This window comes from Aulostomus chinensis, chromosome 9 (assembly GCF_037954235.1).
Source record: "Aulostomus chinensis isolate RoL2024-O1b breed Wild chromosome 9, RoL_Achi_v1.0, whole genome shotgun sequence".
NCBI classification, from domain to species: domain Eukaryota; kingdom Metazoa; phylum Chordata; class Actinopteri; order Syngnathiformes; family Aulostomidae; genus Aulostomus; species Aulostomus chinensis.
Genome location: NC_141328.1, coordinates 18,269,677 through 18,339,433, shown reverse-complemented (window position 1 = coordinate 18,339,433; position 69,757 = coordinate 18,269,677). Strand labels below are relative to the sequence as shown.

General features: G+C 42.4%; 3 protein-coding genes and 2 long non-coding RNA genes across 5 annotated transcripts in view; 2 read left to right on the top strand and 3 right to left on the bottom strand.

Moving 5' to 3' along the window:
* The window catches only part of LOC147256164 (mitogen-activated protein kinase 12), a 9,938-nt gene extending 1,146 nt beyond the window's left edge, over positions 1 to 8,792 (top strand). The window contains exons 2-12 of the mRNA XM_086214070.1: positions 880 to 1,009; positions 2,028 to 2,086; positions 2,374 to 2,485; positions 3,784 to 3,813; positions 4,857 to 4,904; positions 5,003 to 5,117; positions 5,202 to 5,273; positions 6,667 to 6,746; positions 6,852 to 6,930; positions 7,450 to 7,623; positions 7,772 to 8,792. Of these exons, the coding sequence (XP_086070196.1) occupies positions 880 to 1,009; positions 2,028 to 2,086; positions 2,374 to 2,485; positions 3,784 to 3,813; positions 4,857 to 4,904; positions 5,003 to 5,117; positions 5,202 to 5,273; positions 6,667 to 6,746; positions 6,852 to 6,930; positions 7,450 to 7,623; positions 7,772 to 7,833 (961 nt within the window). The 3' untranslated portion in view covers positions 7,834 to 8,792. The remainder of the gene's footprint in view (positions 1 to 879; positions 1,010 to 2,027; positions 2,087 to 2,373; positions 2,486 to 3,783; positions 3,814 to 4,856; positions 4,905 to 5,002; positions 5,118 to 5,201; positions 5,274 to 6,666; positions 6,747 to 6,851; positions 6,931 to 7,449; positions 7,624 to 7,771) is intronic.
* On the bottom strand, positions 8,101 to 10,525 carry LOC147256163 (uncharacterized). The gene is made up of 2 exons (XR_015117887.1): positions 10,041 to 10,525; positions 8,101 to 8,406 (listed from the first exon to the last, which is right to left on the bottom strand). It is a non-coding gene; the product is annotated as an uncharacterized LOC147256163 (long non-coding RNA).
* Positions 10,526 to 12,799: 2,274 nt separating this feature from the next.
* LOC147256162 (keratin, type II cytoskeletal 8-like) lies at positions 12,800 to 17,605 on the bottom strand. Its single transcript, XM_086214069.1, has 9 exons — positions 16,960 to 17,605; positions 15,312 to 15,520; positions 15,160 to 15,220; positions 14,966 to 15,061; positions 14,692 to 14,856; positions 14,459 to 14,584; positions 14,120 to 14,340; positions 13,975 to 14,021; positions 12,800 to 13,756 (listed from the first exon to the last, which is right to left on the bottom strand). The coding sequence occupies exons 1-9, from the start codon at positions 17,500 to 17,502 to the stop codon at positions 13,515 to 13,517; spliced, it is 1,710 nt and encodes a 569-aa protein (XP_086070195.1). The 5' UTR covers positions 17,503 to 17,605; the 3' UTR covers positions 12,800 to 13,514.
* Positions 17,606 to 31,510: 13,905 nt separating this feature from the next.
* On the top strand, positions 31,511 to 32,983 carry LOC147256161 (uncharacterized). Its single transcript, XR_015117740.1, has 3 exons — positions 31,511 to 32,389; positions 32,482 to 32,620; positions 32,706 to 32,983. It is a non-coding gene; the product is annotated as an uncharacterized LOC147256161 (long non-coding RNA).
* A 4,157-nt stretch (positions 32,984 to 37,140) lies between these two features.
* Positions 37,141 to 42,137, bottom strand: LOC147256160 (keratin, type II cytoskeletal 8-like). Its single transcript, XM_086214068.1, has 8 exons — positions 41,587 to 42,137; positions 39,932 to 40,140; positions 39,306 to 39,366; positions 39,090 to 39,185; positions 38,684 to 38,848; positions 38,454 to 38,579; positions 38,090 to 38,354; positions 37,141 to 37,988 (listed from the first exon to the last, which is right to left on the bottom strand). The coding sequence occupies exons 1-8, from the start codon at positions 42,007 to 42,009 to the stop codon at positions 37,738 to 37,740; spliced, it is 1,596 nt and encodes a 531-aa protein (XP_086070194.1). The 5' UTR covers positions 42,010 to 42,137; the 3' UTR covers positions 37,141 to 37,737.
* Between the last annotated feature and the right edge of the window lie 27,620 nt (positions 42,138 to 69,757).

Sequence of the window (69,757 nt, the reverse complement as noted above, 5' to 3'; positions counted from 1 at the left end):
ACTATCAAACATCATTCTTGATGTACTGCAAAGGGTTAATGGGGATCATTCCACAACATTTTAACGATTATATTATGAATTGAATATCATTTGAGTGTTGGCGTATTGTTGGACAAATGATCAGTCATAACAAAGAAGTTATACAGGAAAATTGTGATGGCCATTTTTATTTTTTTTGATATTTGATACACTTGAATTAGTTAACAAAAATAGTCATCTTTATCACTAATAATAAAACAAATCAACCAAGTTGATAAATAAAAACAAAGAGAACCTGAAGATCAGTGTTTATCCTGAGGAAACTGCAGCTCACCTAAAATAAATAATTCATAAATCAAACTTTTTCAATTTGTAGTTAAACAACCATAAAAAAAGATTTTCAATAAGCCAAAGCCATGTAATTTCAATTCGACTGTTATCCATTGTTCTGATTTACTTTGGATCCAGAAAATATTTCATATTTTGTTGTGTGTGCATGTCTGTGTGTGTGTGTGTGTGTGTGGGGGGGGGGGGGTAATCATGGTGATTAGTAGAAAATGTCATTACTGGCACAGGGAAAGAGTTCAATGGAGAGCAGCTGATGTAGAATCAACCCCCAAAAAGTGGATTATTATCAAATCAAGTCAATCAAGTCAAACAAGTGTATTTAGCTTATAAAAAGAACGATGTTCAGAAACATGAATCGGTTCCCAAACTCTCAAGTGAATTATCCGATATAATCAATGTCATCTTTATCTATCCGTTGTGTCTGTTAGCGTCAAGCTTAATATACATGGCTGGCTCTTTCTGCATCCTACGAAGAAGTGATACATGTGTTGTCTCTCTAAGAATGTGTGTGTGTGTCTGTCTGTGTGTCTTCCTGTGTGTCTTCCCGCTAAGCTCTGCGATTGACTCCCGGACCAAGGAGAAGGTGGCTATAAAGAAGTTGTATCGTCCCTTTCAGTCCCTCATCCACACCAAACGGGCCTACAGGGAGCTCCGCCTCCTCCGACACATACAACATGAAAATGTAAGAATCCAGTGTGTTTGTTGAATTCCACAGGGCAGGTTAATGTCAGTGCCATGGATAGAGCTAATAAAAGATACAGTAAGTGCCTCAGTGAGATTTCAGCTAATTACTCGGACTTGGAGTTTTCGTTCTTTCGTGTCTCTCTTTCATGCAAAATTGATTTTGAGGACAAGCAAAGTTTGTTGACCGTTCAACAAAAGTGTCTAACCCCATCAGAGCTTCTAGCTAAGCGGAGTGTGTTGTGTATTATTGGAACCCTCATGGCCGAGTGTTTCCGTTGAAGACAGACGTTGTATGACTGTCTGTTTCTGAGCTAACGTGCGGGGGTGGTGGGGTTTTCATATGTTATCTGCAACCATTCACGTGATGAAAAAAAAAAAAGTGTTGCTAATTGGTTTAAAATGTTTGAATGTTAAACTGTGATATTCCCTTAAAAAAAAAAAAAAAAAACGTCGTACTTTCTTTTTGAAGCCTTTTATCCATATGTCCAGGGTGTATGTGCTGCAGGGATGACAAATTTAGGCTAATTAGCACGTTAGCATCTGCATGGATTCCCTTGACCAAAATCCAGCAGGATTTTAAATCATTTCTGGAATAAGCTCTGTGACTTTCCCTTCAGACTAAATCCTTGCTTGTGTTGTATGTCGCTTTGGACAAAAGCGTTTGCCAAATGAAGTCATAGAATTGTAAACAAATGTATGAGACTTTCATTTTTGGTTCATTAAGAAAAAAAACAGGTTTAAACGCAATTGTCCAAAGTACGACGCTAATGTTATGACACGTACGATAGCATCTCAGATGCATGGTTTAGATTAAAACAGTTCCTTTTGGACATCATTAGAACATTAGCCAGCATTGTGGGAATGTTCCCCTGCTAGCTGGAAACATACACATAACTCCGCCCTCAATATGACGTATGGACAAATGTAGAATTCTTGCCACGTGTATGTGACTTGTATGAGGACAGACAAACTTGTTTGTAACCAGAATGTCCTTCCCCCTGCTTTCTGTCCAAAAGGTGATTTGCCTCCTTGATGTCTTCACACCTGATTCCACACTGGAAAAATTCCAGACCTTGTGAGTTGGGAGCAAGGAAGCACATTCTTCTGTTAGCTGTCGCAGCTTGTTGAGACCCTGTTTGCATTTATGAGTTCAAGTGAGGCTGTGAAAGAACAAGCTTATTCGTGTTTGTTTTGGGATGGTTTGTGCAGCTGTATTTCCTCTACATAACTATAAACACCAGCTATAGATTCTTAAAAATCATCTTAGGGACATTTAGACCTGCTTTTTAACATGTTCATTAACTCGTCAGTTATTTGGTTTTAGAGCCGTATAATTCACTAACCCTTCTTCTCTAACTCCAGTTACATGGTGATGCCCTTTGTAGCTCAGGACTTGGGTCACATTATGAAGAGGCGGAGGTTAACTGATCGCATCATCACGTACCTGTTCTACCAGCTTCTCAGGGGACTCAAGGCAAGTGTTCTTCACCAACCAACACAAACAAATAAGGGAAATACGTAGGTGGGAACTCACTCTCAAAATTCCAGATACAAACTTTGTAGACGGATCAAGGTTCCTCTACTTCACAAGCGAATGAAAACCCCAACAACGTGCCCTTGGAGGTCACAGCCTGTGAACCTCAGATGGATGGCACCATCTGCAGACATATTTCACTCCATACCTAGAATTACTGTCATGGTTATTCGGGATCGTTCAAAAAAAAAAAAACACAAAAACTTCAGTTGTTCAGTAGGCTTGTAAGTGAAGCAAAGTCAAACGCAGTTTAATAGATGAAGGCAGCACTTGAATAGAAGTTTTTTTTGTTGTACCTAAAGAGATACATCCCCAAATATATATATATATATATATATATATATATATATATATATATATATATATATATATATATATATATATATAGTCTTTTAAATTCTTGCTAATATGTGTCTTGAATTTACAAAGACATTTTTTGCTCTCCTGTTCCACTTCATTGTGACACCAGAATGCAGGAAGATCCAGACATGTATATTTAGCTTGAAGCTAATGGGAACTGACAGCTACTGTAACAACAGCAACAAAACAACAGCAAAACTTTTCAAGAAATGTTTCTTTAAAAACCCTCAAGCACATCATCCGGTATAATCGACGTCTTTGTTATCAGCCCTTTGCCCAGTAATCCATAAACACTGTGGTTTGAGCTAAAAACAAGCTTTGACCCTTTAGGTTCGGGGCTCAATCGTGGGCTAGCTGGTTACTGAGCATTGTAGCCTATTGTTTGTTTTGTTGTTTGTTTTTTAGATCAAATCAAGATGTTTGCGGATGACTTGGCAGACAGCTGGATTATAGCAGATAGTGTGATTGAAAGTTTGGAAGCAGATAATTTAGGGCAGTTTTGCCGTTGTTGGCCTCCAAGAATTTATTTAACTTCTAGGTATTCATACTGTAGGAAATGTAACCGCCTTTCTTGGACAGACTGTAAACTGTGAGTGTTTGACTTCTTTGCGCTTTCATGTCTTTCCATGCATTGCTGGTCAATGTTTAACCGAGAGTGCTCAGAGGGAACAAAAGATAAAGCATGTTTTAAAGTGGAAACAAGAATAACTTCTCCCACTTGACCCTGCGCTTTTGCAGCTAGCTTCCTGTGTGCGTGTGTGTGTGTGTGTGTGTGCATGCGTGCATGTGTGTGTGCGCGGATGCGCACATGTTTGTTCAAATAACATGACACTGTGCCTTTTTGTAACTGCATCAATCTTTACTCTTCTTCTTTACAGTACATTCATTCTGCAGGGATCATTCATCGGGTTTGTACTTGAATATTTTTAAAAAACCTTCCCAAAGCATGTGCTTCACACCCATAATCAGTGAGTGCTTCATTGGTGGACTGCTACGTAAGGAACTAGCTAGGAGCTGGTTAGCTTAGCTTAGTGTAACATCGGTAAACTAGGAAAATAAAACATTAAAAATCCATGCTACAGGACGGGTCGTCAGTACGTCGCAGGGCCATCAGGGGTTCAGTATCTTGCTCAAGGATATTTCGACATGGTCACCGGGGGAAGTGAGGATTGAACTAGCGACCCTTCGGTTGCTAGATGCCCACACTACCTCTGAGCAATGCTGCCCCTCAATGAGGACAGTTGGACAAATAACCACAGAAATCAAAACTCAGTAAGCTAGCTATTAGCATTTCCCCAGTGATGAATTTTGCACACTGACCGAAAGACATATTATTTTTTGTGGCTGTGCAAAGAAATAGGGTTTTATATAATTGTTTTATCATGTCCAGAAGTTCTTTCAAGGTTGTTGTGAGTTTAAGGAGAAGTAATCTCGCCTTCGCCTGTAATGGCTGCACATATAAGAGTAATCCGGGTCGCTGTACTACAGAGTGAAATATGACCCATTAGAAATAATTAACAATTAATGTACACTGTTCATTTTTAAAAATATGTAATAAGTCATCAAAATAAATCAGTTGTCAGCTGTATAAAAACAGAACGTTAAATCCCTGCCTCTACTTTCTGCTTTGGCCACTAGGGGGAGTCAATGAGGCCCCTGAATCAACTGCACCTGGATCTATGATGACCTCACTTTGATAGATCCACTCATATATTTCCCAGTCACACCAAAGAGAGGGATCAAGTTAGGTTAAATTAAACAGAGATATAACATGCTTTAATGATTCACCTTTTAGTTTGAATAAAGCCAACATTGTAGGAAAGGTTTAAGACTAGTTTGTTGTCTATTTTGATAAGCAAACTTACCACAATACTGACATATTTCTTTCATTATTTTACATTGTTTTCACTTTTGTGCCGTTAAAAGTCCTCATGCGATCTGATGTTTTTAGGATCTGAAGCCTGGTAATCTCGCTGTGAACGAGAACTGTGAATTAAAGGTAAACTGCATGGGAGGGGAAATAAAATGAAGAAGTAATATAAGACTTAGTTATATAGACATACAGGTCAACCCTTCCTCCATGATTCATGTTGTCAGATACTGGACTTTGGGCTGGCTCGACAGACAGAGAGTGAAATGACTGGTTACGTTGTGACACGCTGGTACAGAGCACCGGAGGTCATATTCAACTGGATGCACTACAGTCAGACCGGTAATACTCGTACACAAATATGACTCATTTTCTCTCACTGTGAGATATTGAAATGATCTTTCTTTCCCACCTCCTCCTCCACAGTGGATGTGTGGTCAGCTGCCTGCATCCTGGCTGAGATGATTACCGGCCAGGTTTTGTTCCCTGGACACGACAGTATCCTCAAGCACTCTGCAGCAATAAAACTGTGTTTAAAACAGAAGTAGCGCCGCTAGTCTGAAAGGTTCACTCGGATGATCTTAGGTCAGGTAACTCACCGATAAGACAGCTGATGATGTCCCCTTTGGGTCTGGAGGGAGTTACCAAAGTTACCAGGATGATTTTCAAAGCCACGACAAACTATGGATAAAGATGGAAGCGCATGCGTTCCTTCTTATTCATTTCAAACTGTATTGGTGGAAATTTAAGAGGAAAAATTAAAACCTAGAATTACGTTAGCATCGGCGAACATCCTGGACGATGGGTTTTTCGGTTAATCGTGAAATGAGGTCTGCTAGCTAACTGGCATCATGTGATTTCACGTGGGTTTTTTTTTTTCCTTTCTATGAAATAAAACATATCAGTAAATACGCACAGGGGAATTTTGAAGCATTCCTGTGTTTTTGGAGCAAATGACTGAACAAGACTTCAAATGCGCTGAAAGCAGGAGTGTGAAGCCAGTTGTGACGCTGGAATCCTCTGTCCATGGCCTACAGTAGTTGGCGCGTCGTGTAACGTTAGCTTTGTACTTCTAACAATTGCTTTTAGATTTTGAAAATCATAAAAACCACGGTTCCATACATTAACTTTATTCGTAGCAAGGTTAAAAATAATATCCTGTGAAAAAAATCCCATTTGCTTTTGATGCTAACTTGGCCTACAAAAATTTGTTATACCCGAGGCACTCTATTTTGCCATGTGTCTGGATTGATATGTAGTCAAATTATTTGAACTGCTCCAATATTAAGTGACATATGATGGCTGCAATGTAATATAAGTTACTGTCTATGTGAAAGGAGGCCCACTAAAACCACATGCTTTCCCCCTTTTCATGCTCAAATAGTAAGTTTCCAAAGTCATGGATACAAATTTAGCTGATTTCATCGAAAGTTGAGCCAAGAATCCTTAGAATGATAACTACAATGTGACACTGACGATAACCGTCTGAGCCTGTCAGTAGCAAAAATAAACCCTTAGAGGGCGCCCTCGCGCCCCAGTGAGTTGTAGTAGTCTCATTACATTTAGATGGAACACCGGCGCAGTTCAGCCACTGGTGCGATTTTGTTTGTGAAAGCGGTGATGGTGAACTGGGAAACCACACTGAATATAAAACAAACCAAATCTATTAATGTCATTTGGCACACAGAAACTAGTTGTAAAAGCAGATGTCATTTATTAGTGGAGTTCCAATTAACTTGGTCCCTGCCTATAGGAGAAAATTCAAAACATTATTTTTCTGCAACATTGCTGCCTCGTTGCGCAAAATGTGACAAATGGAACTCATCTTCATTGCCGTAAAAATGTTTTACATTCGCATGTTTTGAGAGTCTTCTTGAACGAGCCTGCTCAGGTATCGACCAGCTGAAAAAGATCCTGCGTCTGACAGGTACACCGGACTCCTCGCTGGTTCAGAAGATGCAGAGTAAAGATGTGAGTTTTCTCTTCATATTTCCAACGTTTCAGATTTGTATTCAAATCCGTCAATGTTCATCCCCTTTAGCGGCTTTCTTTAATATGAAGGCACTCGTTTTCTAGGCGCAGTCGTACGTTCAAGGACTCCCTCCGCTAAAGAAGAAAAACTTCAAGGAAGAATTTCCATCCATGGATGAAAATGGTCTGTCGAACTGGTATCCAAATTTAAAAAAAAAAAAGAAGAAGAAAGGAAATTATTCACATTCCCTGCGTCTTCCCAATTGTTTTCTTTTTTTTTTGTTACTAATTTTCTCTGTCATGAGAACTTGTATTTAATTCTCTACTCTATCAAACTCTGCTTGTAAGAGCTGATGCCATGTTAACACCATTTTTGTTGGTGGTTATTAATTTAAATGTTGTTAGATTAACAGTAAAGGCAAGTCATTACACATACAGGGGCAAAGATCTAAGCTTTAAAAAACTTCTTTTTTTTTTGCATTTCTTTCTCTTTAAATCATATTTTTGTGTTTTTAGATCGAAGTGGGGCAATGAAAAAAATGGAATGTATGACACCCAGTTTCTTTGTATATAATTTCCTCTTGCTGTAAATTATTATTTAACAAAAGCTTTGATGAGTCTAGAAATTCATGTCTGCAAAAAGCAGAAAATAGTCCAAAATTGTAGATAAACCGAGTGTTATTTTCGGTTCTGTTGCCTCCAGCTGTGGCCCTACTGGAGGGGATGTTGCTTCTGGACCCAGAGACCAGACTGACAGCCAAGCAGGGACTCGCCCAACCCTTCCTGGTTGAGTACCACGACCCGGAGTACGAGCCAGACTCTCAGCCTTATGACGACTCCTTCGAGAGCCTGGAGCTCGCCGTCGGGGAGTGGAAGAGTAAGTATGGCTGCGTAGAAAGCGCAAATATGAAGCCTGATCATATACATCAACAAATACAAATATTGGACAGATTCAGGACTACTGCAATGAAGCTAGACTAAATGTACACTTTTTAATACTACTGTACTTTCTTTCATCCTATTAGGTCTCATCCACATGGAAATCATGACCTTTGACCCTGACAACCCCGGTCAGACAGCTGTGTAGGGTGGTGTGATAGTCTAGCTTTGCCTGTATGGAGGATTGAATTCATCCACACTATGTGTCAACCTGAAAGAAACAAATACAAAGTCAAAAAAATATTATGGTCTGATAAATGGATTTTTTTGTTTTTGTACAAATAAACTGGTAACAGTCCAAATTTAGAGCCAGTATTTAAACAGTAAATGCTTGCTTTCAAAGACATAAGCAAGGATTAAGCGTTCGTCACCGACTGAAACATCTGGCTGAGATTGAATATATAATAATATATATATAATGAAAATATAGCACGTTATGAGCCATTTATTAAATATTTATGTACTGCTTATTGAAGCTAAACAGAGCCCTTAAGAGCATTTTAGTGAAGGACCACTCTGCTTAGTTTGTTGACCTACAAGAACAGTAAGATTAAAAAAATTAGGGTGTGTTCAGACCAAATGCTGAAGAGAGTTTATTCACTGGGATACTTGCGTAATTTTCTTTGACAGGATTACGAAGGTGATAAAATGTGCCGATATTCACCATAACTTTCCATTTTCTTCCATCATCAGCCATGACATACATGTTGCTGTGGAGGTCCTGTTGGTGACAGTACAAAGAGGCCGTTTGAATGATGCATACTCCGATTTGGCCTCATCCAATCAGTGTCTTTGTTTCCACCTACACTTTTGGAAATGTATTTATTGGCATTATAAAGCAGAATAAAGCATTATTAGCATCGGTGGATATTGAAATGTTGCATGTTGTTTTTCAGCACAAACCCGTGTCCCACATGTACTTGAATCTTTATATGATTTTACGTGTGGAGCTGACTTTCAATGTTGGAATTGATTTTTTTTTTTTTTGATAAGGGAATAATTTTATGGGGTTCAATTCAAAAGAGAGCTAGAAATTGATATTAGAGAGGCTCAATTTTTGTCCTTTCCATACAAATCCTGATAGTTGAACTTGCATGTCAGTCAATACAGTGTATTGATTAGATCTGAGAACATAAAGCCAAGACTGAACCCACACTATGACTGAGTTGTAAAAATTAAAGTTCATCTTAGAGTCAGTAGGGGGCAGCATCACCTCACATACAGTAAATAGCAGAAAGCAACCTCCATCCATCTGTCCACTATACTGCTTATCTGTCAAGGGGCTATCCCAGCTGACATTTGGTGTCACGGCCATCAGGAGCAATTCGAGGCTCAGTATCTTGCTCAAGGACACTTCAACATGGTCATGGAGCTGTGTGAGAATCAAACCAGTGACCCTTCAGTCTCTAGACGGCCGCTCTACCTCTGAGCCATGCCGCTCTGCTGAGTTGTGTTTTTACAAAAGACGAGACTATTAATTTACATTTCTTTCGCCGAATGAGCAACAAAGTTTTACAAACTACCCCAGGGTTTTGTGGCCTAAACATAACCAGACCTTAAACCTCATCGTATTCGCATGCGTGAAATCAGAAGCGCTCTGGTGGGATCAGGAAGTGCTTTCATTATGTGCCCTTCTGGACTCATGATGTTAGTGGTTGTTTTAGTTGGAAGCCGTTTAGAAACCAAAAAACAAACAAAAGGGAACAAATCCAAAAGAGTAAAAGCCAGATCAATCAAGTCTGCATGAAAGAGTTGTTCATGAGTTTGTTGTTCGGCAAGAAACCTTTTGGTTCTCGCGTGCAGTGATGCAAATGATGCAACGTAATACTGTAACACAGTTAAGAGCATTGCTCTGTAATGCTTTTCAATGGGGGGGGGGGGGTACTCTGACATGGTAACTGGGAGAAGTGAGGCTAGAACCAGCAACTGTGCAGTTGCTAGACGGCCACGCTACCTCCGAGCCACGCCTTGTAAATGCTAATATGGGATGATGCCAAGATGTGATGCATGAAGATGAAAACGTGATAGTAACATTCCCAAAACATTAAAGCCTTTTTTTTGGGTGATATTTACTCAAAGACTCAGTCACAGTCATTATGTGAATTCACATCCAAAATCTTTTACCACATCCAACGTGCAGCATGCAGGCTGAGTCATGCACTGACAAATCTATACACCCAGAATATAACACACTGTATAATCAACTCAAGAATTTGCGGCCATTTTTGATTAAATCTAAACTAAGTGGTTCCTAAACAAAGTCCTGCACCTCCTGCGGTGGGGAAAAAATAAAGTTCTTCCTAATCTTACAGTGGTACTTCATCCAGAAAGTGTTTTTACCATTCAAGTACTCACAATTAGGTAGCTTGAGCTTGAAGTTGTTTTCCCTCCTGCTTCACCTTGTGACTCCAGAATGCATCAGTCAGCTCCTAGACAGACTGTGGTGTGACTTCGCAGCGGTAAATGCAACGTACGCTACATGATGTCCCAGAGGTGCTGGATTGGATTCGGATCTGGAGAACAGGCGGGCCAGTCTATAGTATCGATGCAGCATATGGTCCGACAGTGGGTCTGAGGATCTCAGTGCCAGTTGGGCTGCACGTTGCCAGGTTGGGAGCACAGGCCACACTTTTGGATGTCAGGCCCTTGCACTAACCATCACGGAGTCCTTTTCTGACAGTTTGTGCAGTAAAATGCACACAAGTTGCCTGCTGGAGGTCACTTTATAGGGCTCCGGCAGTGCTCCTGCTGTTCCTCCTTGCCCAAAGGAGCAGATAGTGGTCCCCCTGCTGGGTTGGCACTCCTACGGCCCACTCCACCTCTACTGGCGGGCTGGTCCGTCTGCTGCTACCCCCTCCATGCCTTGACATGCTAATTGCCTCTCCTGTCCACCTGTTTGTCCCATTTGCGCAACAGCAGGTGAAACTGATTCACAGTCATTATTGCTTCTTAACTGAACAGATTGAAATCCCAAAAGTGTGACTTGGAGTTACCCTGGGATGATAATGTGTTCCCTTCATTTTTTTCAGCAGTGTATATTTAGGTTGAAATGAATCGAGTCACAGCTAATAACACCAAGTGTCTACAAACTCCCAAGCACATCATTCATTATAATCCACATCTTCTTTACCCAGCTGTATGCTCACAATACAGCAACATTTTAATTTTGATTAGTAACAAACTGCAAGTGCCGAAATTGAAGCTGTCATTAATTAGCAGCTTAGCCTGGCTAACAGTGAGGCGAAGCCTGGGGTTTCGAGGGATGTAAATACATGAATTTACTGGCGCTTCTCTAATAAACTTCATACAGCTTAAGTCTGGCATCGGTGTCACACCTTGACCCATAACATTTGTAGTTTAGTTTCAACCGTAACAGAAGAGAAAGTAGAAGTAGCTTCCAGCGGATGTTTGGTTCACTGCACGACTGAAAAGCTCCTTTTGATTCAGAAAAGAGCAAGTCTTCCACCATGATAGTGGAACGCACTGCATATCATCACAAATGTCATGGCTGATTTCACACACACACACACACACACACTTACACTCTCTGGACCACACACTAGCTAACAATGGACACACAGAAATGAGCTGTCCACTTGTGTGACACATTAAAATACATCTCTACGCTTCTTCCTCAGTGATGCAATCTCCACCATAGGAACTGAACAAAGTGAAGGCTGAGCAATTTTGAGATCTTAAAGCCACGAGGACGAGCATTTTCTTGGGGATTTTTTGGTTGCCGGGTTACTCAAACCGAACTTTTCAGGCAAAAACATTTTTCTGGGGAAGTTTTGCCTTAACGTGTACAACAATTTGCTTCCATTGAGTGTGTGTCCAGCGGACCAAATGTGTCACACGTAACTGCAACCTCAATACCCCTGCGTCTTGTTTCCTGTTTTTGAATGGGCATGTGGAGCTCATCTTAACTTTCTCTCACTTCTGGCAGACTTTTAAAAGACTCTTCACTTTCTTCTTTGTTTTCTCTTATGAGTCATATGTTTGGCACCTTTTCTTTGTAAAGCCATCTGAGTCGGTTGTCAATTGCTGTCAGACTCTCAGTACAAACAAGTTCCAGTTTGATGCACAGATTAAGTAGACGCTTGCATCAAATCCTTTATAACTTGGCCTGCGAGTTTGTATATTTTGTGCTTTATTTACTTTATGCCATTATTATGTAAGTCTTTCTGCCTGAGAAATCTCTGACAAGAAAATCAAGGTCTTTAACCTTAAAACCTGTTAATGAAGCGTTGAATGACACAGAAAGACTTGCATGTCAAAAAGGATTTGGCCTGCCATATTTGTGATTAGTTGCTTGTCTGTATTGACATCATATAGACTTGAGTTGTTCTTATTCCTTTGTTCCACTGTAAAGACAGCTAAACTAGCAGGTTCTGCAGAAAGAACTGCAATTACAACAAATCACCAAAAGAGGTCAGTGAAGATATGAGAATATTTAATGAGTTAAAAAAAAATCATCCTAAAGTGATACTTCACGCCACAATATATATATCATTTGTTTTTCTGTTATACACCCTTAGTTATGCTGCATTCGATGAAGAACTTTTCCCCCTGAGTGACTTCTAAGTGAAAACAGATGTCAAACCAGACAGTAAAACTACACAAATGTCCACAAACAAACTATCAAGTACTTAATCTGATGTAATCCATGACTTCTCGTATCCAGTCGTGAAGCACTTAAAGTTGCAAAATAGATTCTGATTTTCAAGCACGTTTTCATTTCAGAAAAGTACCAGTGCTGTGTTTGTTAACTGCTGGACGTTTTGAGTTTAGCATTTTTTTTTTAGTTAGCTGCATCTAGATTCCAGACACGGTTACATCACATCAAAGTAGGGTAGAAGTAGGGTTCATTTTCTTAAAGACTTCTGTCAAGCGTAGAGGAGTTACCCTCTGCTGGCCAATAAAAAGAATTTATGCACAATAATTCATGGTTCTTAGTTTGAAAAATGTGTGAAATCAGAAGTGGATTTCTGATTGTTCACTGTGCAACTTCAGAAGTAGTTTGTAAGGGAAAAGGAGCCGTGTGATTGGTTTGTTATTGCTTCATTTATTCATTTATTAACCCCCCTCCTCCAAAAAAAAAGAAGACACATCAGTATGAATATGAACTCAGATTTATTTCAGAATTTTTGATGTTACGTGTTAACTCCCAATAAATCTGTTTTTTCCCAGTCAGCCTTAGTTGTTTTTGTTTTTCAGATGGGAAAATTGGAAGTACAGCAGGATCAAAACACCATTTGTATACTTTCGAGAGCTCATTTTCTCTCAGGACAGAACAGGAACAAAGAGGATGTAGAAGAATCAAAGTGATGTAACTGCTTTTCATGATGTCCAAACACACAATAACTGATGTGAGACAGCACAAGAGAGATTTCAGAGATATATATATATATCTCTGCGAAGGACACTTGAGGAATTCAAGACTACCATATGGACCTCCCACAGTGTGAATGTAAGAACTGCTGTTGTCATTTTGTGTGTGATAAAAGTTGCATTTTTAAGGATTCTCTGTCATGACACTACAAGCATCTTCTTGTCTACGCGACAGCATATCCTGCAAACAAAAGACAGCCAGGCTGACTGACTGAAAGAAGAGAGGACTGACTCACCAGCTGCTGCTCATTGTTATTGGTCTAATTTTGACTCTGCCTCTGCTTTTATTTTGACAGGAGATGAATGCGTTATTACATGGATGGGCCAGCTGAAACTAAAGTGATGGACTTAATGATTCATGAGTGGTTGTCTGATGGGGACAGAATAAGATGGGGTTGGAAGAACAACGGGGAGAGAGAGAGTGAGAGATGGCTGGTGTCAACGCCGAGTGGAATAGCTAATGCTGCTGCGGCTGCTGCTCATGGATCCACCGCCACCGCTGCTCAGGTAGAGACCGCCGCCGCCGCCGCCGCCGCCGCCGCCGCTCATGTAGGCAGCACTGCTGCCTCCACCATAGCCATAACCTAAGCCGCCGCCGCCGCCGCCGCCGCCGCCGCCCAGGCCAACACCAAAGCCGAAACCTCCGCCGCCGCCGCCGCCGCCACCGCCGGCTGCAGAACCTGATGATGAGACCAGATGAGATTTTTGAGATCTTGACAGTTCAAGAAAACAGTGAGATTGATAGATCCACTGATGTATATCACCACATTTAACCTTAACTGGTTTAGAAATCAAACCATCAATTCCAATACATACTGCTGCTCTTTATCAATCAAACCATCAATTCCAATACATACTGCTGCTCTTTATCAATCAAACCATCAATTCCAATACATACTGCTGCTCTGTATGTGGATAGTTGCAGTTCCACCGCCAGAAGCAAGTCTGTAGAGGGACAAAATTACAGCGTTTAGCTTCTGCACTTAATAATGAATCTGATCATTTAATGTCTTGGGAGGACAAAGTTTAAGCAAAGCTTGTACCTGTCCTCCTCTCCCTCCAGAAGCTTCTTGTATGTGGCGATCTCAATGTCCAGAGCCAGCTTGACATTCATGAGCTCCTGGTACTCGCGGACCTGGCGGGCCATGTCCTGTTTGGCTCTCTGCAGAGCCTCCTCCAGGTCCCTGATGCGGACCTTGGCGTCCTTCACTGCCAGCTCCCCGCGTTCCTCAGCCTCAGCGATCTGGGCCTCAAGATTGGCACGCTGTTGATGGATAGTTAACAATGGCCTTAGAAGTGCTAAACTGTATATAGAGGAAGTTGATACCATTTGAAATATTTGCATGCTAAAACTAGCCCAAGCAGTTAAAAAGTTAGCTCACCTGTCCCTTGACTGCCTCAATCTCATTCTGCAGGCGGCTGATCATACGGTTGAGCTCAGCGATCTCAGTCTTGGTGTTGCGGAGGTCCTCTCCGTACTGGCCTGCAGATGTCTCCATCTCCCTGTACTGGAGGGATCAGATATAAAAAAAAATCCTTATTATAGATTTCACATTGTCTGATTTTACATAATTGGTTCATGATATTATTTAGATAACATTTTCTTTTCACATACCTTGGCCTGGTACCATGATTCTGCCTCTGCACGGCTGCGGTTGGCGATGTCTTCATACTGAGACTTCACTTCAGCCACAATGGCGTCCATGTCCAGGTTGCGGCTGTTGTCCATCTCCACGATGACTGAAGTGTCCTTGATCTGTCCCTGGAGCTCTCGCAGTTCCTGGGGAAGAAAGAAAAGAAAGGAAAGGGCATATGCAGTTTATGACAATGACATTAAAGAATAAATAATAAATAAATTTGTATTTAATATCTCAACCATCTAGTCTCACCGCCTCATAGACTGCTCTGAGGAAGTTAATCTCATCCTGAAGGGCGTCAACCTTGGCTTCCAGCTCAACTTTGTTCATGTATGCACCATCAACATCCTGCGGATGGAGGAGGACAGGGGGGGTTAGAGGCAAAGCCCTAACTCATCTAACTCTTAATAATGATACTGTATCTTATGCCATGGAGTTTCACCCACCTTTTTCAGGAGCACAAACTCATTCTCCACACCAGCACGCTTGTTGATTTCATCTTCATATCTGAAACGGTTAAATGGTGGGGAAAGTGAGGTTAAAGGGTTGACCGACACAAGAAAAAGAGGAATTGGGACTTTTGCAGATTATAACTGACTTGTTCTTGAAGTCCTCTACCAGACCCTGCATGTTCTTCAGCTCTCCCTCCAATTTAACTTTCTCATTGCCAAGCCCATCGAGTTGTCTGCGTAGGTTGGCGATGTAGGCCTCGAACATGGCGTCGATGTTGGAGCGGGTGGTTGTCTGTTCCTGGAGGAGGCTCCATTTGGTCTCCAGCATTTTGTTCTGCTGCTCCAGGAAGCGGACCTAAAAAGGTACCATTGTTTGACAGGTTTAGATCCACTCTCAGTTCCAGAATGGTTATATTTGGAATCAGATACTCACCCCAGAATTGTAAAATAGATTGAATAAACCGCATGTATTCCATCATTTCAATACGCATCTATAGGACTACATAATTCAGATCGCTGCTTAAAATGCCAATTGAAAACCTGAAAGATCTTGGTGTCTTCATGTGGAGGCATAATCACTCGGTAGGAACAACTGTTGGTCTTCTTTGTTTTACTTTCCTCAGGTGAACCACACCCATGTGTGACTTTCCCACACAGAAAGCATATTTATGCACTACGATTGGCAGCTGTTGAAGTAAAATGCCTCCTAGGGCTGGGATGCACATCCATCTGAAAGTCTCTCCGCACAGTATAGTGGAGATGTTCTAGTTCTGAGATAGTTATCGACATGATCCTTGAAACATATTTGAGCTCTTTCTTTCGGAATAAACAGGACATGCAGCTAAAACTCACTTTTCAGGCCTTAATGTTGGAGCCCACGCCTGCATTTTGGGTGTGTAGGCTTCTCTACAAGGCATGGCGGAGTGCCAGCATACAGCCACACCTCATTTCGCCCCTCCCTCTAAACACCTGGTGCCAAGATGCATACTTTGACTGAGTGAACTTGTCTGCCACAACCCTCTCAGTCTTTCAAGTCTATTGCGTGTGTGGATACGGCAAAAAAAGCCAACAAAGCACTTTCTCACGCAGGGTGTGGTTCATTCATATGTCATTTCTGTCCTAATTATAAGGGTTCCTCTTTTGTCTTTACGAGGGACTTTTTATCGTATACAACATACGGTAAAGGTCATTCACTTGAATATTTGATTTGACAGTGAGCGCCGTAAACGGCTTCACAGTCAGGGTCTGCTGCACCAGCAGTGAGTCCTTGCTGCCATGGGAACTAATGCTAACCTGATCCCCCCCGCCTGCTCACACAGAGAACCATCAGTCACCGGATACGGCCTCTCTAGTGTTCTAGGGTTTTTTGCAGAGACAGCTGATAAACGGTCAGTCATTTGAAGTTAAAGGAGCAATGGTCTGCTTTCAGCATCTTTAAATGTTTGGATTTGAGAGCTGTCTGCGAGGGGAGACACCTGTTTTGCAACTGTTGCACCAACTTCATGACTGAATAAATCATATGCATGCTAATGACATTATAATTGGTAGCACTGGTTTTCATTTTGTGCTTTGGCAAAGCACAAAATATCCATGTTTGACTCAGCTGCTCTGTAATATTCCATGGGGCCTGTCGCAACTATTCAAATGTTGCACTAAGCAATGAACTCTACTATGTGATGCGCATTTGTCTCTATCATCAGAGGGAGAATGTTTCAGATTGCATATATGACGTGACATGGTCAGATTTAAAAATTGGTTCAGGATTCAAACGTTAGACAGACAAGGGCCACTTACCTTGTCAATGAAGCTGGCGAAGCGGTTGTTGAGAGTCTTGATCTGGTCTTTCTCTTGGAGGCGGACAGTCTGAATGGTGGGGTCGATCTCAAGGTTCAGGGGGGCCAGCAGGCTTTGGTTGACTTGGACATTTGTAATCGGAAGAGAGAGACCTGCTCCACCGCCGCCGCCGCCGCCGCCTCCAAAACCACCGATGCCATAAGCACCGCCGAAACTACTGTAACCACCACCACCACCACCACCACCACCACCTAGACCAAAGGCGCCGCCAGCACCGCCGCCACCACCACCACTAGCAAATGCACTTGACCTATATGAGCTTGCAATGCTGGATGCTATTCTTGGTCTCTGTACATAGGCAGATCTTGAGGAGAATGATAATCCACCTGCTCCTCCTCCTCCTCCTCCTAAACGGACGCCACCACCGAAACTACCACCATAACCACCAACACTACTGTAACTGCTCATTCCGCTGCCGCCGCCGCCGCCGCCACCGCCACCCGAACTGTACACAGTCCTTGAAGTTTTGATGTTCACAGACATGATTGTTTCGTTTCTTCTGAAAGGGAAGGATTCAGAAAAGGGGGAGCAGAGAGAGATTTGGCAGAGCAGAGTCCACGAAGAGGAGAGTCAAGTCCCTCTAAGTGTCTTGTCCCAGTCTGTGATGGGCTTTTATCTCCACCTGACAGTAGGGGAGGTCCCTCTGAGGTCCACCCCCTTCTGCACCAACCCCTCAACCCTCCTCCAATTACCTGCAACCAGGTAGGTTGGATCGGAGCAGCTCAGCCTGTCGGACAGGTAAGAGTGCCTCTTCTGTAAAGTGATCAGGACTGGACACACCTGGGAGTGCACATAGAATTGGCATCAAGCCAATGGCAAAGACATTTTACCTCAGTCATGAAGGGGAGTCTGTGTGAACAGGGAGAACTATTTTTCTACTTTATCATCTTCCTTGGTAAAATGTGCAAAGATTCCTAAAACCTGGTGTACTACATTCTGCTGGAAAGTAAACAGCTGCTCAAATCTACGGTGTTGGATTTGAGGCAGTTCTGGCACCCTTCCGAACAAGATCTTAGTTAATGTGGTTGCCCTCCTCTCGCGTGCCTGCCCAGTTTTTTGCAGATTCAGTTAAGTGAGAAAAATAAATGTTTTATTCGATACAATTTCATAATATTATAATGCGACCTGCATAAAAGACTGTGCAAAGATTTCCAGAGTTGTTCGTGTAATTCACCAGCCACTGATTTATGTGTTCAGGCTTGCAGCTCATGACACGCTCATCCAAAGTCATGCTCATTGCTCATTGATAGGCCCTTTCTGCATTTGCATTACTGCACATATTACATTTACCATGACTGATAGCATTCTCTATTCTCTAAACTTGTTTTAAACATCAGCTTTTGGGGAAATACACTTATTGTCTTTCATATCTAACAGTTCTGTTCTCTTCACTGCAACACATAACAGTTGGCTGTCCAGTGGGGATCTGGAGCTCCATAACGCCAACAGAGAAGAGAGAAGGCCATCTGTCTGCCGGCTCTGAAAATTATGAAGGCTAAGCATGAGAAAGTTGGAATGTTTCTGTAAATATTTCAGATTAGCTGGTTTTGTTCCAATCATTTGGAAGATATTATTCTTTATTAATATCACACTCAAAAATCCACCTAAACCATAAAATAATAGTGGAATATCAATAGAAACACCATGGGAAAGTGAACATCTGTGAAATTTTGAGAAGCTAATTGGTTTTCCTTTTTTGATGCATTTGGTGGTTGGGTAAGGCGGCACGGTGGTGCAGTGGTTAGCACTGTCATCTCACGGTAAGATGGTTGCGGGGGGCCAACACATAGAGACAGACTCACAGTCACACCTACAGTCAATTTAGGGTATCAATCAGCCTCGTCCCCTCTTGATGTCTTTGGACTGTGGGAGGAAGCTGGAGTACCAGAGAGAACCCACGCAGGAACAGGGAGAACATGCAGACTCACACAGAAAGATCCTGTGCTGGAGCCGGGACTCGAACCCGGAACCTTCTTGCTGTGAGGCAACAGTGCTGACCACTGCACCACCGTCCCATTAACACATCATCTGACATAAAACTACCACCAAATACTGATACTGCTTTAAAAAAAAAAAAGTACATCCTGGAAATGCAGTGTAAAACTGTAGATTTAAGTGCCTGCATATTACAGCACGTTGTATTTGACAGAAAAGGTCATTTTTGTTTGTTATTCATTTACAGTAATTACACAACCTTTTTTTTAACCCCCAAACAAGTCAACTTTATGCAAAAAGAAATGGAATGAATTAAGGGATTAAATTAAGAGATGAAAGGTTTTCACAGTTTCTTAAAGGCAGTAGCACTATAAATTCTAGAACATGATTGTATTTGATCTAACATGATTCCACATTTTCTAGTCTGTACTTGTTATGGAATGTCCACAAGCTAATTTGCTCTGGAAGTTTACTCTACAGAAACTTGGCAACAGACACAGCAGAGAAAGGAGTGATTAAATGAAGCTTAACTTGTTTTCTGATCCTGACATCCAATTGTTTTTACTTTCTTACACCGCTTAGTTTAGTTTCATATTATTTTATGATTCCCTGCTACTACACCTTGGCTTTTTTCACTTTTTTGTGTGTTGTCTTAGCTGGAGCAGCATTAGGCCATACCACACCTTTGTGCTCCAAGCTCACCGGAGAGCACAGACTTTTTTTTCCCAGGTGTAATCATACAAATAATCTCATTGGACAGTTGCCCTTTGATACATTTGGTTTGTGTAAGTTTGCACTTGCACTTTCAAGCAAAACACGGTTTGTTATTTTATGCCAATACCTATTTTAAACAACTTTGTGTTGCCAAAACAGAGTCATAAGGGAGATGCATTACAGGTAATGAGAGAACCTGGATAAAGGGGCCTATGATTGTTGTTTTGACCATATGTGGTTACAGATATTTCCAATCGCCCTTCTTAGTTGTTGTAATTGCCATCTTGAATAAAATATGCCCTGATGATGTGGTACCACCTTTAACTGGCTGCGGCTGATAGAAATTAGTTTCCTGCGAGTGGCTGGAGAAATGGAGCAAGCTTTGATGCCAGAAGCAGCGATGACTCCATGTTAACTGAAACATGGTCAGACTAGAGGCCACTTGGAGAGCACGCAACCCCGTTAAGGCTCCATTAACTCCACCCTTCCACCAAGTTCGATACAATATAGCCTCATAACTTTTATACTTGAGCATTTAGATGTTGCTCATATGGCTGATCAGACTTTTTTGGACTGTGTGACTATGATAATAATGCTAACAATGAGTCGTATAATATGTTTTGGCAATAAATGTAATATATATTTCTTTAAATGTACCAAACATAGCATTTCATTCATGATGGTTATGGCCTACAAAGAAACACTAGCGTCTTATGCTAGCTCTGAAGTAGCCCAGGGTAGCATCTGCTCCCGTGACGAATGTTAGGCCATCATGAACTCTTTCCCCTCCTCAAGGGCAATGTTTCACACCTTGTGAATGAATACTGCATATCATGGTCCAGTAACAAGTGAGGAAGATGCCCTGGAAACCAGAAGACACAGCAGGAAGATAGGTTTTGTTCCTTGGGGGGGCCTGTGGTGATGCATAAGGCTGACTAAAGGTGTGTTCACACCAAACGCCACGCAAATTTTTCACACGTTAAGTCTACACGTAAAGTCTATGTAGAGAGGCAAACAGATGCGAATTTGCATGTATACTCGCCGGGTGGCAGGAATGGCGTGAATAAGGTGACGCGAATTTCGCTTATTTGTGTCGACACACAACAAATTTGCGTGACATTGTGTTGAGAGGACCTATCAGCGTTGAGATTCTCCTGGCATCAGTGACATCACGTCAGCAGTCGTAGTTGGTGTCCATCCATGATATCCTTGCCAACAGGTCATCAAACCGGGCCCTCGTCAGCCTGAAGTACCACTGGAAACGGCTGTCGTCCAGGCACAGTTCCTGGAGAAGCCGCAGAAATTCACTCAGCTGTGTGCTCCTCCAGATTATGCCATGGACCCAGATACAGCGGCGTTTGGTTTTTCTGCTATCTGGGACTTCCACAACAGGTACAAGCCAGCAACAGTTGTCACATCAGCCATTGTTGATGATGGAGAGAAATGGCAGAAATAAATTCTCCTCGTGGGGGAAAGAGTTCACCCGAATGACACGAATAAAAACAAATGATCCAGCGGTCAAATTTGTGCAAATAAAGCGAAATTGCGTCATGTTTAGTGTGAACACGCCTTAAGGCAGCGTTGTAGGGCAGTATGGGGATGGACACTCTTGTTGTCTGTACAATCTCTATACACTCAAAGCAGGAGACGTGTCCAAGATATCTGTAGTAAATCAGACTTGATGTGGAGGGTGTTGGTCTCCTCACACAACTGGCTGGATTGGGTTTCCTCTGGAGGGTGGCTGGCGTTGCCCTAAAGGAGAAGAAGTTCAGTCATCCCAGAGGGACTCAGCGTAGAGCTGCTGTTCCTTTGCATGTAAGGAGGTTGGTTAAGATGGTTCCGACATCTCATTTGGATGCCATCTTTGCGTCTCCTCAATGAGGTGTTCCAGGCCCATTCAGCTGAGAGGACACCGTGGGGCAGAGTGAGGGCAAGGTGGAGGGATTACGGCGTCATGCTGACCTGGTATACCTCTGGGTCACCCAGTGACAGTAAATAGAGGCGTTGTTCTTTCTCTTGATATGTTAAAGTTGAATGAAAATGTTCAAAAATGCTAGCAGTGGTTGGCGACTTTAAAAGAAAGTTGTTAGGGAAAGAGTTAATTACATTTACAAGTCACAATCTCAACTCCGTTGATTTTTCTCGAAAACTGCCAACAACAACCATACTAAACAGATTCTCCTATTACATCAGAGACAGAGCTATCAGAAAGTGCTGAAAGTTGAAGCTCCTGAAAGAAGGCGGAACTTATTACTTCTTCAAGAGAGACATTTAAAATTAAGGCTCTTTGTGTCTTTTTGGCCTGAGGTCATCATGTTGTTGTTGTTGGAACATTGTCATCTCACCTCATGTGCCCTGTTGGATGCAGCGCTGTGCACTTTCCCAAGAAACCACACACCCCCTTGTGATTGTGGGGTTGGAGGCTAAAACAAACTATAAGACTTCCAGTTCAGCACTACCATGAAATACGCATGGACAAGTGGGCTCTATTTAATGATGTCAGACTCCAGCTGATTCCAAATGTGAACAAGTGGGGAAGGGTTAAAGTTTCTTTGTTGCAATTTTTCTGTTTTAGCCCTTAATTTAGTCTCACAGGCAGACAGCAAAGCCTGAGTGATTCCATGAAGTGTTCGCTTCATTTAGCTGATCATTCAGATCAGCTGAACTTGTACATTTCAACAAAGCACTTTAAAGTTGAGTTTTTTTTTAATGTTTTGCTTTTGATCCTAATCCCTTTTTCTACTGTCCATTAAATGCAACCCAAGATGTGTGCAGACATCTGATGATGTGTCCTTACGCTTGACAGTGAAACAAGTCAATTCCTCTGATCAAGGTGTATAGCTGATGACAGCTCCAGTATTCATTACAGAATGAGCCCCTCTTTAATTGATATTCATATGAGTTGAAGTACCATGTCCTGTAAAAGTCACTACATGGGTGTGTTACTGGACCAGATCCAGCAAGCCTGAGGGAATTTTACTGGATTGTGAAGGGAATATTTTGATGGTTGCCACACCTCAATGAAGTATTAAAGTTAAGGACATAAACTCTCCCATGTGTAGGACTCATTGCCACCCCCCCCCTCCTTAATTGCAATGTATTCGGTAACAATCAAAGATAACATATCTGTTTACTTCCTGACATTGGAAAAGACTGTCATTTGATCTCAACCATTTTTTTCTTTCACATACCTCAAGAGCCACACGATGGCTGCAGTACGTGTCTGGTTAGACCTTGTTTGCACTGAATTTGATGCATAATATTTACACCATGATGATCGTATTTTATTAAAATTTTCTCCATGCATTCCATATTCTGAATTACCGGAGGCAACAAAACAACAACAAAACAACAAAAAACATCACAATGCATAGTGCCAGACAGTAAGATGACCTGCGATATTGCTGGCACAAGAAGCAATCAGTAAACAATCTGAAAACGTGTCATTCATTGGGCTACACCTTTTTACACCTCTAATCCTTTCGAATCACACCCAGGACTACAATTGCCAGTGGGCAGAACAGACAAGAGTCTCGCATATTTACACGCTTCCCTCACTGTCAAGCAAAAAAAAAAGGGTGGATCTGTGAGTGAGAGAGTGACGCGAGGGCGTGGGTTTGGTCTCAACATTGGGAGACACATACCAACCATCCTGCACGGATTCTAATGTCTCATCTTGAGTCTTAAATCATGAGTGAAAGCACAACTGGTACTAATTCGACCGCAAAATGAACCTCATTTGAACGGAAACATTTCTCACTAAATGACAGTCACTGCCTCCTGCATATACGCACACCAGGACAATATTCCTTGTCATCATCATTAATGGTGTTAGAGTGCAATCATGAACACAGACTGACAGCAAGATGAAGAACTTTCAGGGACGACCATCTTTTCTTTCTTGTCTTTTTTACTTGTTGTCTGTCTCAATTTGTCTTCAAATGAATTGCTGTTCTGGTTAGCATTCTTTAAAATTCACTGAAACACCACGCACTGAAATTTTTTTTGTTTTGTTAATTTATCGACACTACTACTATTTAATTGGTTTCTTTGGCCTGCAATACCCTTGGTAACCTCATTTACCACAGAAATGCAGATGTAATGTGGGAGGGAGGTAGTAGCCTGGGAACCACATGAATCACATTTTTTTTGGACTGGCACATCAGACTAACTTACTTACGCTGACTTCTTACTCAGTCGCAATGTCTGGCTGTCAAAGTAGCCGACATAGTGTAATTGATTCTTGAGTAAGAGACTTAAAAAATGTGTGAATGTTGATCCATGAGAGCAGCATGAAAGCAGTGACTGTTGGTAGTGCCATGTGGGACAGAGGAGCCACACCCTAGCAACAATACCTGCAGCACCTGAATGTGCAGAGGTAGCCTTACACAGAGGAACTTCTTAAATAAGGGCTTTCATTTTGAAGTCTTCAACTTGCCGCAAACCATCACAGTCACTCCCCTCCATACTATCAGCCTTCGTGACTTTTTCTTCCGTCCATCAGTGTTTGGTTCATGTCGCTGCATGTAAAAATATACAGGTGTCTGCAGCTGGGTCAGACCCTGATAAATGTTTCCTCTTCTGTTTCTCAAAGAACATTCAGTTGCAGGTGCCAACTGTTCAGCATTGTTCCAGTTTACAAGAAACACACGTCATTGTATTGATGTATAGTCAGAGGGTAAATCCTTAATCCTGATAAACCGCCAGCAATCTGGATCTGGGAGGATGAATGGTGTGGGTCTTGGCATTGCAGAAATTAGGGGTGGTTGGACAGTTTTAAATGAGAGAAGAGTTTTATATGCAGAACATACACACACACATGCATACACACACACACACACACACACACACATATATATAAATATATATATACACATATATACATATATATACATATATATACACATCAGTACAAAATAAAACAAAGAGCGTTTTATTTTGTACTGATGCAACAATAACTTGTAGGTCTGCATATTAAGGAAGGAAATAAAGAATATTTGATTTTTGCATTTCTGATTTTTGATTTTTCGTTTCGTGAGTTGACTATTACATTGCATATATATAAATAAATACAGAGACACAAATATACACATATAAATGTATATATATATATACCTCACCATTGCCTTGTCTTTTACAAAAATAAGTCTACACAACCAATTTGTTTGATGAAGGAGCATCCGCTACTTGTTTGACCTCATCTTCCTCCATTTAGAAATAATTGCTTTGCTTCTTCTTCTTCTTCTTCTTCTTCTCTGCCGTTGCTACAGTGTTATGTGTATACAGTAGGTGAGAGGGTCAAAAATCATCCGTGTTTGTGGTGCGCTACACCGTCTTGCATGCTTTATTTGTTTTTACATTGATTTTATTTCGCATGTCTTTGAATTTTATTTCATCATTTTTTAATTTTGTGAAATTTCATGATGTGAAATTTCATAACACCCCTTGCATATATACACACACGCGCACGCACACACACACGCACACACACACACACACACACACACACACATTCCTTACATACTTTTACTTTATCGTTTCACTATCTTTATTGCACCTGCACCTATATGTCACGGATTTACGGGCAAACTGGACTCAAATGCAGACCACAGCCAAAAGGAGTTACAAACAGCTATTTATTCAAAAAGGCAAACACAACATGGGGGGTTCAAAATTAAATGGAAGAAAGGGCAGGACAACACAAGAACCACAGTACTAGACAAAAAATATAAAACAGGACAATGGGCCGGAGGATGGCCCCAAGGCCGAGCAGAGGGTCACGGAGACTCAGGAGGGCAGCCAAGAGTCCGGGCTAAAGAGCACAGACAGCCTGGGGGTCATTTCCCTTTGTGGACTTGAGTCCCGGGACAGAGGTTGGCTTGACTGCCAGCTGGACGCTGGGAATTCAGACAGGACTGGCCTCGGGCTGAACGATGGAATCATGACCCGGGTACTTGGCTGGCTGGGCACAGGGATCAGGGGTGGCGCCCGGTATGACCATCGGTGCTGGAGCAGGATATATACTGTATAATTACAGAAATGTGTAAGAAGGGATTGAATATAGGCTCCAGCCCCCCTGCAACCCTTAATAGGAACAAGTGGATGACAATGGACGGATGGGATTGAATATGCCTGCTGCTCCTTTTCACGTGTTCAAGCTCACAAATGGCATTCATTTTCTATTGTACTGTTTGATTTCATTTGTACAGTGAATTATTTTTATCATATACTGTGAGCCACCTTTATAGTGTCTCTTTGTTATACTGTCATCAATCAACCAATTTCACCTGCTGGTTGTAAGACACCTACCACAACATGCTGGTATGCACACGTACGTGTGTAGAAGACAGTGCCTCACAGCTCCAGCAGGTTCTCAATCCAGTTGCTGTCCTTCAACTGTCACACAAAATCCTCACTTTTACTGACAGAGATCATATGCAGGTTCTGACTTTGCAGAAAAAGGTGAAAAGGGGGTGTTTGCTCCATTTTTGTTGTCGCCGGTAAATGACTCAATTGTAAATATCTACAGTCTGTCATCCTGCTCAGTGACGTCTGGTTAAATGACAAGCGGCCCCCTCTTGAACTGTTGCCACACAATGAGAAATTAGCTCAGATATTCACAGATGTTTTACATCCTAAATTACAGTTGAAAATTTGTATGAACAAACCTTGTAGCTGCACCTGACATGTCTGAGATTATGATCTTTTTTGAGAGAGAGAGAGAGAGAGAGAGAGAGAGAGAGAGAGTTTTCGGATGTTTTTCTAATTCACAATTACTTCCTCCCATTTGTTGTTTGTGCTTTGGAAAGTCAGTGGTTGACACCGTCATAGTTGAAATAAGTTGAACAGTTTCGTCTTTTGAGCCCCTGAAGGAAGCACCTCCGCTTTATTGGACGTTACCACTTTCCCCGGAGGAGAACAATAACGACCAGCCTTGAGTAGTTTACTGAAGAAAGCCTTTAGAATGAGGTGCGGCTCCGTCATAACGCAGGATTGCTGAGCTTCACTTTTGACATGGATGACAATGCATGTGGGGGATTGAGAGTGTTTCAGATGGATACGTTTATGATTGCACTGTATTCTTCCAAAAGGTAGAACAGGTGTCAGCTGAACTGAATTTACAGGCTTGAGTCGGCGTGTCACCCCAGGCCTTCTGATGAGTTCACTCTGTATTATAAATCATGCGGGAAATCTACTTGTGGTACATGAAACTTCTAATGATATGGAGATGATGTGTTAAACTATTGGTTTTAATGGTGTACCTGTGCATGTGCATGCAAAGCAGAGATGAATCACAGGGGGATTCATCTTAATTCCTGCTGTCTCCGTGCATGATGGAACTTGCTCACAGATCAGCTGTTACATAATACTTTTTTCTCACTGGCGGCTGCACAATCAAATTCCTCTTTGTTGAGTTGCAAGTTGCCTCGAGGGGGGTTGGGGGTGGGGGCGTCCCGACCCTCAAGAGTGCATCAAGCTTTGCAGTGAAGCTTCCTAAAGTGTGATACAAGGCACAGATCATTTCAGGTTGTTAATGTGATGATATGATACGTTGCTGACAAAAAAGAAAAGATCAAACTTTTTTGTTAGCTTGAATTCGGGAAACATAATCAAATATCTGATTGCACAACTTGAATGTGTGTCACACACACACACACACACACACACACACACACACACACACACACACACACACACGCACATCACCCCAGCTTCGCTTGTCACTCGCAAGTTCAGAATTTGAAGATGATTGACGATGCAGCCCGAGGCCTTGTTACATTCTGCAGAGCTAGCAAGCGCTATGTAAGGGCTTGTACGCAGAGTTGTACTTTACCAAAGCCAGTGCAGATAATTGGGCTTTTACCTACCAATTTTGATACTCAAGGTTCAAAACATTTGTTATTTATTTATAAGAAGCTTGAAAGGGAAATTCAGCCTCTAACAAAGATGTAAAGATGTATGTATGTTCTCCGGAACACATTATCATCGGGTTTAGCTGTAGTTAGCTTGATTTGGCCTTTTACTTTGATCTTGGGGTTGATTGAAGTTTGCTTGAGTGATTCAATTCCGATCACATTATTTAGGCAAAATTTTACAAGATCAAATTCAGCATGGACTTGAGTGAAAATAAGTCAGTTTCACGCAATAAATTGACTTTTTTTTAACATGTAAACCTACTGACGGTTTGCAGAGCTTATTCCTCCTCCGTGTTCCACCACTTGGGAGATCAAACCCGAGGAAATGAATGTTTCATCGTTCATGTTCACTACGAGGAACCTGCAAACAAAACGAACTGTTTAAGCAGCAGCTAAGTGTCTTTTAACTGCTAAACCAGATTATCAGTAAATCATAGGTGTCACTCAAAATATCATTCATTCACATCATGTTTTTGTTTTTGTTTTTTTGCTGTTTGTTTTGTGCAAACGGTTAAATTCTTTTCAGGAAGATGAAAAAATATCTTCCCAGTGTGCCTCACCCAGGTCCACACCTTCTAGTAACTCTCCCTGCAGTTTGCATCCAACATCTATAGCGCTAAGAAGTTTGTCTTTCCCATGACAAACGGCTTTTGTCTGCTGCGTTCTGGTGAACAGGATTTGCCGCTTACTGCGCCTGTACTAGTGGAGCACACCACCAGGAGCAGACGTCCTTACTGCATGTTCAGAATGGTGTGCAGGTCTTACCAATGTATTTATTTCCACTTTATTTTATGCATTAATGGATTTGGAGTTACGTTTGCAATGTGCAGTCAAAACTGATTTGCAGATAAAACTTGAGCTATTATAAAGAATTTGGTTTTCTACAAGTAAAACATACGGTTGTGAGTCTTGTGGGCGGGGCCTTTGGAATATTGACTAATGTAAGACACGTCTTGATAGGAGTGAGACGCTCCCCAGCCAATAAATCAGTAATAAGTCCCGCCCATGAAATTGTAAAACAACAACAACAACAACAACAACATAAACCTCTCTCATCATATGAATAGTTTTACAGTTTAGAATGTATTACAGCTGCAATAAAACATGTTGTACATGTTGTATTTTTGATTGTTTTGTTCATTCGCAGGGTGTCGTTCGGGAAAATGTTGTTAATCCAAATGCAAACAATTTCATCAATAATCTCGAATCTGCAGAAATTCTACAATTCATTCTAATTACATCCTGCCACACCATCTCATCAGCGTTACCGTTGACTTTTACTTTCTCAGATGACTGCTGACATCTGACATATTTATGGTCAATTTTGATTTCTGCTTTCTCCACCCCACCCTGTGGATCAGGGCTTGGTTACCTGGAGCAACTAACAGGTGAGCACTATCACTAAAGAATGCCAAACACCCCAAGGTAAAACCACACCTCCAAACATATCTGAAATGAACGCATTGAATTTCTTTGTCTCCTCTGATCCAAACATGTACTTCTCATTCCACCTCTGACAAGTTCTCAAAGGTCAGCTGTATGTTACCAGACGTATAGAAACACATGCATTCTCCTGAATCGGGGCTTCTTCACACCCCAGGATATTAGCCGCACGTACAAACGTGCATGATATTAAACGGCTTCATGATTTTTTTTTTTTCAAAATTGCCAGCGTTTCAGAACATTTCAGCTCTTCATTCAACACGTAATATTTGTAGCTGTGATTATGAAAAAAACTCAACAGAAAACATATCCTTGTCTTGTTATCACTTGAATGATGTTATTTTGATCATACACTGTCCTTTCCTGAAAAAAAGCTGAGAAAAATGCATTTAAAGTCACTCCAACTCAATGTATTGAAAAATATGTGAATGAAAATAGAATGGAGAATGAACGAAGAACACAAGATTTGCGAGTCACAGCTCCCCGTGTACAGGAAGCAGATCCAAACAACAGGTGGAAGCTGGGGTGGTGGAGGGGGAGCGGCAGTGCAGACACGTAGCGAGCGGTAACTGGCAGCGAAATTGTCTGATTGGGGCGTTTCTGTCGGCGAACTGCGCATCTGATTGGTTGAGAATGTAAGAAGGTGAGGCTGGAGACGACCAATGGCCTGCTGCCACAGAAGTGTCCTGACAGAACCTGCTCTGTGCGGACACACATTTTTGTAAAATAAGTGTTTGTTGTTTTTTTTTTAAGCAGAAGATTGATTTGATATTTGTATTTATCCAACCTGGGGTTTTCTCCCTCCCAACTGTTTACTTCAATTGTGTAATGCAAGGCTATAAATAGCAGCGATTAGCATAGTTTGGTGCAGCACTACCGGCCCCTCTGGACAACCAGCACATCCATCCATATTCTGAGTCCTCTGCTTCTTCTTCACTTGATGTTGGACCTGGAAGAGCAGTGTACAACAGCGCCACCATATGACGGTGAAAACAAAAATTGCTGGAAAATCTCGTCAGTGACAAGGAAAGAGTTGATTACAACTTGAAGATATATGCTGTGAAGCCTTCAAATTCACTTGAAGATTTTTTTCATTTTTTTAAATGGCATTTTAGACCTGTCTACTTCTGGCTTTACAGTTCACTAGAGAATAGGATTAGAACCCTTCAGAATTTTTTTTTATCAAACTTTTGGACACTTATTTCCACTTCAGCCCTCTTAAAAGAATTGAAGGAAAACACTTTTTGAGAGATATACCTATTTATATCCTCTTTCCTCCCCAGAGCCAGACGAGAACATAGAGACGTTCTTTAGCAAGTTAGCTTAGCACAATTTAGCCGTCGCAGTCGCTCATCCAATAATGAACAAATTTATTGTTGGCTTAAGTTGCAACTGGGCTTTTGATGTTTTTTTGTCACTTTGGAGAAAATTGCATTCAAAGACTCTTGATTGGGGTGTGCTAATACTTCCAAACCACTACCATTCATTGTGCTAAGCTAACTAGCAGGTCACAGCTCTCTAATACACCCATACATGAAAGAAGAGTGTCTATTTCCACATCAGGCTCGTGCAAAAATGAACAATAGGCATATTTATTTATGTGTTCCTTATAATCCTTGAATATAAACTTAATTACTCAATGTTTACACCTGCTGTATTTACAGCTCTGAAAACTTGCATCCACAAAGCACGTGGATCAACAGGAAGTAGATTCCCTTGAGACTCTTGAGGGCTGCTATAATTTTTTTTTACTCTGTTTTTGTGTCATGTCAAACTTACTGTGTGCTTAGATCATTTCTTGCACATTATTATGGTTTTGACCTCAAAGTTAAATACCCAGCATGCACCCCTGCTACATCAGGTGTCCCGAGTCAGCCCACTTCCGCCGGAGACCCTCCCTCCGCGCATTCAACTGGCTCAGTTCAACCCCTCCACACTCGCTATTGGTAAATGTCATTCCAGGGGCTCAGTCTCATTTCTTCTTCTCTGCATGCTGTCTTGCAACCCACATCAACTCCTCCTAGTTATATTCGGACTTAACGTCACCTCTGTCTTTGTTGTTGCAGACTCTTCTATGAGGGTCTCTCCTGCTGCTGCTGCTCTCCCAGAGCACTCCCCCCAGCTTAGGCTCTCTGCTATGGCAATTAAGTTCATCTTTTTTTGTCTTTTTTTTTTTTGAGGGAAAAGGCGCTGGCTGAGCAAACTTTTGAGTAAACCACTTGAAGAAGTGCTCTCACGGTATTAGCAGTGGTGCCAGGTGGCTACATTTTATGCATTTGCTAAGAGATTGGGTGTAATTTTTCTTTTAATAACTGACTGTGAGGTTTATCTTTAATAAAGCAGCCAAGACATTAGTTTGCATACGACTGTGGATGTTTGACAAAACCGACTGAGAACGCATTGGAAACCAAAGGATCATTTGTTGAGTTTAATTTGCTTTTTCTGCCCTTCCATTGCTCTCATGGGAGCTAAACCCCTCTTATGCCTCAAAGTCTCATCTTTGGCAGCTCACACTGTTTGGGTTTAGTCATGGTGTTGATTTTTCTCTCCGGAGCTTTTAAGTGATTCAGGGACAAGGCAGCACTTGATAAAAGGGCGCAAAGCAACAACAAGAAAAAGAGGGGAAAAAAAGTGTCTCGTCCTCATTCGACTCCAAACTGTACGTGTGGCAGTCAGATATCTAACACAAAAAATACCCGGCCTTTTAAAGTGTCCCATGACTTCACTGGTCAAAATTCTACTTCAGGATATTTGATGAAGAACCCTTATATATTTTGCCTTTTTTAAAGAAAACTTTTAGAGTACAAATCCTGCACGGAGCTTTTGTTTCTACAAAACCTGTTGGAGTTTTTGTATTTCACTCCACATTCACTGCGGTTTTGGATGTAGCGTCTTTTACTTCAGATGCAACCCACCACACCCTGTTACACCCAGGAACATGCACAAACACATCTAATTATTCTGCAAGATGACCTTTGCTTAAAAAAAAAACCTGATAAAACATTATTAAAGTTCATGTTTTTTTCTGTCCTAAACTGACATTTGAGGACTTTTTTTTTTTCCATATAGTCTATAATTTTTGGACCACTCCCTTCAATCCCGAAGAGTCTCCACACGAAGGCAGGTTCCAACAAGAGTTAATCTAACCTTTGAGAGTCACTTTCATTTTTTTTCCTTGTTCATAGGATGTCACTTCTGACCTGTCTCATTCTTGGTGAGTTATGCTGGCGTCCTGCCTCAACCTGCTTTTTGCTGGCAGCGGTAATAACAAGCCTCACCCAGGAGAACCAATCAGAGAGGAACGCAGGCTGTAGATGTGTTGATGGAGCCTGATTAAAAATTACATTTGATCAGTGGAAGCCGTAAGATGATTCTTGTTTTGTTCTTTGACACAACTAACACAACTTATTTTTGATTCTTGCCATAGCTTACACCCTCGTGCTTTATACTTCAGGCCAGAGTGGACTTGGAGTCTGTCCAGGCTGGTAGTGAGCAACCTGGCGGACTGATAACCACACCCAGGAGACACGCCTTGAGAAAGATTCCAGCTTCTCATGCAGAAAGAGGGGCAACTTTTCACAAGGAAACTGCAGGTAGAGATAATTCTCACTGGTCACCATAACAAAATGTTGTTAGTTGGTGATGGAAAGTCACTATTTTACTCGTGTTTTTCTGCAGGATCCATGTTGGCCTCACCCATTTTACTGTACACGCTCAGGACACAGAAGTACAGAACAGAAGAGCGACGTGTGAGCACGGTGTGAACTAAAAGACTGGTTACCTCAACATGGATGGCCATAATCTGATTATTTAAATAAAGTGAAGTTGTTAACATGAATCTTTTCCGTGAAAGTACTTTGCCTTCAAGGACTATCGTGATATGTGAGGCGATTTCCAGAAACAGAAACATTTGAATGGAATTAAAAAAATGTCCAGAAAAAAACAATACCCCTTAACTTCTCTACCAGTAGTCAGAGATCTAGATCAGCCTTCAGGATCCAAGATGTGTCATTTGATCCAGGAAGCTTTGTAGTATTTGTAATACCTTCAGATTTCCTGCTAACAGGATAAATAGACGGCAGTGATCACATGACGTCCTTTGCTGGAAATCCAACAAGCTCCCTCGAGTGGCGTCAAGATTTATTACAGGCACAAATATAAGATAAAGCACTGGAAGAAACTTGCCACGTTTACTTTCGTGAAAGTTGCGATCCAGTCTTTGAGAATGGAATTAAAATATAGTTTGTTTATTATAACAATAACCTTTGACCACTGAAATCTCTTCAGTTCATCCATGAGTCCCAAGTTTGAAAAAACAAAAACAAAAAATACCTCAAGGCATTACTGAATTATTCTTTTAACAAGACTGAGAGAGTCCCTGTGGACGTAAGAACCAAATTTCCCATATAGGCAAGAAAGGGATGCATGGAACAGTTGTGCAGAGCAGATATACGCAAGGCACGTACAGAACGGATGTGAGGAATGGATGTACAGAATGCAAGAAGAGAACACGTATGGAATGAAAGAACAGAATTCGTGCGGAACAGATATGTGGAATGGATGTATCGAGCGGATGAGTGAGACTATTGCTGCTGCAGAGGATTACAAATAGGAATGCAGGGCTGCAACACCGTGATACATTGGTGAAGAACTTAAATTCCTCGCACATCAGTGTCACAGACCAAATGCAGGAAGTCTGCGTAGGCAATACAACGAGTGAAAGGTGCATATAATCACACTTGTCATCTGCTATAGCAACAGTAGAGAAGTCATCATGAGGTGCCTTTCACTACAATTTGTCTTTGACACTTAAGCATTAAGGTGTATCATCTTGGCTCCAACCCGGGTTTCTATTTGTTGTATGCAAATTTCCAGTTCTACAAAGCATGGGAAATAGTTGTGCTTTAGAAATAGTCCAGACCCAGAAATGCACTCAGACAGTTGAGGGAAACCTGCGAGAGACAGACATATTGTTCACATTACGTGGGTGTTCGATGGAATGAGAAGACACATGCATGGTGAGGTTAAGAGTTTAGCACATAGTATCTCTTGATTGTGGGGGCGGTGTGGCTCAGAGGTAGAGCTGCCGTCTAACAACTGAAAAGTCGCCGGTTCGATCCTCACTTCCCCCAGTGACCATGTCCATGTATCCTTGAGCAAGATACTGAACCCCTAATTGGTCCTGATGGCTCTGCAACGAGCTTGTGACTCATCCGGGGAACCCCGCCTCTTGCCTTATGTAAGCTGGGATAGCTCCACCCCCCCCAACACACACACACGCGCGCGACCCTTAACGTATATAGAAAATGGATGAATGGATATCTCTTGATTGCATAGCAGTCTTCTAATCTGTGTCCTCTTCATTCTACAGGACATTTTTTTGTGTTCTCTTGTGCAGTGATTCATTGTGTTCAAGAAAATTGTTCTTTTTAAAGTGTGTAATTGTTATTTTAGTTAATGTGCAAATTCCCAGAGCAGACAAAGTTTAGCGCACCCTCTTTGGTCTTCAGGGGCCCCCAGTATGAGTGCTCAGATTCCAGGTCGTGAACCTGTGCTGTAGTTCATTGGTTCAAATGTTCAAAGGCCTTCAGAAACAAAATATGATTCAGACTTGAAACTCAAAAGAAAAACAAAGGCCTGTCCCTTTCTCCCGTCTTTATTCACGTCTCTCTCTCTCTCTGCATGCCCGTAAATGACAATGAATCAGAAACATTTGTTTTCAAAGGACAGCATGATGGCCCTTTGGGTGGAGCTGCTGTATCTGAAGCACACCGTAAAAGGTGAAGAAGGATTCTGCACACTCCTTTTTGCCAGCTCGTGTGCTAGTAAGTGGAGCAATAGTGACTCCTTGTGGTAAAGCATGACGTGGAGTTAAGGTCAGGCAGCTGCACGTAATTTTCCACCATCTAAGTTGTTCTACTCCACTCTGTGTGGGTTGGGTGTAATTTTCAGTGTGATACAATGAGTCACTGTGTCAGGATACAGTCTATCTTTGCTGGCAGTGTCAATTGACTGGTTGAGATAAATATGCTTATGATTCCTTTACGCAGGCTAATAACTGACACTTTTATCTAGCAAAGTGACTCCTCACAATCGGTGCAATGCCGCTTCCAAACCTCCACGGTAACCAACTGTCCTATCACATGGTAAGATATTGCCCCCTGGTGCCAGAACCTATTTAATAAAATGTTCTTCATATGCTGTAGCTACATTTAGGTCTCAGTATTAAATATATTTTGAGGTTTTCATTGTATCTCTTGGGACTACAACGTGATATCTAGGTAATAAATACTGTGGGACCACACCTGGCTATTGCTTCAACTGGCAAGATATTGCCATTTACAGTATGGTAGGTGCAGAGGCCTGTGGGACCTGCTTTGTTCCCATCTAAACAAAGAAAACTGGCCCCTGAGTCACTGGGTGCTGATAGGCTGGGTGAGGCTTCGTGTTTTTGGTCTCGGTGCAGTGTGGCGCACACACCGCCACATTCCCACAGAGCAGATGGATAACTTTGTTTCTCAGAGGACAGCTGGTGGGGGTGAATTTCCCTGCATGGAGGCAGCAAAATATACAGTTATACTGGACAGAGAGGAGTAACAGAGCTCTCCAAATAATGTGTCAATATGAAAGGTGACATACCCAAACTGATCTATCGCTGACTTGACAGTAGTTTCTCTCAACTTCAGAGAACAAGCACCTTTCATCCCAACAGGTCTGTAATCTCAGTTTGATCTCCAAATGTGATCTTTGGGTTCTGACTTTAATCTCATCATGGGGAGATGACTCCCAATGTCAAGTCAGCCCATAAGCCCATGAAATGTCTCTGGACCTGGTAATGATCGGAGTCTGGGACTAATCTGGATCAGTTGTTGCCACTGTGTGTTAGACTGAATCATCTGGACTGTTAGATATCTCTACACCTATACAAAGGCCAGAACTATGGGTTGTACGTACACCCCAGGTTATCATGCCACGGCATATCAGTGGTAAATGAAGTGAATGGAACCCAGAGGAGAGAGAAAGAGAGGAAGATCTGACTGATATTTGTACCCTTGTTGGAGGTCAACACAGGTGACTCCACTTCACACTAACAATCCTCCCTGGCCGCACGCTCGTGCAGAACACAGCCAGTGATATAATGCAGGCAGAAAGAGAGGAGCGCTAACGCTAGACAAAAGGAAAAGTTGTGTGTTTGTTTAGCACAAGTGCCGTTGCTGGTTTCAAGCTCGTGCAAATGACGTTTCCACACCAAGCTCCCTTGCCCTTTAGCAAATGAACTTGCGCTCTGTCTGGACCATGTTCACCATGTCTGCTAATGTATGTAAATGAGGCGTGGTCTGTTGCAGCCGCATTGCATGGCTATTTTGGGACATCAGAAAGCGTTTGCACTGTTGCCCAGAGTCCAGCTTTCTCTTGCTCTATAATGTGCGAAGGGCGCATCAATCAGACAAGCAGATGCGCAGCATTGTGGTGTGGTTCTATTCATGCCCCAAACATGGCAACACTTGCCACCACCTCTTCCAAGGCCTGCATCATCTCCGAAAGCTTGGTTGGATTCCTGCTGCTCCCTTTTAGATAAATACAAGACGTGCATGTGAAAAAACAAACTGAGAAGCTAGCTGGCAATTGCAAACACCTCGTCAGTCACTGAGTCACAACTTGATCCGGTTTACACTGAACAACAATTGAACATTCATCTACGCACTGTCGTGAAATAATGTCAACTTATTTATTGACAAGATGTTTAGCTTTGGTTACTATCAATACTTATGCGGCCTTTCATCTGTGGAGTTCATGCAGGCGCTAAATGAAAAGTCAGCAGTGGGTAAAAAACATGGAAGCAGCTAACAGACATACTTAGTTACTTTATCGTTAGCTGACTGTGATGCGTTTGATTCTCTTCTCATATTTCCACCAAAACACGTGAGGTTTATGCGTATCAAACGGGATGTGTCTGCTGAAATCTTTGCCTGGCCTCCTCCATGCAGGTGAGTAGACAGAATTAACGTCTCTTTGAAATTTACCGCACTTAATTATTTCATTTTTCATTCAAATGTCCCTTGAGTGAATTTCCTCCTTTTTCTAATCTTTTCAAATGAAGACAAATGCAGTCTTTTTTTTTTTTTTTAAACACGTTTTTATTTGGTTCGGTAGCAAAAACAGCACCTCAGGACAACAGTATCACGTGGGCAGTCTCCTAAGGGGTCGAACAGTTTCGGTTACAGGACACGCACAGGGAAGACATGCACTACCTACTGTAGCAGGCTTTTTTTTTAAGACATTAGTTGACCAACAATACTGACGGACTGTTTCAGCACATTCACATTCCTCTGACAACACCGCTGTCCATTTGATGCAACATAATTGGGAAGGGAAAAGTCCTTCATGTGTGGAATAGATGTTGCAAATAGGGAAGGGGGGGGGGCATATTTTCTCGCTCAGTTTAATCACTTTCAAGAACTCCAAACTACTCTGCACAGACATCAGACATAGAAAATAAATTCTTTGGTCCCTTTCAGATCTTTTGTAGTGTTAAGATCTTTATTGCTTCATGAAAAAACATCTTTCGGCTCTACGGGAGAGTGGCTGGCAAGCATTTTACTTCACACTTGTTAAAGACAAAAGTTATGGGAAGGGTGGGGTGAACTGTAAGTATAAAACTACCAGAGAGGCAGAGGAGATCATAGCAGACACCTCAAAGCTAGACCGTTCAATCCTCGATGACCTCGGATGACTCAGACACCACTCTGCCGTCCTTGGTCTCAATCATCTTGATTACGACGTTCTTCTTGGTCTGGGTGCTGTAGCCGCCGCCGCTGCCGCTGCTGAAGCCCCCCGAGCTGCTCATGAGGCCCCCCATGCCGCCACTCATGCTGCCGCCGTATCCACCGCTGTAACCGCTGGAGTAGCTGCTAGAGTAGCTGCCCTTCATGGAGTCCATAGGGAAACCACCGTAGCTCGCTGTAGAGGGGGGAGGAGAGGAGAGGAGAGAAGTTAGTTTGCTGAAACTGAGAGAACACAAACAACAAAGAACTACAAGGACATTTAAGGTGATAACTTACTGCTCTGTTGGGAGATGTTGATAGCCTTGATGCCGTTTGCCAGCCTATCCTCCTCTCCTTCCAGAAGTTTCCTGTATGTGGCGATCTCAATGTCCAGAGCCAGCTTGACATTCATCAGGTCCTGGTATTCTCTGATCTGGCGGGCCATGTCCTGTTTGGCTCTCTGCAGGGCTTCTTCCAGGTCCCTGATGCGGGACTTGGCGTCCTTCACTGCCATCTCACCACGCTCCTCAGCCTCAGCGATCTGGGCCTCAAGGTTGGCACGCTGAGAGGAAATATTTTAAAAGTAAGGCTTGATGATTAGGTTTCATATTAGAAAACATAAAAAAAACAATAACCCCTCCATTACATTTTTTCTTCATACCTGTCCCTTGACGGCATCAATCTCTGATGTCAGTCTCTGGATCATGCGGTTGAGGTCTGCGATCTCTGTCCTGGTAGCCCTCAGGTCGTCTCCGTATCTGTTGGCAGACGTCTGCATCTCCTCATACTAAATGAACATTAGCAAGACAAAAGCTTGATTAGCATCATAAAGAGATGTTTTTGCTTTCACGGTGTTTAGAACATAAAATCTACTCAGGAGTTCTTCATCACCTTGGTCTTGTACCATGTCTCTGCCTCGGCGCGAGTGCGGTTGGCGATGTCTTCATACTGGGCCTTCACTTCAGCAACAATGGCATCCATGTCCAGGTTGCGGCTGTTGTCCATCTCCACGATGACTGAAGTATCCTTGATCTGGCTCTGGAGCTCACGCAGCTCCTGAAGAACAACAAAATAAAAGACAATCAGATTATTCAACCCCACCTCACTGAGGAATGCCATCCAGCTAATAGTGCAAGAGGGGAGTCAAGATGCAGAACAGATGTTGGGGAAAATGGTGAATTCAGCATAACAGATTTCAAAATGTCACCACATACACAAATCACTCACTAAAACAGCTGAGAACAGATTTGTTTTTCCTTCAAAAAGGTGTTGGGTTTAAGGGAAATAGGAAACATACCTCCTCATAGATCGACCTGAGGAAGTTGATCTCATCTGTCAGGCTCTCCAGCTTGGCCTCCAGCTCAACCTTATTCATGTAAGCCTCATCGACATCCTGGAGCAGAGATAAGGGTTTGTGAGAACAGGACACCAAAAGGCAGTGATGGAAAAAAAAGGGAGCTGTAATGTGCAAAGAAAATGCAAATTAGGTATAAAATCTGTAACTCCAACTCACCTTCTTGATGAGGACAAAGTCATTTTCACACTCTGTGCGCTTGTTGATTTCATCCTCATACCTGAGAGGGAAAAAAAACATCATGAAATGCTGGTTAGATTCAAGGACAGATAAATAAACAAATCACTTTCTTGTTCCCTTTTGAGAGTTGATACACAAATGGAACACTAGGAGGTGCAAGTAATCTTCCCCCTGACTCTTGAACTCCTTTGGGATGTATGACTCACCCATTGTGTTGACTCAGAGCCAAGTGTGAGAGGTGTTACTGATATTTCCCCCCGGGGGTTCATCTGAACTCAGCTGATTTGTGGACAACTAACAAATAACTGTTGCACCTGTTTGTTATACATACACCTGTGGAGTGTGTGTACGGTGCTGATACCTTTCCTGAAACACAATTAATGGGTTTTGCATCCATTCATATGGAATGTAAGCACTGCTCAGAACGTGCTTCCTCAGTGTTGTAATTCCCTGGAGTTAGCATGACGCTAACAGATGTAGGGAGTAGTCTAAGAAAAGATTAACTCTCTGTACTGCATCTTGAAGACTCGGCCATCTTGTAGGTTATTCTGGCTGTTGTTATGTGAGAAAAGGCCTGGCCAGAACATGCTGCTCGTTTCACTCACTTGTTCTTGAAGTCCTCCACCAGACCCTGCATGTTGTGCAGGTCAGCCTCCAGCTTCATCTTGTCGTTTCCAAGGCTGTCAAGCTGTCTGCGCAGGTTGGCGATGTAGGCCTCGAACATGGCGTCGATGTTAGAACGGGTGGTGGTCTGTCCCTGCAGCAGGTTCCATTTGGTCTCCAGCATTTTGTTCTGCTGCTCCAGGAAACGGACCTGATGTGTGGGGATGAGGGGGGATTATTAGTAAGCTATCAAACAGCAGCATTTTTAAAGATGCATTCCTTTTCATCAGCTTTGAATAATCCCTTTAAAAGGGGTGATGTCACCAGAGTCTGACATAACAGCCCCCTAATGATCAATCGCGGGGGTTCAACCTTCTGTTCGCCATCTGAAATCTTTGTTGTTCTTATCTATATTTGGAGCTTTGTGGCCTGCTGTTGGCTGGGTTTCCACACTGGCTGTGCTTTTCCAAAGGAAGGCCTGACGTGCATGCATCCTGACAGGAGTGGGGGGGGCAAGACAAGGTTGGAAAAACCCGGTGATGGAGGAATATGTTTACCCTTTTTCCTGTTTTTGTACAGAGGGGCTCCACCGATACAGATAGAGAAGGGAGAGTGATGTAAAGCTTGGATGAGGAAAGGTAAATATTTAACTGTGCTAAAGGTGTGATGAGAGAGTGATGGGGGGGGGGGTAGGGCTGATTTACTAGCTGAAGTCAGATGGAGGGGAAAGGTGGAGGGTACTCATAAAAGCGTATACGGGGACTTTTCTCTCTTTTACTCAGCCGATGAGATTTCATCAGGAACTTCTTAGTAGTCCTCATTTGCAAGCACAAGATACCAGGTGATAACCAGGAAGTTTATCTGCTTTGCATTAAAGCCTGCACAAAGCTTAGAAAAAGCCCATCAGCTTTATCTTGATGCAATGATTACAGCGGAAGACGCTGAGTTGATACGCAGCAGTTGACCAGAACTTGAAACCAACCGGCCTTTTTAAATATTAACCCAGTGACGAGGCCTCTGTCTATTGGACAAAAGGCCGCACTATTTAAATTCAATGTATTCATCCTCCAAAAAGCGTCACTATAAGGCAACAAAAGCATTCATTACAGCCTGTGTTTGTATTTGGGAGGGGTGGAGGACAGTGAAGCAGTAGAACAGGCCACACCCCAGCTAAGGGAGGGACCATTCCCAAGGTAACTCGTATCACAAGCCCAGAGTTCTGCCCCGACACACCCTTTCCTATCTCTCTTTCTCTCTCCATTCTACATGTCTGCTTTTCATCACTATAAAAGGGCCTGTGCTCAAGTTTGAATGCACATCCATCTTTTTTTTTTGTCAATTAAATTAGAGGGAGGTGACGAAAGTACAAGAGGGGAATGAATCAACGTTTGCCACGCGGTAGATGAATGAGGAAATCAGCAGAGTGAGACATGTGGCAAACATTATGGATCATAATTACATAACTGTGTCACGCCGCTGAAACCTGCAGCATTTTGGCTTCACTTTCACTGTGCCTTCCACCTAATGAAAACAGTGGCTCTGTTTTTGGAGAACATGAGGCCTTGCCAACCTGATTATTACTGACACGCACGCACACATCCACACACACGTGCACACACGCACTCAGCCATATCTGGCCTCTGTCATGAGCTCTTACCTTGTCAATGAAGGAGGCGAAGCGGTTGTTGAGGCTTTTGATCTGTTCCTTTTCCTGGGTACGGACAGCTTGGATGGTGGGGTCAATCTCCAGGTTCAGGGGAGCCAGCAGGCTCTTGTTCACAGTCACGGCAGTGATAGGGGTCATACCAACACCCACTCCCAAACCACCACCCATTCCCATAGCACTCATTCCCATGCCACCACCAAAGCCTGCTCCTGATCCCATGCTTGAGCCTAGGCCAAAGGCTGAGGAGCTGCTGATGCCTCCATAGCCCCTGTTGGTCCCTCCAATAGAACTCCTGACAGTGAAGTTTCTCCGGGAGGGGACACCACCTGATCCAGCATAGGAGCTGCTGCTGAAGCTCCTCGGGGCAGAAGAACTCTTCACAGAGTAAGAGGAGGTCCTATAATTGGTCGACATTTTCTGAAGTGTGGAGTAGTTTTCTTGAGAGTGAAATGAGTCTGGGAAGGTCACGCCGACTGGCTCGGTTGGTATGGCAGGCAGGCAGGCAGGCCAGCAGAGGGGAGAGACCAGAGTGGATAGGAAGAGAAGAACTACTGAAGAGTTTTTAAGTGCCTGTGTAAGTGGGAGGGGACTGTGGTGAACTGCTATTGGCTGCAGGTCGGGGCAAGCTAAGGAGGCAGGGCTGTAATATTACACTTCTATGACACACTGTCCAGTCACTAAAAACCATTACCTGGTCAGTCTAGCAGCTTCTGTGTTGTTGGGGGGGGGGGGGGGGGTGTTACTTGTACTTCTTTCTTCTTTTCTTCATGTTATTTTATGCTTTGTCTCGCTCTCTCTCTCCTGGTACAAGAATTCAAACACACCACACCTGACACAATAGATCGGCAGTTCTGGTGCAGTCAAGAAAAAATAATCTTGTGTGTGCGTGCGTGTGCGTGTGTGCATGGGGGGGGGTTATCGGTCAGAACACACAACACTTCGTGCAGAACAGTGTCTGATGCACAGGAGAATTCATTTTTTTAAAATATTTACATTTTATATCATTTAACTCTTCTGTGAGTTTAATAACGCAATAGACGTTTGGCAAGGGATTTTAAATTACTTGAACTCTCTCAGCACAGAGTACCTCACCGTCACCAGATGAATGCTTTTGTCTTTTTTTTGTCGCAAGATCAGAACATGGAAAATGAATACATAATTAAAGAAATGGTAAAAACAGAAAGCAATGAACACTTGAACAGAACAGCAGAACAGACCAAATACACGTCGGACCTCAGAGGCAAGGGTCTTAAACCCAAAAATGTCAGGTCATGTCAGACATGATGATGTGCAAATAGCTTTTCTAAATTGTAAACAGTAAATTGTGGGTTGGGATGTGGCTGCTCTGAGGACCTTGAGTTCCTCTAAACAACTGATAATCATTTTATAACACTTTTTTTAAACATTTGTACAAAACCAAAGTGTGAAAACGGTAAGTTCTGATTTTATCGGCTGTGATATTATGTGATAACCCTTGACTAAAGTTTGGGCCCCGACCCTGAGATGAGTTCAAATGTTGCCGTTATGCAACACGTACATTCACTAGGTGTGTAGAAGGTTTGGTACGCGCTACATCAGCTCCATCCGTGTTGTGTACAGTTTCATGCTGGGTGTTTCAGAGGAGTTTTTCCAACAGTGTTTCAAGTTGCTTGCAGATTAATGATTTTATGTAAAGGGTCATTCAGAGAGGGAGACAGCACCTCATATATGTATATATATATATATATATATATTACACAGTTCTACGTAGTTTTTGAATGAAAAGAACCCTGCTCAGTGACAGGTTCCAGCCCTCATCCAACAGTGCTTAACTCACCGGTGGCATAACTGAGCACACATTGCTACATCCACACTGATGCAGTTCCATGATTCAGATTCTTTCACCAATTGTACATGCGCTCTCTCTCTCTCTCTCTCTCTCTCTCTCTCTGTCACACACACACATACGCACACACACCTGCTCCGTAGAGATAGGCTTGATAAAATGTTCTTTTGTTAATTGACTTATTTTGAAACAGTAGCTTTGCGTTGTTTTTCCATAGGATTTTGCGTGATTCGATCAGCTGAATTTCATGTTACCCAACAATTCAACCTTGAATGTTTGAAATAGGTAAAAAATATATATATAAATTGTAGGGATGCTCAAGAGATATTAGCCTACCTGCCAGCGGAAAGTGGCGGATTTTATCTTGAATAACACCGTTAGCATTGAATTAGCTACAGTTTTTGTGAACGAGCCGACTTTTGAAAACAGTTGACGCCGTATGTTTTTTCTGCTCAGTGCGATTCCATCGAAACAATTATATTCTTTCTTAATTGCAAATGAGGTAAGTACATTCATTGGTCTGACATCTCACAGACACACAGTTTTTATTCCTTCTTTTTCATCAGAGACTGACTGAGGCCACAGCTGGTCTTCAGAGGTCAGAGGCCCCTGGGGCACTGGCCGATTTGGTTTGGTGGGTAACCATTGCTTGATGTCCACTTTTGTCAATTACTATACCGTAGGGCCCAGATTTTGCTACCGTGCCATGCTAGGCTTATGTCCTGTATCTATGCTAAGCTAGCTGTAGCTTTATATTTACCTTAGAGATATGACAATGATGGCGAAGTACTGGATATCCTATAAATGCTAATGCCTTTTTTTTCATCACTCTCCAGAATTATTAGGTGCATATTTGCAAGATCAATGAAACAACTAGGCCTATTTACAGAGACAATATTCATTCATGTGACAGATTTAGAGTGAAGTTTATAAAAGAGTAGGCTGCTAGCATTGGCAGAGGTCTGCGCTCCTCCTGGTTCAATAATCAAACATGTTTGGGACAGAAATAGAGGCATTACTGCAGCGATCTCCTACAACAAGAGGTTTTGTAGAACTGTTTGCACTTTTGGAGGCTTTAGGGCTCAAAATTCCTCAGCTGTTGCAGCCAACCTAGTGCAACCTCCACAGTAGATTTTTCAGAAAATAACACATGGGGTGTTTTGTTGAATGTGCAAAACCAGGTGAACTGCAGCTGCTGGTTTTCAGTACTGCTGTGTAAGAAGTTTGGTAAACTTGAACGCTAACATGCATTCTTCGTCAGATGAGATGTATTTATTGTTCTTCTGTATAAACACCCATCCGCAATTCATCACAGTCTCACTCCTGAGAGAACTATTTGCTGTACAAACACTGATAAAGAATTCTTACGAACTGATAACAGAGTTACAATCACTCTATTATTTCTACCTCACCGCGCTGCATGGTGAAAGAGTCCAGGCATAGACGGCAGCTCAACCTTCCAAGGACGTTCCGCCAATACCCACCCCTGAATTCCTCTCCTCCCTCCTCACCGGGCCCTCGCCGCGATGACTCATGAGCTTTGGCATTGCCGATCCAACCCCCTCCGCCATAACCTCTCTCTCCTACATCCTCTCAAACCTTTCCCGCCACTGACTCTTTGCTCATCGTCATGGAAACAAAACAAAATAGCCTCGTTTGCTCTGGATGCCAGCTCATGAGTGGCGCTGGTGGCATTTGAGACTCTCGCCACACAGAGTTGCAAAGCACAAAGTGACTGTGACTAAAAAAGAACATGTGGTAATATTGATATGATTGAATGAATCAGAGGGGAAGCGTGCCAACGGGGAAGTCCTGCTTTGCTCGGCTAAAATGCACATGACTGCAGTGAAATCATACAAAATCAGAGAGTTTGGAATCATGTGGGATGTTGATTCAACAGAAACAGATCTCTCTTCTGCAGGTTTAATTGAATTTCAGAAATTCCACCTCGGAATTATGGAACTTGGAGCGGTTGTTTGTGTGACACTGGCAGCAGCTCCAGTTTTACAGTACGCTGAACATTAGCTCTTCTGTCAACGCAGCTCTCGAGTCAGGAAACCTTTACGTGACACCTGAAGAGGGAATTCTTGTGTCCTTTAAAGTGTCTGACTGACATTTGGGTTGCTTTGCTCAACGTTCTGGAGATAAATGTACACACATTATTAAATCCCCAGCTGTCAATCAATACAGAGCAAACAAAACTGTTCTCAGGGGGCCTCTGAGTCATGTGTTGTAAGGCAAGCTTCCAATCATATTTGGACTCTTATCCCCCTGGTAACGCTGTAGTTACGGCGTGCGTACGACAACTTGGTGTGTGTGAGGAGTCTGGAGACATTTCTTCTGCTTCATGGCGGGTGGTTGGTGACTCATTTCATTCACCAGTACCACATGAGGCTTTCATCACATGCTTCTGCCGATTGTCACCATCTGGCCTTGTAACATCTGATACTGTATCAGATCACAAGCTAAGCAAGTGGCTGATAGCTCTCGTGTGAATAAGGCTAAATGGCGGGGATTAGGATTTTACAGCAGGGTAAAGAGTGTACACACACAGATGGACCTTTACCCTGTGTGTGTGCGTGCGTGTGTGTGTGTGTGTGTGTGTGTGTGTGTGTGTGTGCGCACGCGCATGTCTTTCTATTCTTGTGTAGACCGACCCTTGACAATATCACTGACACTGTGGGGACATTTTGACTTGTGAGGACATTTTAGCTGGGCCTCAAAACTTTAAAGGGTAGTTTTCTGTTAGGCTTTAGGGTTGGGCGTTTAGTTGTGATGTCAGGGTAAGACGATAGGGAATAGGGTTCTCTCAAAGCTAGAAATCCAAGTGTGTGTGTTTGTGTGTGTGTGTGTGGCAATCTTCAGACATCCCAGAAGACTCAGCTCTGCAAAGCTGTCAGAAAGTGTGTCTGCGTGTGTGTGTGTGTGTGTGTGTGTGTGTGTGTGTGTGTGGTAAATCATAGTGGGTGGGTGTCGTCGATGGGTGTAACTCTCTCTCACCCTTGTGCTCCAGTCAGCCATAAAACACACACAAATACACACACACACACACACACACACAGGGTGGATGAGCATTTGTTGCCTTAATGAACTAAACAAATGTGAAGAAATTGCACTGAGATGTCACTATTTTGAGCTTTGTGTTCTTGACACACAAACATCAATAATCACATTACTGGAAGGGGAGTGTATACTGTATGTGTGTGTGTGGGGGGGGGGGCTGTTTCCAGGTTGTGCGTCTTCAGTTAACTTGAGGCGGCTGGGCAGCCCTTCCTTTCAGGATACAGCGCAATCACCATGCACATAATAACCCTTTGTGTTTTAAGGCTCCATTGTGTTGTAAGTGAACCGCTGAGCAGGGTGAGATGACCCTCCCTCTCAGGATGGACAGACCTGTTTTTATTCACTTCCCTCAAGAACAGCAGGTTCTTTTTGGAATTTCGGGATAAAGAGTGGACCGGAAAACCCGAAGAGTTTAGAGTGAGCGGCTGCATTTGTGCTGTGCTGAGTTTTATGTGATTCTTCAGATATCATAAAGTCAGTGTGTGAGTTCAACGTGTGCTACTTCAGTGATAATAAATGTGTAAGTGTTTGATCACTGCATATGATTTTGAGTTTCCCAGGATTTGAGAACTAAAATGTACACCCTTTGATGGAGAAACCATATTAAATATTAATACAGTACTATTTAAATCTGTTTGAAATTTTTTTCCCAAATCATGAAAAATTGGTTTTACGCATGACCAAATCCAGAACAGGATTCATACCATCTCCAGGAGCCTGAATATCCATCTCGGAATCAACTATTTAATTCACAAGTTGACCACTTGTTCAATGTGTCACCCACCCAATTTTGCAAAAAATAAAAATAAAAAATACGATAAAATAATAATATATTGAAATCGATCGATATTTTGTGCCTCTCCTGCGGTACATGTAGTAATTTGACTCACTGAAAAGTAACGATCCCCTCCTTTTTTAGCATGTCAACATGAATGATTACTAATCAGACAAACTACACCTGAATCTAACGATTCATAGGATTTAGATTCTTCTGTATTTGGAGTGAAAGAGAAAATGGAGTGACATTAGTGTTTTGACTGTTACCATGGCAACACACTCACCCGATCAAGGTAGAAAGCTGAACTCAAATCCTGATGTTTTTCGAACCAGAACCAAATCGTTTGACCTGGCTGTGGCTGTGCTGAACCAAGCTGTCCGCTAGAAAACCAGATGCAAACGATGCAACTCTTTATCCTGTAACGCAGTTAAGAGCATTGCTCTACACCGCTTGTCCTTTAAGGGTCGTGAGGAGGCTGGAGCCTATCCCGGCTGACATTGGGCAAGAAGTGGGGTTCACCTTGGACGGGTCGCCAGTCCGTCGCACGGCCATCAGGAGCAATTAGGGCTTCAGTATCTTGCCCAAGGATACTTGGACATGGATCGAATCAGTGACCCTTCAGTCTCTAGACGGCCGCTCTACCTCTGAGCCGTGCTGCTCTGCTGAGTTGTGGTGTTTTTACAAAAGATGAGACTGTTAATTTAAATTTCTTTTGCCAAATAAGCAACAAAGTTGCTGCAAAACTACCCCAGCGTTTTGTGGCCTAAACACAACCAGACCTCAAACCTCATCTTATTCACATGAGGAAATGCAGCAGTGCGTGAAATCAGGAGCGCTCCGGTGGGATCAGGAAGTGCTTTCATTATGTGCCCTTCTGGATTTATGATGTTAGCGGCTGTTATAGTTGGAAGACCTTTAGAACAACCCCCTCCCCCCCCCAAAAAAAGAAAAAAAAGAGGGAACAAATCCAAAAGAGTAAAAGCCAGATCAATCGAGTTCGTATGACAGAGTTGTTCATGTGTTTTCTAACTGGAAAATGATAAAAATAAATAAATAAATAAATAAAAATGTTCACGTTAAAAACGGATGGAATGACTATTTTCAGCCCACAGGGTGGAAGCACACAAGACCAGAGGACGACGATCATGCAGGATGTTATCAAACATATCGGAACAGTTCTATAAAAATTAGAGTGAAAAAAGTCGTCAGATCTGAAGTGTTTGAAGTTTGCCACATTTAAACTGGTTTGGCTTCTTAAACATTGACTCAGCAGATGACACTACGTGCATATGAAACCTTGAAAGCAGTTATATATTGAATGTATAGAATTTTGGAACGCAGAATATACTGTAGTATCAACATGGTATTTGAAGAATAGTACACTGTGAGAACGACTTATTGTTGGACCTGTACTTCAAAAGGTAGCCGTGTAAAGGATGTAAGAAGTCAAAACAGAGTCGCCATCATCTAAACGTCCAAAGGTAATGTGGTACGGAAAAGGTACGAAATGTTAGATGATTCAAAAAGTTCCTAGATCCACAGCAAGATTCCCATTGACAACCCTACTCAAACCTGAAGGAGGACGTGGCAAGGCAGATTCTGATTTGTTATTTTTGGCTTTATAAATAAAGTTTGAGTCATTGAAGATGGTGTCTAAAATTGAATGGATTCCTCTCTGTTCTGCATCGTTGCAGTAAAAATCTGTACAAGTGATTTCATGTCATTTCAGTGACCGACAGATTAGCAAAGGCCATTCAACCAAATGCAAATTTATCTTCAAGATATTACAAATATTAACTATTATGAAATAAAATGGACATTATAATAACCTGATTAAAAAAAATCACCCCAATACCTCATTTAATTGAAAATTAGTGAACAACTTCAGCAGCACGGTGGTGCAGTGGTCAGCACTGTTGCCTCACAGCAAGAAGGTTCCAGGTTCGAGTCCTGGCTCGGGCACGGGATCTTTCTGTGTGGAGTCTGCATGTTCTCCCTGTTCCTGTGTGGGTTCTCTCTGGTACTCCAGCTTCCTCCCACAGTCCAAAGACATCAAGAGGGGACGAGGCTGATTGATACTCTAAATTGACCGTAGGTGTGACTGTGAGTGTGAATGGTTGTTCGTCTCTCTATATTGGCCCTGTGATGGACTGGCGACCTGTCCAGGGTGAACCCCACCTCTCGCCCGTTGACGCTGGGATAGGATCCAGCCCCCCACGACCCTTAATGTGTAGGAATAAGTGGAAGACGATGGATGGATGAACAACTTCAGAGTGGAAACACCTGTAAAAGAGAATGGTGCTTTTATGATGTTCAGTTTAGCCGTATTATGAAAAAAAACCCATAAATAGTAGGATGGTCCAAGTTCTTGTAATGCTTACATTTTAATATTGTGTAAGAACACTGCTTCTGCTGGACATCGGACACGCCATCAGACGAATGCTACTGGTGCACATTAGAGGGATTAATACCAGTCTTTACTGCAGTAAATAGGTTGTAAAGGACGGAATCTGTCTAGTGCAGCCATTATTACACACACACACACACACACACACACACACACACACACACACACACACACACACACACACACACAGAGGTCAGTCCTATGTAGCATACCAGCAGGGAGAACCTGCTTCGAGGGAGTGCAGCAGGTGTGACACAGATGTTTTAATTCCTCCTCTTTCACAGCTTCATGTGTGCTACCTGTTTGGTTTGGATTCATATGTTACAAGTCATCTCAAAAATGTTAATGGGGCACAAAGGGTTTTGTTTCTCAGAGCTCACTGATAGAAATGTGCCAAATAGAGCTGAAAGGGAAACCGCTCCCACCTTTCTCAGACTGCTTCTATGCCAGTCGGACTTTGGGCTGCACCCGGTATAAAGGATACGTGTGCTTGTTGTCCCGCATTCACGGGCGCAACAAGGCGTCAGTGTGGGAAGCAAATGCCAGATACAGATTGTGTCACAGTCACTCACACAGTCCAGATAAACTGTGTTGGTGCATTTACTGTAGGCTTGGATTAAAAGATTTTGTAGGTCAGTGTCTCGGTCCACATCAGTTGAAGGACTAGAAATCTGAGGAGGAGTTGAAGGGCGACGAGTTGATCTTCCACATCTCGTCCAACGTGGAGGCTTGGTCGGTTTGACAAAACAAAAAACAAAAAAAATAGACCTCTTGCGAAAAGGTAGAGAGGTACCACACAAATGTGATTAGTGGAAAAATCATTACTGGCTGCAGCTACACTTCGTTTACACGATTTACACTTTACTCCCAATTTCCACCAGGCACGGCTGCTTATGACCGCCATGCCAATCATTTCCACACAGCTTACCAAACTTTGTTACCTTGCCAGGATTCAACTAATTTCGTCATTGTCTCTTGGTGCAGGCTCTCGATCGCACTGTTGAGAGTCTGCACATGTTTTCCTCTGAAAATTGACAAGACTTTTTGTTCCTGCCTGTGCAGGACTCAAAGAACTTCCCTTCTGCATACTACTTTCTGAAGTAGAACAGGCGTCAGGAGCATCGCCAGTTAAAGCTATAGCATCTAGGACAGAGGCACTGCCATCGACAATCTGTTTAGCCCAATATTCACATTCAAAAAGTGGAAATCCTGAAGACACCACAGTGGCAAAACATCTCTTGCCAGTTGTTTCTCTCTGGCTGCTACCGTGAGTCACGTTTGCCCTGCAGCCAGTTTCATACTTCAGCATTCGTCTGAGTCGCTGCTGCTTTAGTGACCAGGTGCAGTACCAGCCATAACCGCCCCCCCCCCCCCCTTCCCGCCCCAACAATAAATTCTCCCAGAACACCAGGCTCTGACCTATTATTTCAGGCATGCATGTCATCCCTGCCAAGATGGTACACTGAGTTCTGCTTCGAACTCCCACATGACAGCTCTGTTGTTAGCTACAATAACACTCAGAAGGGAAATGACTACCACCTGTGGAGCAGTCAGATGGGGTGAATCAAGGTTCTCTCCTGCAAAATGTTGAATACATGTCAATTTTTCTATATCAATTGATGGTTGACTAAAGTCCCTACAGAGATGATCCAATCATAATTTAGCACAACGAGGCACCTCGGGACTGTTGAGCTTTGGAATCCTCCACATACCAAAACGGTGAGTGTTCATCTGCAGTATGACAGATAATAGCTGTACAAATACTGTGAAGGATGTTGTCGTTTTCTGCAATCAAAAGTACATTGCTACAAGATATGGATGGCATCCCTGTTTTCCTGGGCTTGTTCGGGATTCAAGTTTGGCATCTGCAAGACCATCAAAAGTCACCATTTTCAGCAATCACAACAAATGCATCCCTCATTTTTCCATCCATCCATTTTCTAAACCACTTTTCCATCAGGGATGGGGGGGGGGGGGTGCTGGAGCCTATCCCAGCTGACACTGTGCGAGAGGCGGGGTTCACCCTTGACGGTGAGCCAGTCCGTCACAGGGCCATCAGGAGCAATTAGGGTTTCAGTATCTTGCTCAAGGATACTTGGACATGGTCACCGACCATGGTCGCCATGCCACCCCTCCCTCTTTTTTTTTTTTTTTACCACAGTTTAAAGAATTATAATGATAATATGGTTGTTTTCACTGCTAATGTGTCCTCTGCTCGTGACCAAACCCTCAATACACCACATGTCTGGATTCAACACAAATGTGTGTCAAGTCAATTAATGTGTCATTGCCAAGGCTGCTGTTAACCTATGATTCATACACTTCCTTTCTCACTCTATCTGCTCTGTAAAGACTTAAAATAGATTTGGCTTTCATACAGCAACTTCTGCAACACACTGCAGCGCCTCAGGTGGAATTACAATGATGCTTAGCAGTAGTCGCAATCAGCAGGACGGTATGACAACAGTTAAATGCGGTGTGTATCGCTGAGTTCAGGATGTTGTGAGGCTTAGATCAAATTTGTCAGCGTGATAATGATTAGCTGTCACACTCAACAGAATGTGTTTTCACGAGAGCAACAGGAAGTGTAAGACCTAACATTCTTCAAATTTCCTCCCCATATAAAGCCAGGATGAGATGTCTATGCATTGCAAAACAAGATCTGTATTTTAAAAAAAAGAAAAAAAAAGCTGCTCTTTATTTTCCAGAGCAGATTATGATGATGACTTTTTTTTATAGGCCAGCTAAGAAGTTAGCATCTCCAAAGGTCACCTTGACGAAACACAAAGTAGATTTTTAATCACTGCTTAGAATTTACTCGATGGCAGACAAGAGTGTATGAGACCTAAACGCAACTGTCATGAATTCCGAGGCATGAATCTTTACAAGAACAAAGCTCAACTGCCTCGGATTTTGCCACAACTAACTTGTGGTCTTGTTCGGCCGCCATTTTTAAGACACATAAATGCATCGAAGATGACTACGGGGTTAATTTTTTTCTTACATTTTTATTCCATAGAACAAAACCTTAAAATTCGCTAAACTCGTGTGAACCGCAGAATTTATGAACCAAAACCAATCCAGTGAAACTGGGACCAGGAAACTGGCTGTTCAACAAATGCTAACTTGCTTGCTGGTTTTAAGACTCCATAAACAAGCCATCTGGGAGGCACACTGAGACCCTCAGGCTGCTGATGTGGCAGGAGGGTGAAACGAGGATACCCGAACTAATGGATGCATCTGTGTCCAGACGTTACCCCCCACGCTTCACTTAATCCACATCAAACTGTGAATAAAGACTCAAATGCATCGGTCACGTGACTGTTGACAAAGATGGTGAATTAGATTGTAATACAAGTTTCATTGTATTAAGTGAGTGAATCAAGCCCATGCAGTCAAAGTACAACCAGATAAAATAATGAGCACTTCTTGCTCGAGCAGATATTCACTTCCAGGAACTTGAAGAAATCCATTTTCATTGACAAGAAGAAAATTTTAAATGTAAAATTGTCTTGATTTCTTCACAATTTTGAAAATCCCTTCGCGCGGATGACTAACCAACCAACTATGCAACAGCCCCTATTTTTAACCTTGCAGCAGTTTGAACCAGTAAAAAGAAAGTAGGAAAAGATGAGGGGCAGAAGGAGAAAACCAATATGTTCTATGGAAAAACCATCAGCTCTGTGGCCCAGCGCCCAGTTTACCAGTACCCACAAAAAGTTGGGTTCCTTATTTAATTTTCTGTCTCCTGTCCTCCTTCCTCTCTTTGAACAGCAGCATTTCCTGCTGTACAAAACAAGACTGCCTTTGTGATGTGTGTGTCTGTGTGTGGGCACCTTTTCCTCTCATATTAACGAATCATGTGAAGTTTATCTGTATTCACTGTTCCTATCTACACATGCGTGCATGCACGCACGCACACACACACACACACACACACACACACACACACACACACACACACACCACATGTTCCGCTCATGTTTCATCATGTGTGTGTCCTTGTGTGATCCTCTAACAATTTTCTTCTCTCCGCCCACCACCGCCCTTGTCACTTTACTCTTTTTTTTTAAATTTTGCCACACCCCACGGTTGCCCTAGCAACGGAGTGCACCACAGCGCTTTTGACGACTTTGCCGCATGCGTATATGACGGCTTTGGAAATAGTTTGACTGGTTACCATGGCGACAAGCTACCATACAATGTGTAATAATATGTAGCGTGGTGGAAACACTGCAGCATACGTGTGTTCCCTTTCCTCTCTCTTGCTGGCTAGAGACATGAGCGTAGGCATTCTCTCTCTCTCTCTCTCTCTCTCTCTCTCTCTCTCTCTCTCTGTTTCTTTCTCAAACACACACACACACACATATTATCATGTAAAACAGAATCATGCAAATCAAATGAGATTCAAACTGTAAGCAAAGTTTCTCCTCAGCAATTTCTTTTTTTTTATAAAGGAGTGCCTGTGTGAGAGCCCAAACAGCCTCTCTGTGTTGTAGAACAATACAAAGACAAATAAACGCCAGCAGTAGTTTGAAAGGGGAAAAGGAAGTCTACGAACCTGTCTGTTTCTGTGCAAGCCCCCCCCCCCCCCCCCCAAAAGCACAGAACATTACCGTGTAAGATCTGGTTCGAATCAAAGTGCTGCGTACAACAGTCAGCCTTGTTTTACCGTGTGTGGCTTTAATGTAATACCACTTGTAAGTCAAAGATGAAGAAGCCTCTCATGGATTAAATCGATGGGTGATCTGTCTTTCGTACCTCAGGCGTCACTCCCTCAGGCTATAACCTTTCATCAAGGCACACTTTGATTGTTTATCGTGCTCTCTTCTGGACGTAGCTGTCCGGACATGTGAGCTGTCTATACGAGCGCTTCTGTTGACATCTGACTGAAACCAGAAATGTTTTGAGTGTATATAAGTAGGGTTGAGTGTTATGCAACGTAGCGCAAAGGGTGAAGAATGCCTCGAACAGAATGAACTCTCGAGAACAGCCTGCCCTTAAACTTTAGGACATTTGTCATCTTCAGAACAGCTTGTGAATGTGGGAGGAAAAGGAACTTTAGCACATTACTTGTCAAATTAAAGGTTTATTATGACACTCAAATATGTCCCTTGCACTCCCTTCAATCAGATTTAATTCATCTGTCATGTGGTCACTGGAGCAAAAGTATTGACACCATAAAGTACTACGAATAAAGAAAATTTTTACCACATGTCGAATGTTCCCGACCAGAACATATTTTAACTGACTGCAAAATGAGAAGTCAGGATTTACCCGTTTGTTAAAAGGTTCCGAAACTTTTGTGTTCTCGTTTAAAGTTTTACATCTCACGTTTTTGGCTCGTGAGCATTTGCGAAGAAGCAGCATCTAGTTGGTACCCCACATCACAACTCAGATGAGCCGTTCCAAGTGATTTCCCCTCGAAACCTCACAGATGGTTTAGTTTAAGTTACTGTTCTCTGAAAATAGTAAAAAAAAAAAAAAAAAAAAAATTATAGGAGTGTAGTTTTCCTTCAAACTGATCATGTGACTCATTGAGGGTTGTCCTACCAGCCACTAAACATCAATACCTCATCAGAATCAACTTTTTTTTGGGGTATATCAGGGCAGCAGACTTGCGTGCCGTGTGCAAGCCACAATCTGAGAAAGATGACTAAGATCAAAAAAACAAAAAAAAGAAAGAAAGAAAAAGGAAAGTAAAACGCCACCTACAGGGATCTAAATAAAAATGAGCATCGGCCCAAACTCTTTCACAATGTATCAAATGGAATGGAGACATTTTAAAATGAGTCACTGTCGGGTTGCAACAGCCCATCCGTGGTCAGTTGTCATATTTTGCTGAACACAGCAGGTCAAAAGATTTGCACAGTCGTTGGTGTGTGTATAAAAGTTGTACCCATGCTGTCTCTCAGCAGCCACTGGACTCTAAGTATATCGCTAGTTTGCTTCACCGCTGAGTGAGTGTGTTACAGTTTCTGATTATAGCCCACCTCCTGACGGGTCTGAGGGCTGGTCCCTGTTGTTGTAAGACCTGGAAGTAGCAGCGTAGCTCTCTATACCAGGGTTCGCTGAGCGGCGGTACATTCGAGATGAAGATTAATGGTCTTCAAAATATTTTCAGCGAGTGTAAATATTTAAAATCATTCCCTGAATAAAAAAAAATTGCAGAATAATGTTTTCTTCTGAATTTTTATAAAGCCAATCATTTTTATTAGATATTGGCTAGATATCAATCTGCAGAAAAATGACATTGATGGCTTTGCATTTGATTTAAGTTTACATGACGTGAGGCTTCCAAACAGAACTTTAACCTTATTTTTAAACCCTTTTCATGTAAAAGTCACATCCTATTATTGTATTTTAAAATTCTGTGTCCAATTTGCATTAAAACACGTAAATGCGCGCTGCTTGTTCAATAATCTGTATCTTAAAATCTCCACAACCAACAGTGCTAAAGTGTTACTTTGTCCAATACAAAGTCACAGTAAGCTCTTCTGTACTTGTGTGTTCTTTGTTGATCATCAACAAGTGACTGTTTAATGCCTGCACCTATAAGCTAATTATGATTCTAAATCATGCATACTGAAAAAAATGTAATAATATATTTGGAGTCATTAGGTAATATCTGCTGGTGTTAGATTTTAGAGCTTTTCACTCAAAAAAAAAAAAAAACACCGTTTCCGTTTAACTGATGCTCCTGACTAAAAATGTGATGCGTTAGTCCAAGTTACTGAGAATTTCCTGCTGTTTAGAGCCCGTATATGGCAACATAACTCTCATAAACTGAAAAGCAACCACCCCCTTGGAGCTCCAGAACAATACCAACAGTGTGTTCCAAATGCCAGTCAGCGCTTTACATCCAAAAGACTCCACAGTGGGAAGAGCATGGAAATACAAAAGGAAAAACATTGGAGTCAAGTCTGGAAAAAAAAGAAAAAAAGAAAAAGTTGTTGAGTTGCAGCTGGAATGCTCCAAGGAGGGTTTAGAACCTGGTAGGGATAAGTGACACTTACCTCAACAAGTGGTATTTATCAGAATGATAAAACTCTAAGTTTAGCTTTTCCTCATGTCACAGCAGAATGAAAAATGTTATCAAGGTTTGCTGAAACCGACAGTATGGATGGAAAATGATGCATAGAATGTTATTTTACGAGGCTAGTGTAGCTATGCTCTCATGTCTGTTTCCGCATCCACGATGGTATGTATAATTACAGGTTTGACAATATGTAATTATGTGTTTCAGGTCAAAGCTATAAAAAGAACCTATACCTTCTCACAATTCTTATAGCTGTTGACTTTTCAGGTGTCTGGGATTCACAGCAATGCTGCTGACTAGTAAGTGTGAAAGACTCATTCATAAAAGACACCCTTATCCTGTGAAGCCACCATATGTCAAGACCTTCTGCGACTGGAAGCGATACAGAGGGGTGGAGGTGTCTGACAATGAGCTCATTGTTAAACGACATGGTTTAGTTAATGCTGTAATGTTTATACGATGCAGCCTTTTCTAGACTTATAAGCAAACCCGCTCAGCCTCTAAGTCCACATCAAACATTGACACAGTTCATATCCTTGCATACATAACATTGTTAAGGATACTTTACACTTCATCACAGCCATACAGCTGGTTCAAATCAAAGTTTTTTTTATTATATTTTTGCCTCACATAGCTAATACAGGCGTCCCACAAGGCTCAATTTAAGGTCCCTTGCAGTAGCCCCCCACCCCCCAACAACTAATTCTAAGAAAATGGAAACTGAAAAGTTTATTCTGACTTGGCCTGCTACTCTCTTTACTATTGGCACCACCTGTAAAACAAAGTGAAGTTCAGACCAGGATTTTAACTCAAGGTCCCAAAGGCCAGTTGGAACATGGCTCTTACAAATGAGGTTTGAATCTATTTGTCTGCTCTGGCTGATATTGGTGTCTCTTCCTAATAGAACCTGACATGATAAAACTTACATTTAGAAAATTCCCCCAATTACAGGCAGCAGCACCAACCCATGAAATACAGGTTCAACAGAAGGAATTTAAGCTTAGAACATGTTACAGCTTAACCCCGAAAACCACTTGTTTTTATTCCTATCTGTCGCAACTCATAGATAAAAAGAAATGAGCTTGTGCAGTGCATTGCTATGGCGATCTAATCTTTGGACATTCAAATTCTAGGAGATACATGCTGCTTTACTCTTAACTACACCTCCCAACACTATTCAACCTGTCAATCTGTTTGATCATCAGTCATCCAACGTCTCACTTAATTAAAAAACAACACTTGCACAATCGAGGGGGTTAGCAACAAATAGTCCACAAACAGCAACATACATCTGTGTAGCAACATACTGCAGCCTTCAGACAGGGAGACATAAATTTATCAGTTTTATCAGTGTGTGATTTTGAAAGAGCTGGGTGGGTCTGTCACAAGTGGTATGTGCTAAGCAGATAAACAGTAATATAAGGTATATAAGTGCCTCCCGATCCTTTTGTCCTCTATCAAAATATCCTTTCCCATAGTGGGAATTTTTTTGCTTTGGACTTTGTATGTTGCTGGGTGTGCCTGTGTCTAGACAAACACACTAAAATTTGCATGATATACAAACTTGATTGCAGTGTTTAAGTTGTGCCTACACAAATATTTGACTGATGAATGAGGCCGTCTTCATGGTGGTGTAATGTGGGATAATTGGTTTCAAGATAAATGGAGGCTCAAAAGTGAGAAAAGCCGCATAAAACAAATAAATGTAATCTTTGTGCTATGGATTTGAATGTGTTTCACGGTTGTGAGACAGGTGATATTGTATAAAGGCGCTACTGGGTTTTATTTTGGTTCTTTTCCACTGGCCAAACAACCTGCAAACATCTGGCTTATGTCAGCAGATGGAAAGGGTTTGATCAGCATTCAACACTGGGTCAAACAAGTCAGGCTCTGATCAGCATCGATGTGAACGTGAAATTCAGTTGAATGCTGTAATATGGGTCTGGCAGGGTAGTCGCCAAAAATTCAATCCAGATTCAAGCAACATTGTCACATTTGGTGGCCTTTCAGTTTGATTGTTTTAATATTGTTTTATCCCCGTTTTATTGTAACCCTTTTTTTAAAACACCCGGTGCCAATTTGCTGTGAATCCTGGGCGCTACCTGTGCATTACAGGCACCTGGACTCATGCCTCCTCCTATACATGACTTTCACCAGTAGGACGTAGCGCGTGGGAGGGTCACGTTATTCCCACAGATTCTTTTCCCCCTCCATCAGGCACCCTGAGTGACCAGAGGAGGTGCTATGGTGTTGAGGATTGATGAATTTATTTGTGAGGAGTTCTTGTATAGGAACCCCCTGGGGACACGGGGAAGAATGCAAACTCAACACAGAAAGGCCTGTTTGCCGACCCCACCCAAGGTGTGGGCACTCGTGACATTGAGAGGACACGCCACACAGGGTCCTCTGCGGGATTTGGACCCAGGACCTTCTCACGTTGAAGCGAAATTGCAACCACATCGCCAGCGTGCCCCCAAAATTGCATTAACATGAATGGGATTGACAGACAACCCAGAAGCACCGTGCCCCCAGCCCACAGCTACTTGTTTTGCAGAGGCATGACATGAAAATGATTAAGTGTTATTTTATGAGGGCTAAATGGTGGGCTGTTCTATGCAGGCCATAGTAACTCTTTACAGCCTCCGCTAGTTTCCAGGAAACCCCGAGGTGATGAGAAACCTCCAAATAGGATAAAACAAGTTAAATAGCATACATTAAAATTGATAGAATTATAGCCACTACTCCCAGCCTTCAGTCTTTATGCTAAACTGAATGAATGGTCTCGTCTGGCTCCAGCACGAAGTGATGTATTCATGAGTGTATCCAAAATGCTTAAAATGAAAAGATAAATACTGTTCAGCACTACATTGGCCCAGAATGATCCAGATGGCAATATGCCATCAATGGACTCCCTTCCAAAAACCCATACAGACTGTTGTTGTTGTTGTTGTCACCTCACCGGACCTTCACCATGGTAGTTAGGCTGTGTCACAAACACTGTATTCGGACTCTTCTGTCACCATGGTTACAATGGTAATCACCACGTGGATAGGGCTGCGGGTTGATCTAGTTGGGTTTTTCTTTTTCTAAAACAGCAAAGTCTTGTGGTTAGAAATGTGAAACTAACTGTTGGAAACAGGAAGAGCAACAGTCAGCTCCTGTAGTGAAGACTGTCGATTGAACAGAAGCGTTCGAAGCCACTAGCAACTGATACTGTAATTTTTTTTCCTGCATAAATCCTAATGACATCATCAGACCTGGCAACTAACCCAAGCCCACTGTATATTATTAAGCTAAAACCACCAGTAACAAAGTGAATGTGTGACAGTACAAATGTCTTTATGAGTATGCAAAACCATTCGTATGAAACTGACAGGAAGTGCATCAACACGCAAGATGAAAAATGCTTAAATTTGATGTTGAAACAATAAGAATAAGAATTTCACATCACAAAAAAAAAATTCTAAACGATGTCATTGGTCTGACGTTATAGTTTGTAGTTATCATGGTTACAAATTTCGAACAGGCAAGAAGGCTTTCAGTGCTTTACATAAAATGTGTTTTGGTTCTCTTCAGGAAGTCAGCAAACCCCCACTCCCAAAACACACACACACACACACACACACACACACACACACACACACACCCCACTGGCCCATTTGCAGGCTGTGACTACTTTTTACACATCTCTCAACTGTTGTGTAGAGGTCTCATCTAAATCGTCATGACCTGGGATTAACCTGTGTTGACCAAATTGGTTTGAATTGACAGGACGGGTCAAATGTTGGGCCTAAAGTCCAGGTCTGACACAGGTCTTTGGTTTCAAGCACTGTTTGCAGTTTTCTTCTGATTTATGAAGACATTCCTCAAAACAAGACCTGACACAGGAGAGTCTGTCAGTAGGTCCTTTCACACGTACCTGGTAAGAGGTTACAATGACAAAGTTTACATTCACTCAGTAGTCTACTTCTATTAGAAAATGACAATATTCCCACTGAGTTGTTTTCATGAATAAGGAAAATGAATGCTCCACTCTGTCTTTGTTTTCTTCCTATCCGATAAAAGTTTTACACACAATTAGACTTAACAGTAAAATTGTCTCCAAAAGTGCATTGATGAAAGAAAAGAGACTGATGACAAGGGTTACTGTCCTCTTTCCCTACTCCGTTATGCCCTTTTGAAAGATTTATAAGACTTTTAAAGTATTTTGATTAATGAGTTATACCTAGGTTAGCATGAAGCTATAACAAGAAGTTGCAAACTCCTGTAAAATCCCAGAACTGAGATTCCAAATACGCTTTATGCATGCATTAAAATAAATAATAAATAATAAAGTCTTAAAACCTGAATAACATGAATATACGTTATTGTTGAAATCATAAAATGCTAAATTATGTTTGCTTTTTTTTTTTTTTGCTGCTGTGATTTTAACCCGTAAACCTTTAAGCCTCTGTGGCCATTGGCACTATTGTTTAAAGTACACGTATCTGTTTTTTGATCTGAGGCATGTTATAAGGAAAGGGCTCCTTTTTCTTTTTCAGTTACCCGCTAAATTTGGAGAACTGCCCACTTTAGAAGATCCAGTAGGAATAGTTCATACATAACCCTTATCAAATTTGGAATGCTTTTATTTTTGGAATAATAGTATCATATTGGCGTGCATGTAAACATAGCTCTTATTACGGCATGGATACTAAGAATTTCCTGAATGCCTCTCTCCTGCCTTTCTTAAAACAGTTACCACACACACACACACACACACACATTATAATACATCTGGTCAAGGGATGGGAAAGAGTTAAAATGATGGTAGTGACTTGCAGAGGCAGGTTCTAAAAATCCTGGTGGATCACAGAGTTATGAGAAAAATGCCAAAAGGGTCAGGTAGGGCTCCGGCTGTGTTCACCATAAAAGAACAAAGTTCCACTTTGGAAATAGAGTAAGGAAAAAGTGTAAGATTTAATTTTGTGAGTGTACCTCATCATCTGCATCAGCGGGCAAAAGAAAATAGCTGCTACATGACTTTGAGGGTGGTTGTGTGTTTACTGCAGACTGAGGAATTTAGCGTGCTTGTGTGGCAAATATATGAACTATCTGTGGTCAAAGTTGGAGAGAAATTGGGACATCAGGATTAGAGCTGAAGTCCCAGCGGTTATTTGGAAAGAGGTGAAAAAATTTCACATTGTCGGATGTCATATTGCTTTTAGTGGGACAAAAGCAATGAGGGAATTGACCCTAATAGGGGTGGGAAAGGGCAATCAGATGGTTACTGTGTTCTATCTAGGGTGTGTCAACTTGGCACCACTACTGGATACATGACACTAAACCTGTGTTTTATGTGCCCTCACCAGGTGTATCAAACAACCTTCTATTGGGCCTTTGAGCTGTTCAAGTGTTTATGCTGCTGTCGGCCTTTTTCATTCCTGCTTGGTCCCAGGCTCGATTGTTCAAACCTCCCAATCCATCCTGTACTTGCAGCAAACTTCCCACCCATTAAAAAATGTGGATGTTGGCATCTCGAACACCGTGTTCATCCTCAAAAACACAACCTTTTCAATACAATTAGCCTCTTAACGCTTTCCAAAGTAAGCAAAATTGGACGTTGGCATGCTGAAAGGAGAACAATAAAAGAGAAACACAATAGTGTGCCCAAAAGGAAGGGAAATAAAGCATGACATGACTCATTCCCTCATGGCTGCTCTTTGGTGGGGAAGAGAAAAAAAATGAATAGGCTGAAAAAAATATCTGAACATCTCCAAATCTAAGCCTCTATGCCGGGATCTGTGTTCCTGTGCTGATCATGAATGACTCATAAAGGACTATTATATGTGGAGTAGTAGACTTTGGCTCTTCGTCTTTATATAACCATGAGCATGAGCCCACAAACTAAACAGCCTCATAGGAGACACGAGCATGCTGACAATCTTTCTTATAGGAACTCTCCAAATAAACCATCTTTAATTTGCCCTTCTCTGTGCAGTAGAGAGTAACAGTGGGCCAAGAGTCCTGAATAAAACCAAAGAGTCTTTGTCCAAAACTTGCTTTTACTACACGGGGGAGTTGGGAGGGGGGCAGCGGGGGTGTGTGTGTGTGTGGGAGGGTGCTTATGGACCGCATCGCCTCGGGGGAAAAGTGGGTATGATGGCAGAGCATTGGAATGCACCAAAATGGGCAAAAGGAGCAAAGGAAGACACAGAACGGGAGCGAAAGTCATTAGGGATGGAAAGGAGTGCCTGTCAGAGGGAGGACGCGTGCAGATGGGCAATGAAAAGAGGATTTGCAGGATGGATGGCTGAGGGTAGCAATCCAACAGGAAGGGGTGGTTGATGGGTGGTATCTGAGTCACATGCTCTTCACATATACTAAAAGTTTCTGTTGAAAAAAAGAGTTTTGGAAATATGTTCATGTGCTTTCTGACCAATAGTTACCACATTAAGCTGTTGCCAGGAAGCTTTGCTTGACTAAAAGGGTGGAAGGAGAAAGGGAGCGCTGGCCTGTGTAGAAGAAAAAAGAAAAAGAAATAAAGAAAATAAAGCCTCCAACACTGAAATGGTGTCTTAAAACCCCAACTTGATTTTCTTACCATTTCATTTGCAGTTTTACACAAGTTGTGTCCGACTAATAGCAACTGAAAAAAACCTGGCTTGCTATTTTCTTTTGTTTGCTTTTGCTGCTATGCTAATTTAGCCTCCTAGCTTCGGCTTCATATCTTGCTGCTGTCTCATTCATTTATATTCCATTGTGGATATAAGTGAGTAATATAAATACTCGTTTCAAAAGAAATCTAACTGTAACACCAGTACAGGATTATGCACATTTAAAGCAAACTGCTGTACATTCTAGTTGGTCCTAATGATGTGGAAGCTACATGTGAAGATTTTGTCTACAAATATAGAAAGCTTAGCTATTTTTTTTCTTAGCAAGGCCACAGCAAAAAGCACACATCCTTTAAATGACAAGTTTTTTTATTATGTTTGTGACATCATGAGCTTCATTAAAGAGCCATTTGAATTGGGCATCTTTTTCGTCTGATATTGGGAGTGAGGACGCTAAAGGTGCGAACTGGTTAGCACGCACATTTTGAAGCGCTAGTCTTTCAGATCAAGTCAAAACAGGTTTACATTTTGTTGATCGTTACAGGTTATTTTCTGAATTTGGTACGGCACAAATAGCTCATTTCATAACATGAGGAATTGGCAGCAGTAAATAGCGGAAGGGGGTGCTGCAGCGCTCCATGTGTGTGTGAGACAGAGAGAGAGTGAGAGAGTAAGAGAGGGAGAGAATTCACAAGTAACCTCACAAACTGCCATGCAAAGAGTGAGGCCGCGAATACAAGGATGGATTATGGGATAAGCAGTGGGAGGGGATGAAGGGAAAGTGCAATAAAAAAAAGAGAGTGTACTTCAACAAACAAGAGCTTCAGTGTGGAGGGAGAGTCAGATTTATGGGTTTCAGGGAAGAATGCAAAGTGTCCAATTCCTCACTTGTCCTCAGTCCACAACCCATAATCATGCTCTCAGAAGGTCTCTGAGAAGGAGGTATTTGAACCTGAGAAGACTTGCCGTATGACCTCTTATCTTCAGGGTTAGAGCTTAATGGACACAAAGGAAAAGGTGAACTCTCCTGTAAGAGTCCTACCATAACCCCTCTCAGCAGCTGGACAGCATCCTCGTCGTTGCATTTGCTTTTGATCCAGGTTGTCACCTTCTTTTACTTGCTAGTTTGAGTGAATCCATGTTCTCATGCTGTTTCAACAGGTATTGTGTACTGATAAATGTCAAAAATTTGGACATTTCTCAACATCAATTGCCGCCATGTTGGCTAAATAGCCAGTGACAAGGGGCTTCCAACCTATTTCCAAACTTGAATAATGGAAGCTGTAACAGCAGTTGCGACAATGAGGACAGCATTGCCAAGCTTTTGCATCTATCAAGAACTTTTTTTTCTCTCGCTAACCTTTTGTTAGGGGGCAGCATGGCTCGGAGGTAGAGTTGCCATCTAGCAACCGCACGGTCGCTGGTTTGATCCTCATTTCATCCTTGAGCAAACTACTGAGCCCCTAATTGCTCCTGATGGCCCTGCGATGGACTGGTGACCCATCCAGGGTGAACCCCGCCTCTCGCCCAATGTCAGTTGGGATAGGCTCCAGCCCCTCCCACAACCCTTTAAGGATAAGTGGTATAGAAAATGGATGGAATAAACTATTGTTGCGCATCAAAAACAAAGGTAAATAAGTGTTCCAAAAAGTGCAAATGCTTGCAAAACCTTTTGCCTCTTAAAGACCAATATTATACTTTTGAAGGTGCAACCAAAACTGCATGATACACAGTTGGGTTGAAAAAGAAAGAGTATCCTCAGGGACAAGTATTTGTACACACTAGTACTGCAATATTTTAGCATGTGAAATGTTACTGGATAGAACATGGATGTATAATAGGATACAGTAAGTGTGCTGGGTGGTAAACCAGTATGGTGTCTGTCATGTGATGCACTGTTGCCTGGTCTGACTCTTTTCCCACAGACATAATGTAAAACAGCCGACTGTGAAACTGTATAATTATTTTATCCCCCTTAAATTAAGCTAAAGGGTTTGGGGCAGGTATGTATATGGATGTATATGAACTGAAGTATCCAACCCAATGAGTCAGTTTATTCTGTTCTGTGTCTATCTTATCATCTGTTATATAACAACAGTTTATTCACAATGTACCTCCACACCCGGTGCAATAACTCAGTCCGGCATTTGGAGTGAATTATGAGGGGCCTGACCTACTGGGAGAGGGTTTGTCAGGGAGTGGTCCGTGTGTGTGTGTGTGTGTGTGTGTGTGTGTACACGCGCACATGTCTGTGTGTGTGAGTTTGTATCAGGAGGGTTATTCCAAAAGGGAAGAGGGCTGGACAAGGGGTAGTGTTATGACAGGTGAATTGTCTTTGAAGTTTGTTCCATGTTTTAAACTTCTGTTGCAACCAGAAGCACAGGTGCTCACACTGGGAAACACGCTTATATGGACACGCACGTATGTACTGTATACACAAAGTTATGTTTCTATCACTACAGTGGTCATCAACTACATTTAACTTTACATGCTTTAATTTAACCCATAAACTGAATATTCAACATAATGCAAACTTGTTTTTGTGAACACCAACACACACACACACACACACACACACACACACACACACATGCACTTACTTACAGGTACACAAACACATTTACTTACTGACTAACACAAACACATAAACAATTACGATAGAACAAACTAGTCTAAAGCAGATAAGTAGTTTAAGGACAAACCTGTTTGTCCATTTGTGTATGCATGTGTGTTTGTGTGTGTGTGTGTAAGAGAGCTAGAGAGAGAGAGAGAGCGAGAGAGAGACCTTTCCTGCCTGGTCACACAAGTTGAAAAGAAACACACCTACATTAATGATTATCCTTTGGCAAAGGCTGCAAAGCTGGCTTGATCAACATATGCTGACCAACAGGTTGAACCATCTGTATGAAATGAGCCATTACAGAAGTGCAGAAGTGTGTGTTGGTATTGTCTTCATCGACTGAACGCAGTTAAGAGTACACTCAATACAGGTTTAGCATATTTTGTCTTCTTCTATGTCCACTGCATCTAAACTTGTAGATATTTAGTTCATTTCAACATTAAAAAGTTTCAAGTTTCATTTCGAGTCTGCATCACTACCTTATGTGTTCAGAGGCCCAGCTGATTTGTTTGACAGTTTGAGAGGCTGGATTTCCTTGTGTAACAGCATTATATAACTCTAATGACTCGCTGTTCTGCCTTTACATCCTAAAGAGAGCCCTCCAACTCAAACAACCATGCGAGTCATTGTTCCGACATCTGGATATGACCCATAAGCAAATTTCCTTTGCGTCCTCACTGTTGGCTTCCAAAACAAATCACTGTAATATCTTGATGTTCTATAATGTGTCAGCACTGTGGTTCAAGTCTGCTTTGGTTTTTAGGCACAGAAACGCTCGGTGAGGGAGAGATGGCGGTTTGGTTTCGAAAAAGCAGCTAATAAAATACCTGTCTGTTCTGTAAGAATAGGCTTTGCAGTGTGGATTAATGACATGGATTAACAGAGTGGGTGTGTGGGTGGGTGTGTATGTGTGTGTGTGTGTGGGTGTGTTTGGATGCATGCTCGTGTGTCTGTGTAAACCATCGCATGACTGCTGCTGACACTTCAACGTCTTGTTTCAGTACGCCCGCTGACAGTGTCAATTATTGATGCGGCCGTGCTCACATGCTACGTTCACGCCCTAGCATCCAGTCAGAAAGGCCTTTCACAACTTCACATTTCTGCCTTATCTGAAGGAATAACGAGGACACATCCTGTGAAAGTGAGATCGGTGTTTAGTTCGAGGCATCGACCTCCTACATATGCATTTACAGAAACTAATGTTGAAAAGCCCTCAATGCCATACCAGGGTAAAGCATGCAGTCGCTATCACCCGTACTGATAGCACTACAGGGTAGTCACGAATCATTTGGGGCTCCGGAGTTTTTGCAGCTGCAGCTGTTGCAATGTAGATCAGCATTTTGAAATGCATTTGCTTGCAATTCATTTCATAACTATTGTGCATCAACGCTCATTTGACCGTGATTGTAAACCTTCTAACATACTGGTGGCACCTACCCTTAGTTACACGTGTGAAAGTGATATCTAGATGTGCACTACTTAAATGTGTGTTCACCATATGCAACCGCGTTCACAATTTTGTAAACAGGTTGGTGATAGAACTCTACATTTACTTACTGCTGCTCCTGCTGTACTTTTGGCCATTAGCTTCCAAGCCTGGTGGGATGTATCTTGTGTCACGGTGGCCAGTGAGTAGCGCATGCCCGGGGTGGGAGTTTGGAGTCAGAACAGCTTACACGAATGGAGGTGATGTTTAGTGAGGTGAGGGTGATGGTGGCCTGTTGCCTGTGGCTACAGAGTGTGGAGTTAGAACACAGTCCTGATTGGTTTGATAATGTTCTAAAGTCTAACAGTGGCATCTGATGGGAGGAGATACAGACATAGAGTGGAGCTCAACATGATTTATAATGTCTCACCAGGCAGGCTCGTCCTGTATTGGGATTTCTTTTTGTTTGACTAGTGGGCTGATTTTCTCATATGTCACCTTCTTAAAATAATTGCCTAAGTCAGTTTTTGAATGATGTTTTGTCTCTAGTTTTTTGTATTTTCTCAAAAACTTTACGGAAAATGACTAAGGGGATCGCGGCATGGTGGTGCAGCGGTTAGCACTGTCCCCTCACAGCAAGAAGGTTCTGGATTCGAGTCCCGGCCCCAGCACAGGATATTTCTGTGTGAGTCTGCATGTTCTCCCTGTTCCTGTTTGGGTTCTCTCTTGTACTCCAGCTTCCTCCCACAGTCCAAAGACATCAAGAGGGGACGAGGCTGATTGATACTCTAAATTGACCGTAGGTGTGACTGTGAGTGTGAATGGTTGTCTGTCTCTATGTGTTGGCCCTGCAATGGACTGGTGACCTGTCCAGGGTGAACCCCGCCTCTCGCCCAAATGCCGCTGAGATAGGCTCCAGCCCCCCTGTGACCTTAAACAGGATAAGCAGAAGAAAATGGATGGATGGATGGACTTGGGGGATAATTCTATATTTTTCTGTCTGGTTTGGATAGCTTCACATAGTAATAATAATGAGGATAGCTTCACAATATTAATAACCTAACCTACCCTCTGGATCGGAGTCCTAAAGCATCATATCCCCCTGCACCAGTGTGAGGAAGTGTAACTTTCGCAGTGACAGGAGCAAACGGAGTGAACCGGTATAGCAGGTTCCTCTAGAGCTGAGGGTTTGGTGCTTGGCATCACTTCAAGAGGTCACCTTAATGGATCACCTGACCCATTTTACTTAAGGTCAGCGCTGGTGAAATGTGGCTTGGAGCCATGCTTCTTTTTGCCCACCTGCACAATGAAGACCCTAATGCATTCCTCTCGTGGGTGGCAATCACAGTATTGCTCCTGAAGACCTATTCATACCTCTCCAGCCTGGTCAAAGCGACAAGCTTCAACATCCAAGGGCTTATTTCCACTCTTAGGATCCAGTGTTCATTCCAGCGCGTAATTTCATGCATGCAGTTTGGGAAGACCTAAACCAGGTAGACAGGTTTGGCAGGAGGTTGTAGCCTCTGGGAGAATACCTGGAAACTAGACAGGTAGGTAGAAACAAAGAGGAAGATGTCACTATTGCTGGATAAAATACAAAGGGATTCCTTAAAAAAAAAAAAAAAGGCAGCAGGGTTGACAGAGAGAGAGAGAGAGAGAGAGAAAAAGAGATGTGATGGGGTGAAATGAAACAGAAGTTTTGCGAGGGGGAGGCGAACGGGTGGAGCAGGGAGGAGTGCAGCACTGTTATTTCCTACCCAGTCTGTATGCTGTGTTGAGATAACAGTTGGACACTTTTTTTATCAGCGTGTGGGAATGTGGAGTTTATTTTCTCTAAAAGGCATTGTTTTGGATACAAGCCACAGCACCTTTAATGTTGCTGGCTCCCCTGTTGCTGATAAGAACACAGATTCCAAGAGTGCACGCGCACACCCACACACACACACACACACACACCCGAGCATTCACACATTGTTCTCCACTGGATGTCCCTCGCTCTCTTTCCCTCGCTCTCTTTCCTTCACACACACACACACACGCACACACACACACACACACACACACACACAATTACCCCAAACTAACCCATATCTCATAAATAAACCCCTACTGGCACAGAGACCAGGGTCAAACATTATGTAATGAAGGACACTGACAGGTAGGATCTATACTGTAGGAGAGGGATACAGCAAATAGTCTGGATAGATTGTTGGGGGCAGCTATATTCATCACCTGACACTTCCAACCTGCTGCCTCTACCTTGGCACCAACACCTGCTCTCTACTGCCCCCTTCTGTTGTATATCAGGCTCTAAATAGAGATACAACTGGATGTTGGGGTGTAAATTCGAGGACGGATTTGGAATCCAAACCAGTGCTGTTACATGCTAGATTCAATTAGGAATGAGT

What these genes read in the sequence shown, in the direction of transcription:
- LOC147256162 (XM_086214069.1), bottom strand. Translation starts at nt 17,502, where the DNA reads ATGTCTGTGAACATCAAAACTTCAAGGACTGTGTACAGTTCGGGTGGC. An exon ending in TCGCCAGCTTCATTGACAAG is followed by an intron (nt 15,521 to 16,959) that starts GTAAGTGGCCCT and finishes GTACCTTTTTAG; the next exon opens with GTCCGCTTCCTGGAGCAGCA. An exon ending in TTGAGGCAGTCAAGGGACAG is followed by an intron (nt 14,341 to 14,458) that starts GTGAGCTAACTT and finishes ATCCATCAACAG; the next exon opens with CGTGCCAATCTTGAGGCCCA.
- LOC147256160 (XM_086214068.1), bottom strand. Translation starts at nt 42,009, where the DNA reads ATGTCGACCAATTATAGGACCTCCTCTTACTCTGTGAAGAGTTCTTCT. An exon ending in ACTTTGTCCTCATCAAGAAG is followed by an intron (nt 39,186 to 39,305) that starts GTGAGTTGGAGT and finishes TCTCTGCTCCAG; the next exon opens with GATGTCGATGAGGCTTACAT. An exon ending in CAACATCTCCCAACAGAGCA is followed by an intron (nt 37,989 to 38,089) that starts GTAAGTTATCAC and finishes CCCCCTCTACAG; the next exon opens with CGAGCTACGGTGGTTTCCCT.